Source organism: Bidens hawaiensis, unplaced genomic scaffold, assembly GCF_021521415.1.
Source record: "Bidens hawaiensis isolate Kalapana, Puna unplaced genomic scaffold, B.hawaiensis_p1.1 tig00419396_1, whole genome shotgun sequence".
NCBI lineage: Eukaryota > Viridiplantae > Streptophyta > Magnoliopsida > Asterales > Asteraceae > Bidens > Bidens hawaiensis.
Genome location: NW_027504847.1, coordinates 867073 through 928020, shown reverse-complemented (window position 1 = coordinate 928020; position 60948 = coordinate 867073). Strand labels below are relative to the sequence as shown.

Below are 60948 nucleotides of genomic sequence, written 5' to 3'. Positions count from 1 at the left end.
AACGAGACTCTAAATTAGAGAGTGCGGTGACCTAACACATAAGAAAGTAATCGTTGCAAGAAAAAAAATTATAAAGACACATGATTTAATTTGGTTCGATCAAAGAGATGAGGCGCATCAAGGGACCATGAATCATGGTTTTTTCTTTATTTATTGAGTGACAAATATTACAAAAGTATATTTATAATGAGACAATTAAGGTTAACATCCTTTGCTAAACTAAATCAACAGCTACACAAACTAGGCTTAAAAGATTAGGGGTAGTTGGCCCCTAATCCTTCTCGGACTTTAATCGCTAAAACCCGACTTGACCCGAATGAGTTGAAGCCTACATAAACATAGCACTTTAAAAAACCCTAATGTGTTTAGTTGATAAATTTGTTAGACCATCTCCAATGCTATGCTTAGTTGCATCACCATCGATCGCCCCACCCCGATTGACTTGTTAGACCATATTGAAAGATTAGGGGCATTAAGTATTTCATATGCAATTCAGATGATTAGTTTTTAAGACTACAAATTATAATACGGATAATAAATAAATACAAACTATAAACTACTAATAAAACGATTTGTTGTTGTTGCATACAACAAGTTGCTGAAAAGCATCATTTGTTCAGCTTCGAGCCCAATGATGATTGATAAGCTCCCATCTTTTATTGGGCTTGGTAACACACAACACCTACCTCTTGATGGGAGCCGTGCAGGGCCCACGTAGATGGGTCGACCCCATCCGAAGTCACCGTGAAGCTGTAGACCAGTCCAACTTATTACTTGAACATTCGTGTACTTATAATCCTCGGGCTTTTGATCAAGGTGTAGTTCCACATAATCGAGTAGTGATTTTAGACGATCGTTATTCATTATTGCTAAAGCATTATGAATTTTACTTGCAGCGTACCAGAAGGGTTCCGACTGAATTTCCCCAGCGGTTGCTATAGCAGCGGCTGTGAAGATAACATTACCGAAATAGCCGGGTGGAAGTGGTGGTTGCAAGCGGGTTCGTCCATCGACTGCAATTTTGAGCTTGGTGGTTTGATTGTCTCGTAACCCGCGAGCTTTACACATGCATTTCCAAACATGGCCCGAGAGAATTTCAAAAATGCTATAGTTGATTGGGCTTCCATAAGCTTCTTTTGTTTTTGCTTTGAGCACATTGAGTTGGTCTCGTGTTAACTTGAAACTTGAGTAGACTGTTTTGCTTTCGTTCATTAGGACTGTTGGATCGGGATGGTACTCGACATGGTCAAAAACGGGTTGTGGGGGGTCTTGTGCACGAAGAATGGTCCGGTCTATGAAGGGTGGGGGAGTGATGTCAAGGCCACGAGCAATATCAAACCATGTCTTCATGAAGTGAATCGAAGACTTCCCATCTGCGACATGATGGTGGAGACCAACTCCTAGCGACACACCACCACATTTGAAGTAGGTTACCTGAACAAAGTAAATTGTTACTAAAAGAGATACTTGGTAAATGCATGTAACATTTAGGGTGAGCTTCTAAAATTTGCTTATTTTCTATTTCTTTGTTGAAAAGCAAAATGTGTTTGGTAAAACAACTAAAAAAGCTTTAAAATAGAGCTTTTCAAAAGTTGTTTTTGCTTTTTTAAAAGAAAATAAGTAAAAACACAATTTTAAAAGCTCCCCTAAACACCCCCTTAAAGATTGTATATTCTAGCTCTATTGAATACATAGGAGGGCCTCCATTATGTATAGGAGCCTCAAGACTAACAAAAACAAACTAGTATTATCAACCTAGCTAAGTAATTATTTCAGAAATGAGTAGATGTAGTTTTCAAACCTGTTAAATTAATACCTTATTTTGGTTGGCCGTCACGTAAATTTTCTTAAATATGTCAACTCACATGTTTTAAAAAAAGCTAAGATTTTGATTTTAGACATGAAAAGTGTCAAATTTTAAAATTAATATTTTGATTTTTTTATTTTTTCGTATAACCATATTAACCTTTTAAACTGAGGTTATTTTTTTTTTCTTTTGAAACTTTTTTTCTACTTTTCGCTTCCAACGATCTAATTTTATTAGTTTAAAATGCCCACTTCTTCGATTATTCTCATTCGCGTATTATAGTCTTAAACTAAATATATAAACTCAAGTTTGTTAATTGACATTTGACAATCAGAGATAAAGATACAAATAATTAAAAGTCCAATGTAAGCCATTGATCCTGTGATATTTGTCATTTTTGGTTCGATTTGTATTCGTAATTGTATTGTAAACCCGACCTATTTTGCTTTCCGGACCCTTTGATATTAATAAAATAGTGTATTTTAAGTTATAATCATGTTCCAAACCTTGTCGTTTTCTTTTAAGGCCCTTAACGGTGTTCAAAACTCTTATTCCATGCTCAAAACGACCTAAAACGAACTTCAAAGACCAACGTTGCCAAAAAAGAATTAATCCCATAAATATTTTTACCAACTATAATTTCCAGATTTCTTTTAAGTATTTTAATTATTTTATTTTAATTAATGGTTTTACTTAAATTCAAAAACAACCAATGGACATTTTTGCATGAGATTATATTGGTGGAGCCTTGTCACCATCTCAAGCCTTTCTTTACACTCTTGGCCTATAAATACAAGTGTATTTCACTCATTTTAATTTTTTTCATTCACTTCTTTTCTCTCCCAAACAAAGATATATCACCATCTCTTCAAGGTTTCTTAATAACAAGAACCATTCTTTAATTTTTGTTTTGTTACTTAAGCTTGTGGTACAACATACATATAATAATTATATAACTTGTTTATGGATACTAACCATGTTTAACTTCTGCTCATTTTAAGTTTGTTCATCATTTTTATAAGTTCCATGGTTATGGGTTTGAAGAGACTAGCCTCGATTCTACCGTAAATAGCTCTAAACCGTAAACCGAACTTTGTTTACTAGTTTTTGTTAAATAATTTTTTAAAAATGCTTTTTGTTAGAGTTAAGTTTCTAAATATATTTTATGAGTTCTATGGTTATGGGTTTGTAGAATCTAACCTCGGTCTTAACCCAAAACTAGATCCGAACCAAAAAACAAACTTTCGTTTAAAGACTTTATTGTTAACTTTTTACATGTAAAACTTTATGTATCACCATTTATACATTATTATGCAAGTTCTTTGATGTTTGGGCACGTGGTAACCATACTTGAACTTATTCCAAGTTGGAAACCGAACCAAACCGAACCAAACCGAACTAAACCGATTTTCACTCACTTAAGACACACAAGTGTGTTTTTAGCTATTAAGACTTGCATAAATCTTTGAAAATACTTTATAAACTATTTCTAATTATTTTCTTAAGTACTTGGAAATGTTGGATCCAACTTGATCTCATAACAAAGTTTGGACCAACAAAACCGAACACTCGCTTAACGGACGATGTTAGTTATAAAACAATAGAACTACATACTTGGTTAAGTCTTATTAAGTTTTATTGAGTTATCTCATAACATTCATTATTTTGGAAAGTTTACTTTGGGTTTGACCAATTATCAAGACCCGAACACTCATTAAAACCCGTTTTAGTATCTTTATTCTAAAGGGACTTGCATTCTTGCATTTTACCCACCTTATTACTTAACATAGGTTGAGTAAATATTAAGGTTAGATACTTTAACCTAGTTTCGAGCCAGCTTACATTTTAAAGGGTTATTATTATAAATTCTTAAATAGTTACATTTTAAACCTTAAACTATAATTGTTTACATTTCGTATCTTTATTTTAAAGTTTTCCTAAAACAACATTTCTAATTCAAGGCTTTTACTTTTATTTAGGCTTTGCTCGTTAAACCCATCATTCCGGTTAAACTCCAAATCATCCATCTTTCAAGTTTATTACTTGAACGTGAGTAATTTCATACCCCGTTTTCCATCTTTCGTTTTGGGGGTGATATTGCATACTTATTCAAACTAAATGATTTATACACGAGTCTTAAACCACAAACTTTATTGTATACTTTACTTAAATAAATGCTCGATTGGGTGTTCCATGCTTACATGCTTATATGCTTATGTGTTTACCGCTTATGGTTGGTTGATTCATAAATCCGTGAGCTATCTGGTATTCTCTTATAGCACGGTGCCGTTAATGTATTCTTATTAACGACCTCATGAAGTCCGAATCTATTTTGGTATTCTCTTATAGACGGTGTCACTAATGTATTCTTATTAGTGATCTCATATTATCCAAATTATTGCTATTATTTATTGTTCGTATACAAGTTATGGAAATTTCATATTATATACATATTGTTCAAAACTATGAATTGCTCACCAACCTTTGTGTTGATAAACTTTATTTTATGCAATATTACAGGTTTGCATTTAGGGTGATTCGAGATCGTCAAGAAAACGTTGGCAAGACCTCTAGGATATTAGTAAAACGAACAATATTTGATTTGCTATATTTTGTTATGATTATCTTATGAACAAGTATGTTATGTGACATTTTGATGGTGTGAAATTATATGAGTTTGTTAAATATTGTCGCTTTAAATAGTGTCGTGCACTTATGGGCAATCCGTCGCATCCCGTCATGTTCTGCCACCGTCGGGGTGTGACAGGTTCCATAATGGAGAGTAGAGACCAAGGAATTTTCTACATAAAGGTTTCATGGAGTAATTAATTGTTTAAATTGTTACTAAGTTATTAGGTGTTACTCATATTCGTAAATGCACATAAAATAGATTGACCCAAAATACGACTGAATATTGGATGATTTTATGTGGGTTTGACACGACATAAATACGGTATATATGGGTCGGGTTAGGGTTAAAAAATTCAATCCCCCAACCCCGCAATAGTGGTGCAAACGAGTTAGGTTGTTGGAAAGCTACTCGAGATTGGATCGATAAAAACGCTCGAAACGAGTCGAGCCTTTTCGATCTCGAGCCCTCAAATAAAGCTAGTTTAGTTATCGAGTCCGATCTCTAGCTAGTCTTGTATGGAAACTCGTTTAATCTTGTCGAGCATTAATGAGTCTTGTGTATTTTTAAATTTTACCTCTTTTGGACTTCTATGTATTAATTTCACACAACATAATCGAGCTGGAGCTGATCTTAGGTTTGTTTAAGCTTCTTAAAAATAAAAAAAAAATTTAAAGTGAGCATGTATCTAATTAATAAATTATAAACTAGCCGAGCCCGAAGTTGAAAAACTATTTAGGAGCCAAGCTTGAACTTATAACAAGGCTACTCACGACCCAATGAACAAGTATATGGGTCGGGTTGGGGTTAAAGAATTCAACCCGACAACCGGTACGATTTACACTCCTATTTAATTACCTGCAAGATGAGCAAAGGATCCGATTCAATTTCTAATATGGGAAAGAGTTTCAAAAACTCCGGTTGGGGAGCAAAGTCACCAAAATCATCGATAACACCATCAGACTCGGCTTTCAAAAACAACGCGCCTTGTCCGTGGCAATCGATCTCACTCCTACCATCTTCGCCTTTTTTAAGTCGTCCTGCAAGCGGGTAAAACACAACAAATGCCCTGCTCAAAGCATCCTTCATCACTTTTGTATCAAAGAAGTTGGTAGCACCATTGGGCCGGTAAAATACACTGTAAGTGTTTTAAAGTTGGGAGTAATGAGATCTAGTTGAGCTTATGATTAAAAACAATAAATAATTATCAATATGGGTCAAAATTACTGAAACTACTTTGATTCAACATAAAAATAAAGAAGAATGGTTGTGGTGTCTGCTCCTGCTCACATTGATCCGCGACACTCAACGATACGGCTACAGAAGGTTTAGGCCTGATACCTCTCGTACAGCCGCGTGGAGGACCTAACACCTTTTCAATATTCCGGTCGCATTTGAAATCGGCTCATTACTTTCTTCAAATTCACCTTCCCTACAATCTAAAAAAAACTAAAACAAAATAAGAATAAAAAATCAAAACTTAAAAATTAAAATTTTAAATAAAATTAAATTAAAAAATTAAAAATAAAATAAAATTAAAATAAAATGAAATGAAACTAAAAGAAAATAAAATTAAGATAAAATTATTTTGAAAAAAAAATAGAAAATTAATTTTGAACAAAAGAGATCATGCCCATTGATTCAACAAGAAATAAAAATCGGGTAATGGTCGCACACGTGTCTGGCTGCTCACGACTCGTAGAGTGGCACACAAGCACACACGAGTCGTTAGCAATGGTTTCCAGATTATTGTTAGGTTTCTCCACTGAATGCAATAAATGAAATGATGTAAGTTTGAGTGTAGAATTAAAATAAACTAATAAAAACATTGACATTTAATGTTATTCATTTTGGTGTTTAGTTCTTTAATGCAACTCAAAGTTCTCATCTTTCACTATATAAGCGAGATGATCATTGGTAGGAAATACACTTGAAAGAACACTTACAACAAGAACTTCATATAAAAATACAAGTAATTTGGAGATTTTCTACAAGTACTTTATTTTTTCTACTCCTTTGAGTTTCGAGTTTCAATCTGGGGTCTTGTGTCTTCTCGACAGTAATTGTTTTGGCTGTTGTACTCTGAAAAACTGAAAAACATACGTAGTCTCTTCGGAGACCGAAATCTATTGTAAGGGACTCGTGCTGAGCACAAATCATCTGCACGTTTACTGTAAAACTTGGTGCAATACCAACTTTAAGGACCCGAACGGTTAATATGAAAAGTATATCTTGTTGGTTGTCAGGTGGATCTTGGTTTTGTTGAACCCCACGGCAACTGTGTGGACTCATGTTTTCAACTATCGGATGTGATGATTCTGCGTTATGTCTTCTTAATTGCTCTTTGCATTGCTCTGTTTCTCTTACCTGTCTTTTCAACCTCAAGATCAAAAATTAACGGCTCGTCTTTCTTTGAATATCTGGTTTACATGCGTTCCTGTAAATATTACATGCATACACGGAACAAAGAAAACCTCGCGTTAAACTAACAAATTAAAAATAAACACAAATACTAGAAACAAGAACTGTGCGTGTTGATTCTCCGACAACGGCTCAATTTTGATCGATTTCGAAAGGTAAAACAAAATATCTAAACAACTGGGTTTTTAGAACCTTACTAGTAAGGGTAAGTAAGGTGTTGTAACCACAATGAACCTATTGAAGAGTAATAACTTTATGTCTAATGTTTAATTTGAACTAAGGTGGATAAACGATGTCAAATGGGTTTTAAAGTGAAGTAATTGTAAAAATATTTAACTAAGCAAACAACTTTGATTTTAAACAATTATTGGATAGGTAACCTCCCAAACTTCAGATTCAACAGTTAACTAAAAACCTTGTCTTGTTTGTTGGGACATCCTTAACGGAGATATTTTACATGATCAAATTTTATGTGATAATTAATAAACAATACTTAATAGGTTCTATTGCAAAATCACCAATCTTTTTATAATTTGCCAAGTCAATATTTGGTTATGAAGTACTAATCACAATCAGTATGATATAAACACAAAGAACAAATAGTTTAATGGAACTACATGATTGCATAAAAACTTAATCCCAACCAATGAACAAAACGGAAATAAAAAATTTCTTACATGAATCCTACACCCGGAGGTGATTACAAGAGTACTGTTTAGCCTAGAAACATGATGAATTCGATAAATCTGAAGTTGGATTGATTAACCATGGATGAAAGTTGATCGAAATGCCTTAGAAATGATGAATAACTCTAGAAATCGCCCAAAAATAGTTGGTAAACAAAGAAAGTTCGTAACCCTCTTCTTCATTCATCCTAACGGCTTAAAAACTCAAAAACCTTATTATTACGAATCTAGGGTCAGTTATGGACCTCAAGCAAGGTCTCTTGCGGTCCTCAGCGTGTCTCTTCAATATATTTCTTTTTTCAGATTTCACTTTTATCTCGGACCGCGACCACATCTCCATGTGTTACTTGACGTTTTTTTGGTTGTGCTCCTTAATCTTTATTCGTTGCAATCCTCGATGAACACTTTTGGCAGAATTAATTATCCGTTACCGGTCTTCCTGTTGCTTCCCTTCTTCAAAGTCTTGAGTGTTCATCGTTTGCGCTTTGAATAATCTAAGCTCAAAATACCTACAAGCATAACATATCTCAAAGTAATCGTGCTTGCTATATATGATAACTAAAATACACGATATAAGACATCAAAACACACCATTTTACCCACTCAAAAGTAACATGAATGCTGAACGGTCAAATTAAAAAAAATTTACCCAATAAATTTAACCATTATTCAACCATTTTTTACACAAAATTTAATTCTTTCATCCTATTCACTCTCTCCCAAAATTCACTTAATATCTTTTAAATTACATAAAAGTCCAACAAATGCCTCTAAGAGCATGAGCGGTTCAATGGACCGACAATGATGTGGTCTCTTTGGCAATGGCTTGGATACACGTATTTGACAACAACAACGTACAACCGACGAACCATCTTTGGTCAGCATTATTAGCCGCTTATGAATAGTGGTTTTAGTCACATCACCGTGTAGGATGTTATAAATTTCATCCCATGCTTGTGGCTCCGGTTATGGTTGCGGCTCCTGTTCAACATCATGACTCCGACATCGACAAACCCTATATGAAGGATTATTTTTTATATTTTTAATAATTTTGTATTTTAATTTGTTTTATGGTTTTTCATCAATTATAGTAATATTTTTTGTTGAATTATTATGTTCAAAAGATAACGTTATTTTAGTTTTATATAATTATTTGGGTAAAGTGCCATTTTCGTTCTTGTGGTTTGGCAAATAATACGAATTTAGTCCAAAAAGTTTATTTTTTGCATATGGACTCTCCACGTTTCTCAGTTATTGCCAATTACATCGAAATTACTAACCCCGTTAAATTTAATCGTTAAGTCAGGGGTAGACATGTATTTTCACCCTTTCTTTATTATAATACTTAATTTAGTGAACTGCGGTTTTCATCCCTATAGTTTGTCCAAATTTGCAGTTTTAGTCCAGTGGTTTCAAATTTGCAATTTTCTTTCATATAATTTCATTTCACTTGCAATTAAACCCGAATTCCCTAATATCGTTTAGTCTGGTTGTTAAAACCATCAGTGTGCCCTTCACGTAAGGGACATTTTTGTTCCTTGTTTTTTTTCCTTTTTCCCCAAATACACCCCAGCCCCTCACGTAAGGGGACTTGCGAATTAGGACTAAAGTTTATATAGGGAGAGAAACGACAAAACTGGTCGTCATGTGAGGGGCACACAAATGGATTAACGATCAAAATTAACGAGGTTAATAAATTCGGGTTTGATTACAAGTGAAATTAAGCTATAAGTACTAAAATTGAAAACTTGAAACTATTGGACTAAAACCGCAGATTTGAACAAACCACAAGGACGAAAACCGCAGACCGCAGTTCACTAAAATAAGTATTATAAGAAAAAAGGGTGAAAGGACATGTCTACCCCTGAATTAACGATTTAATTTAACGGAGTTAGTGATTTGGATGTAATTGGCAATAACTTGGAAACGTGGAGGGTCCATATGCAAAAAATAAAATTTTTGGAATAAATTCGCATTATTTGCCAAACCACAAGGACGAAAATGACACTTTAATCTAATTATTTTATATTATATTATATTTTATTTTTTAATTTGTAAATAATTTAGTTTAAAAAAATATAAAATATAAAATGATTAAAAGATGGATTAGAATATACTAATGGAGAAAATTCCTAAAATAGTCCAAAATAAGATAAAGAAATCCAAAATAGTCAAAAACTTTGCAAAATTCCCATTTTAGTTCTCAGAAATTCATCTCCGTCGACACATTTGGATTCGTGACGTGAGATTTCGTTAAACCAGTCAGCTAATGACACGTGTAAAGGTGACGTGAGTTTTCAATTGAAATATGTCTTCCCCATTAATTTTCAATCCAAAATCATCCTCTCAAAAACCATGGTTTTCTAATGAAATCTCTCTAGCCCGTGAGTTTTCAAAAAAAGATGATATTTGGGTTTTTATTGAAATTCATCTCCTCGGATGCATTTCAAATCTCCTCCGATTAATTTAAAAAAGTTTGAAAAAAACGATAATTTTCCAGTGAATTTAGTCTTCTCAGAAGATTTTCAAAAAAGTTTTAAAAAAATGATAACTTCCCAATTAATTTAATCTTCTCAAATGATTTTCATAAAAGTTTTAAAAATACGATAAATTGGGTATGAAGAAAGATTGAAACTTTGCTAATCAAGAAAGTGATTGTGAGGGTTAAATGACAAGTGTTAAGAATGTGGTGGATGGTGGTGGGTGGTGGTGGTTGATATGGGTATGAAGAAATATTTAATCTTTGGTTGAGTATCGTGCCAAGAAGGTGGTGAATAGTGGTGGTGGGTGGTTGATATGGGTTTGAAGAAAAATGTATGTAAAGATTATGATACTTTAATAGGTTTGGCCGGAAAATGGTGGTGGTGGTGGTTGATATGGGTATGAAGAAAGATTCAATATTTTGACATAAAATGCATGGAAAGATTATGAGTTTGATGTAAAGATTAAATCTTTAGAGGTAAAATGTATGGAAAAATTATGGTGGTGGTGTGGTGGTCAGTGAGTGCTGGAGTTTGAAAAATGTTATAACAAACCGGTACTTCCGAAAAAGATGAATAAATCTAAAAACCATCGAATCCCATAGATTTGTAATAAAATTCATCGTATCTGACAACTCTTCTTTCAATGCAAAAAAAGATGAATTTAATCTAAAAAGCATCGAATCCCTTAGATTTGTAACAAAATTCATCGGATCTGACAACTCTTCTTTCAATGCAAAAAAAGATGAAACTAATCTAAAATGAGTCAGAGTAGATGGATTTAAAAAAACACGGAATTCGATGACTTTTGAAATCTCACGGGCCAGATGAATTTTATTGGAAAACCATGGTTTCTGTGAGGATGATTTTGGATTGAAAATTATCGAGGAAGACATATTTCAATGAAAAACTCACGTCACCTTTACACGTGTCAACATCTGACTGATAAACGAAATCTTACGTCACGAATCCAAAGGTGCCGACGAAGATGAATTTCTAAGGACTAAAATGGGAATTTTGAAAAGTTTTGGACTATTTTAGATTTTTTATCCTATTTTGGACTATTTTAGGAATTTTCGCTACTAATAACATATCACATGTAGTAAAATTGGGTTGTTACATACATATTCTCTTAATGCGTCTAACAAAATAACACCATAAAAATTTAAACATCGTTATTATATATGAAAGATAAATAGATAACAAGTTACCTGCAAAACGAATAAAATGTTAGATCATTAATTATTATAAGGCTGAGGGGTGTGGGGCGCTACGCGGGGCGCTAGAGCCCCTCCGCTCGCGCCCCGGGGCGCTAACCCCACACCACCGGGGCGCGAGCAGGGGCGCGAGCGCAGAAATCCAGGCAGGCGTGAGGCTGGTCGCGGGAGAAGAGAGAGAAAAGGGACGTTGGGAAGGGAAAAATAGCCGTTGGGAAGGGATTAAATTAAAAAATATATATATTTTTTCCCTAAATAATACCCCATTTCATCTATAAAATACCCTATTTCACCCATATCAATCACCACAACTTCAAAATAAAACCCAAAATCAACCCATCTTCCCAACTTTTTTTTTAAAAAAAATGTCGTCGTACTCGTCTGATTCCGACTCCTCCGAAGAGGATGATTTGCTTCTTCATGTAGGGGGAGTTTTGACCGCAACCGTGGTCGATCTCTTGCAAAATCAAGCCCATTAAAAAATGTGTGTTTTTTTAATAATTTATAGGTTTTTTTAATAATACGTTGTTTGAATATATTTATAAAAAAATAAAAAAAAAATTCGCTGGAGCCCCTGCTGGAGCCCCTCCACACCAGGGCCAGGGGCTCCAACGGGGGCTCCAACACCCCCCTTATCCAGTTTCTCTCTCTGCCACACGTCATAATATTATTGGCTGGAGCCTCCACTGGAGCCCCCATTAGAGCCCCCACACCCCTTAGCCTAAGAAAGAAAGTTGTGTGTAGCGTACGGCATATTGTCAATTCACGTTCACTTCAATGTTCTGATATGGGATGCAAGATGTTCACATTAAGTAAATGGGACCAATTATTATTATTATTATTACTATTATTGTTATTATTATTATTATTATTATTATCACAATGAAATTATAATTATCAAATGGCTTGAAAAACTTTCCGTACTTGATAACAATTTTATTTGACACGTTACTCCCCTATAACATTTTTTTCATTTTATAACATAAAATTTGTGCATTTTATTACGTAAATACACTATTTATTTTATTTATTTATTAACAAACATTAAGATTTTTGTTTTAACAAAATGCAAACTAGCTCCAAAAACTATTAGAAAAACACTCTCTAAACAATTAAAACAATTGTAGAAAAAATGTATTATTGAATTATCAAAATATGTTTAATTGTAACTAAGAAAAAAAATGTTTTTCCTATTTAATAAAAAACAAATAATCGTTTTAAACAAATATAAAAATAGTAAAAACAATTCTTAAAAAATGTGTTTTTAAAACAGTAACAGTAAAATATAACACAATAACAAAAAAGCAACCAAAAAGGTTTGAATTGTATAAATATGAAAGTTGAGGGATGAGGTATGGTTAGTAACAATGGGATGAAAGGGTGTACGTTTAGCAACACCCTTTATTTAGTTGTTTTCGTCATTCGAATTTGTATTTAAAAGTTATCAATTAACAAATAAATGTTAATGAATGATTTTAGCCTTTTAGTAAATCACTAAACATACCCCATACATATATACATGCATACAAATTAACTTATTATTGAAACTTTACAAATCATTCAAGCTCTATATGAGCAAGAATTTTATTGATAAAATATAATTAGTGTTGCATAATAAACGTATCAAGCGCTAAATTCAAATTGCGTAAAGCAAATTATTGAAACGTTTCATTTGTTCAGCTTCCAGCCCAATGACGATCGATAAGCTCCCATCGTTTATCGGACTTGGTAACAGATAACACCTTCCTCTTGATGGGAGCCTTGCAGGCCCCATGAAGATGGGCCGGCCCCATCCAAAATCAGCATCGTGTACCGGAAGCCTAGCCCAACTTATTACTTGAAGATTCGTGTACTTATAATCCTCGGGCTTCTGATCAAGGTGTTGTTCCAGATAATCGAGCGCTGATTTTAGATGATCGTTGTTCATCATCGCTAAAGCATTATGGATTTTACTTGAAGCGTACCAAAAAGGTTTGGATTGAATTTCGCCAGATGTCATTATAGCAGCGGCTGTGAAGATAACGTTACCAAAATAGCCCGGTGGAAGCGGTGGTTGTAAGCGGGCTCGTCCATCTACCGCGATTTTGAGCTTGGTGGTTTGATCATCTCGCAGCCCGCGGGCTTTACACACGCACTTCCAAACATGGCCCGTTAAAACTTCAAAAGAGCTATAACTAATTGTGCTACCATAAGCTTCCTTTGCTTTTGCTTTGAGCACGTTGAGTTGGTCTCGGGTTAACTTGAAAATTGAGTAGACTGTTTCGGATTCATCCGTTGGGACATTTGGATCCGGGGAGTATTCGACGTGGTCAAAAACGGGTCGTGGTGGGCCCCGTGCACAGAGGAGAGTTCGGTCTATGAAGGGTGGGAGAGTGACGTCAAGGCCACGAGCCATATCGGACCATGTGTTCATGAAGTGCATCGCAGACATCCCATCCACGACACGATGGTACATACCAATTCCTAACGAAACCCCACCGCATTTGAAGTATATTACCTGTTCAAAGACAGTTGTTTTAACTAGAAATAATAATTTTGAAATTAGTAAAATATTATAAACCTGTAAGGCCAACAGAGGATACGAGTCGATTCCCAATGAGCAATCAACCACCGGAATGAGTTTCAAAAACTCCGGTTGGGGAGCAAAGCCACCAAAATCATCAATAACACCATCAGACTCGGCTTCCAAAAACAACGCACCTTGTCCTTGACAATCGATCTCAATCCGACCGTCTTCACCTTCTATAAACCGGCCCGCCATTGGGTAAAACGTAACCAACGCCCTGCTCAAAGCGTCCTTCATCACTTTTATATCAAAGAAGTTGGTAGCACCGTTGGGGCAATGAGATCAAGGCAAGAGTTCCATAGCTTTACGGTTGGCGTCTCCTTCGCTGGCCTCACCATCGTCGAATCTCTTACCACCACCTTCATCTCCTTGATGTTTTAACACCTGTTTAATTCAGCCTCATTTATATTTACACTAAGAAGTTGGGTGATCTTTCAAATCATCACATGCAAGTGTTTTTTTTTCCTTTTCTAGAAAGCATATAAAATCAAAAATTTGCAAATAATGTGATCCTTTTAAATAATAGCCAAGTCTTCGTTAAGTTAGATAGTTGATTCGAAAAAAGATACTTTATGCTAACGGCATCAAAGTGTTGGATAAAACTATACTCTCTAATAAAAACGTACAATGTTTTGTCACTTGTCACTCCCACATTAACCATCCCAAGATAAAGCCAACTAAATCCCTAAAATCATTCATTACCATTTATTTGTTAATTTATAACTTTTAAATACTAATTCGAATGACGAAAACAGCTAAATAAAGGGTGCTGCTAAACATACCACCTCCTCAAGTTTCATATTTATACAATAAAAACCTTTTTGGTTTCTTTTTTGTTATTTTGTTATATTTTATTATTAGTCTTAAAAACACATTTTTTAAGATTTTTTTTTTTGCTATTTTTATAGCGATTCTTTGTTTTTTTTAAATAGGAAAAACATTTTTTTTTCTTAATTAAAATAAACATTTTTTTGATAATATAGTAATACATTTTTTCTATAATTGTTTAGAGTGTTTTTTTAATAGTTTTTGGAGCTAGTTTGCATTTTTTTAAACAAATTTCTTAATGTTTGTTAATAAATAAAAAAAATAGTGTATTTACGTAATAAAATGCACAAATATTATGTTATAAAATGAAAAAAAATGTTATAGAGAAGTAACGTGTCAAATAAAATTGTTAAGAATTGAAAGTTTAGGGAAGGGGGTATGACAAGTAGAATAGGGGGGTATATTTAGCCTAACCCCTAAATAAATACTTAAATTGTATTAAACACTATTGTAGCCGTCTCTTAACAATGTACGATAAGTTTATTGTTTTTTGTATTTACTTTATTATTAAATATTGTTTTTTTTTCATCAATTACCCGTTAGTACACAGGTCTCGAGCTAGTATGTAATATAATATTATTAAACACTAATGCAATTGTATAATTACATTTTATCCATATACATTTATTTCATTGTTCAAGAAATTAACAGGATGTGATCACATCTAAGTTGTTCATTTCATGATTTCTTATACATTCATATGAATCACTTAGACTAAAAAGTCAAATGTAATGTTTAGATGATAAATAAAAAAATGACATAATTTCTTGAATTTAATTCTTTGATACTTATCAATATAGGCAATGACTGTATTTAAAAATAGGTAACATTATTATATCCATAATCAAATAACTCTATAAATAGAGATGGTGATATATGGTTTATTATGACTATTTGAACAAAAATAAGTACCTGACTACCATGTAACAAATGGTTCATCTCATCAAGACTAAAAGGCATCAGCTTTAATTAGTTTTCTGCAAGAAAACACCAATATAAACATATACAGATTATAAATTTAAAAACAAAAAAAATGATAGGTAAATTAGTTGTAGAAATTACCTTAAAAACGAAGAGCAAATCAAGCCTCCGTGAGACCCTGACTTATGAATCTTCATGTCCTCGAATGTTACCAAAGCATATAATAACGCATCTTTACTACCTGGATGACGCATTTAACTCTTCAAAGAATTCTACTTTAAGAAAATATTATTGCAAAATACAACAGGAATATTGACCATGCTTCATTAGGAATAAAACTATAAATATGTCATTAATATTGATACTTAAATAAATGCCTAACCTTAAAAATGCATATTATGCAATTCTTAACTCTTTAATCAAATAAGGAGGTACACATATTATTCCTGCAAAACTTTTCTATATAATCTCATCAACTAAATTACAGAAGCAGCAGAAAGTACGCAGCGAGACATGCTAATTATACAACAAGGCAACCGTACATTAGCATCCGTTTTTCACTTCTTGATTCCGTTTTTCGTTGGTTGCTGACATGGCGCAGGAATCTTGATCATACCATAAACGAGTCCCACAAGCCCGATTGAGATATGAAAAACATTGACCCGAAGCAATTTATTCATCAAAATCATGTGTACAACATATGTTCTCTAGAAGTGCGGGCCAATCATCTCCAAGCTGTTTACAATTAAGTTCCATAGCAACCCTAAAAACTAGCAAATTTATTAACCGCTTCGGTTTCAGTTCTTGTTCTTGTTCTTGCATTTGACCATATTGAGACCGAAAATGATCACTTTGTGTTGACTTGTGAACGGATCTTGATACATTTAGTGCAGCACAAGACTTAATCAAACTCTTTAAGTAAACATCTAATCCGTTGTTTAACACGTTTGCACAATCCATTGACACGCACTGAAGCCCGTGCGGTATAATAATCTGCTCCATACGTTCCTTTACTGTTGCCGCGTCTACCAAACCGTCATTATGCAGAACACCGACACATTTACTGTTATTTCCCACGTGGGTCCCACTTATACTGGTGGGAAATCGCGGGATCCCGAGTGGCGCGTGTAGTGAAGTTCTACCCGATATGATTTTCCCATCCCGTTTAGCTAATGATTCGGTCCTTTCTACACGGGCTTGTTTAACGGGCTCTTGTATAGACGATGAAAAAGGAGAGAAATTTATCGACCCGTTTGACCCGAGAGCACTTTTACGGTCCACGACTCTTCTATCACGAGCCGCAGTTCTCGCTTTCCGCGGGGACGGAGGAAGAATATCGCCATTGACCAAAGTCAACGGGCTCATCAACGGGCTGGTAACAGGCGTTACAACTGGAACCGACCCGTTCTGATGATGACCAACACCGTCTAAAGCCTTCTTATTGTCACGTGTAATCGTACACGCATTTTTCAAAACCGCACGAATCAACTGATTATGCAGCCGAATATTATCTTTCCCGATCGCCCCCACACAAAGCTTATCAAACTCGCTTTTACTCAACTTCAAACTCAAAAACCAATTCAAGTAACCCAAATACTGGTTCAATCTCTCCACCCCAACTTTCTTGATCAACTGACTTCTAACTTCCACAAGATTTACCCTTAAATTCGGCTTCGGCGGTTGCATTATTCAACTCCAAAATCTAATAAACCACTCACAATAATCAATTTCTATCTTTCAAACCCTAATTTCTAAAACCTTATAAAAATCCAATCTTTTTACACCAAGATTGATCTTTAAATTCGGCTTTGGCGGGTGCATAATTCAACTCGAAAACCCCATAAACCACTCTCACAATAATCAATTTCTATCTTTCAAACCCTAATTTCTCAAACCCAATTAGGGTTTCACTTAATTCATATAAAAATCCAATCTTTTTACACCAAGATTGATTTTTAAATTCGGCTTCGGCGGGTGCATAATTCAACTCAAAAATCCCATAAACCACTCTCACAATAATCAATATCTATCTTTCAAACCCTAATTTCTAAAACCCAATTAGGGTTTCACTTACTTCATATAAAAATCCAATCTTTTTACACCAAGATTCATCCTTTTAATATCAAGAAACTTAATTTAACCAAGAACCCACAAATTATTAACAACCCATATAATAATCAAATCAATTCAAACAAAAACCCTTGATTTTGATTGAATATTATAATGAATCAATAAACTTGCAGCCAATTTCAAGAAAGTTGCAAAATTTACCAAAATGAGAGGTTAAAATGGTGAAAATTGAGCAATAATAAGCTTGAAGAAGTGTTAATGGTAAATGATGATTGGAATGGCTGACCTCATTATTATGGGTGTGTCTTGAATTTGGGATTTGATTTGAAAGAAAGACTGAAGTCTTTGATTGAAGAATGAATATGTGAAGTGAACTCGTGTTTGGTTTTTGTGTTTGTGTAATGCGGTAAGTTGTGTTGCTAATTGGTCCTTGGTTTTGTTCATATATGCAAACCATACACCTAAATGTTTATAGCTTGTAAAGAGTTAGAATTAAGTTTTATGTTTTTGGTTTTTATTATTGGTATAATGGTTTTAAATAATCTTAACTATCACTTTTTGGGCTACGTCGGTCCCAATTAACAAAATTGCTGGTGACAGTCCAGTTTTTAACATTTTTGCTTTCAACGGTCCACGACGAACAGAAGCGTAGCTCCGTTAGTTTTTGGTCGCCGATAAAACTCAAACATTTTATTCAAATCTCTTTGAAACCTTAGATTGAACGTTTAGGAACCTTTTTTAGTAAAAATCAAATTATTTAGGTTGTCGGAACCTTAGGTGGTGGTCATTGGAAAATGTTTGTGGCCAAAAAAAACTCCTATTACAGGTGAAACCATCTATGGTGGTCTTCAAATAGTGGTGGTCAGCGGTGGTGGTGGAATTCGGGTAGTGGTAGTGTTCAAGTGGCGGTGTTGGTGTTCATGTGTTGGTTGGAGGTAGTGGTGGTGTTCATGTGGTGGTTGTTGGTTGGAGGCGGCGGTGTTCAAGTGGTGGTGGTGGTGGTGTTCAAGTCAAGTTTTCCAGCGAAAAAGGAGTTTTCTGATAAAAAAAAAAAACATTTTTCAGCTCCCGGAGCTGATGGAGTTATGCTTCTCGTTAGTCGTGGATCGTTGGAAACAAACATGTTAAAAGGTGGGACTATCACCAGTCATTTTGTTAGCTAAGACCAGCAATGATCAAAAGATAATAGTTGGTATTATATAAAACCAATATACCTTTATTATTTTAGTATGAGCCATAAAATGACTGAAAAATTATTTTGATTTTGTTTGAAACTGGATTGGGATAGTTGACGGAAATTTGAGGAGTTCCTCCGGCATGGAACATGGTAAGTATGGATGATTACACCACTTGTATATCTACAATCATATGTTTCTTGCAGCTGGAGTGTTTACCAACAAATGATCAACGGTTTCGAAAGGTTCGGTACACATTACACGACCCCATATCACTAGAAATGATCATTTGTCTTGATAGTGCTTCATTTGAAGGAATTGTGTTATGTGTCGTCTCTACTCAAAGTAATTAACTTTCAACAGTCAACAACACTCGCTTCTTCTAGCAGTGCGCCACATATAATCATGTCGTGTATCTTTATGAGCTTATCCCTCACTAAACACAATTTATGTGTCTCAAAAGCAAATAAATTCGGGAATATTTCCTTAAATTTCCCCAATTACCACCAATTATCATGCCAATATAATTGAGTTTCCTTTGCTAATTTCCTCTTTTATCATCAATCTATAACGATATCATTTCAAATGACAGTTCTTAAAATATTCGAACTAGTTGAGTAGGTTTGACGGAATTAAATTTATTAATTTAATTGTAAGTTGTTAATTTTTATAAATTTTATTTAAATTAATAATTTTTATTTTTAAAAATATATAGGGCCATTGTTAAGGTAACGGAAGCGTTGATGTAGATATAATGAAGATAACGATGAAGCAGTACAAGAAGACTTATGAAAAGTAAGGTTTCTCCAACATTGTTGTCTGGGAGATTGTAAGAAGCTATTCGAAATGGGAACCCGTTTCGTTGATGGAAGTGAAATTTGAAGGTTACTCAGATGAAGGTTTCACAAGCAAAATTCCTGACCTCGACAAAGTTTGGTTAACATGGCTTATGCAATAAAGGAACAAGAAAGAGAAAAGAAAACACATCTTTTGAATAAAATAGAAGAAATAATATTAAGAAAATATGAAATGACGATGTTCATACCGGAAGTACAACGGGAGGCTATCTGACAAGAATATTAAATAACATTAAATATCAATTACCGTTTGATTTCGATTATGTCTCGTTTCATAATCGAACCAAGCCAAACTAAGCAACGCCAAAACGAACCGCGGAAACTAAACGACAAACTAACTCTTCAACCCCATTAAAGCATTCCTTGTACTTTTACTCCTTTGATTAGAATATTGATCATGTCGTATTCGTATATGACATTATGATTTGGCATCCCACTATGACACAAAAGATTCCACACACACACAGCTACTTAGGTGATATCCATACAAAATGAAACATACTGAGGAAGGCAGTTTGCTCATCTTCATAATCTGATTATCACAACATTCAACTTCAACTCAATTTTCATGGACAATTTCCAAGGTAAGATCACTTATAATCCAAAAGGGTAACCATTAGTTAAACTTATTAACCAAATATATTTTAAAAAAAAAGTTTATTAGTTTCTTTTTTTGGTTTACGCATTTCATCAAACACTTGGTGTGCATGGTAAAAACATCATGTTTTAGGACTCATGCTTAGCTATAATACAATCTTTTACCTGTAAATTAAACTTATTTAACAAACCCATTTATGTTGTTAGCAATTCAGACTTCATGATCAGTTTATTAACTACTTGTTCTGATTTAGCCATTTCATCGAACACTTGGTGTGCTTGGTAAAAACATCATGTTTTAGGACACATGTATACATATAATACAATCATTTAACTGTAAATTAAACTTATTTACCAAACCCATTAATGTTATTAGCAATTCAGACTCCATGATCAGTTTATTAACTACTTGTTTTCATTTTGGCATTTCATCAAACAGTTGGTGTGCGTGAGCATTTACTATCACTAAATGAAGCCGATGAAGAGGTTAACGTGTCAGGAAGCAAAATTCAAGTAAAGGGTTTGTCAAGATCATCAGACAAAGGGGTTTTGATCCTTCAAAACGTGAACTTGGATATACCCAGAGGCAAAATCATGGGGATCATAGGCCCGAGTGGTAGCGGGAAGTCAACGCTGCTAAGAGCTCTGAATCGCCTTTGGGAACCGCCTTCTGGGACGGTGTTTCTTGATGGAAAAGATATTACTGGGGTTGATGTTCTTGAGCTTCGGCGGAAAGTGGGTATGCTGTTTCAGCTTCCGGTTTTGTTCGAAGGTAAATGATGACTAGGCTCGAGCTCAGCTCGCTTTGACTTACGAGTGCGAGAGTTCAGCTCGTGAATTGTTTTTTTAAGCTTGGGCTCGGCTTGTTTGTTTTTCTTAATTGATTTATATATGTTTTTTAATTATTTATATATATTCAAAAAAAAAAAAAACTTAAATGAGTCTAAACCGAGCTCGGTCTCGTGTAAGACCTTAAACTAGTCAAAGCTCGGCTCGAGCTCTGTTGTGCAGTTTGAAAATAATATATAGAAGTACAAAAGAAGTAAAACTTAAAATGTATATGGTTGCAAAAGTCGCTAGATGCTCCCAGGACGGTGGCGGTCGACTGGGGAGTTGCGAGTACTCGGTCTAGGCGGAGAGTACTCGGACATAGAAACTAATTTTTGGGAATCTATATATCTATGTCAAGTATCATAAATCTACTAATATTTATAACAAAATACGTGAATATCAATATAAATAAAAAAGATACAAATTTAAATACTAATGTATCTAAAATTTGAAAATAACTAATTAAAAAATTGATAAGTCATTCTTTAATAGTATAGAAATATGAATTATGTTATAACTTTTTAAAATCAAAATCGGGTCGAGTTGGCCGAATAGATCCAATTGTGGCGGAGGTTGACCACTTTTGATCGATTCCGAGTAACTAGGCGGATTTAAAGAAAGTCGCCTCGGCACCATACCTTGTAACGATTACTTGACGAGTACCCGGCGCCTAGTCGGGATTTTTACAACCATGAATTATACACAAGGCTTGTTAATGCTCAACAAACCTAAACGAGCTTCCCATACAATGCTCGGGCTCGGGCTCGGGATCGATAACTAAACGAGTTTTGTTGGAGGCTTGGGCTCGGCTCGGCTTGAGCTTGAGCTTGAGCTTGAAAAAACTCAACTTGTTTCGAGCTTTTTATCGAGCGGATCTCTAGTACCTCGCGAGCGGCTCGGCTCGTTTGCACCTCTAGAGTTAATGTTTAGTGTGTTGGATCCAAGTGATTAAGATTTTGATTTGATGAACCATTTTTTGAGCAGGTACAGTTGCAGACAACATAAGATACGGGCCACAGTTGAAAGGAAAGAAACTAAGAGATGAACAAGTGTACGAGTTGTTGACTTTTGCTGACCTTGATTCATCATTCTTTAACAAACCCGGCAGTGAACTGTCAGTTGGTCAAGCTCAAAGGGTTGCACTTGCGAGAACATTAGCTAATGAACCAGAGGTAACCCTCTTTGTTTCTCATTTTTCTTGGTTTTTTTATAGGTAAAAGTCTTCTTAAGTAATAGCATATAAACACCAACCGAGCTACATCTGGATAATGGGTAAGCGAGCAACAAGTTGTGCCGCTATCCCCTTTTGAATCGCAAACCCTATTCTACTAAATATAAATCTTTGGTTCCTCGGGCCGCCTCATGTGCGTACTTTTGGGTCAATCGTCAAAATTAAGGTTTTTAGGAGATTGAAGGTTTTCTTCATAAAAAGGTTATTATGTTAAACAGATGCGAGGCGGAGCTTCTGATTGTAAATAAAGCTACATGATGCGTGCGTCTTACACTTCGCGCCTTTGCGTTTGGACGTAAACGCCTCGAAGCGTCTTGTGCTTTTTTAAGCCAAGAGTTTCTTCTTTGATATTATGAATATGATGTCATGCTTTTTTTATGTTTGCCAAATATATCAAGTTTGGGTGCTATTAGATGTCCCTTTTAATCAACACTTATTTTAGAGTAAATGCGTTTTTAGTCCATGCGGATTGACCAAAATACCAGTTTTATTACAAAAGATTTTTTCTGGCTTTATTAATCCAATAGTTTCGCTATCATCACAATCAACTCATGTATTTGGTCCAAAAAAGAATCTAATGTACTTAAACAAAATCTATTGGACTAAACCGGTATTTTGGTCAAACCATAGTGACTAAGGCTATGTGTAGTGGAGGGGCTACAAAATGGGGCGACTTGCGCCATGTGGCCCCCAGTCAGCAAAGGGTAAATTTTTGTTTTAGGGGTGTAATAGTGTTGTAACCTTATATATATAATAATAATAATAATAATAAACACAAACACAAACACAAACCAGGCGATAAATAGTCATCGCCCCCCCCCCCCCCCCCCCCCAAATCTCGCCCCCTTTGTTGCGAGAAGGGGGGGGGTGTTCACCAAAAAATCGCCCCATTTTCCTTGTTTTGTCGCCCCATTACGGATGGCCTAAAAACCTATTTAACTTCTTATTTTATTATTCTGCTTTTGATATCATAATGAAACGTCATTTATCTTTTAATACATAACCAATTCTAAATAGAGAACTGTGAAAAAACACATAAGCACTCGGCACATTTTTCCGGGAGTTATGTAATTGCTTATCACACTCTCTTTCTAGCTACCATTCTAGGGTGCATTTAACACAAAACCGGTTATATGTAGTCAACAGTATAATACACTTATACATAGTGTTTGGTAGATATAATAATGGGAAAATCTATAACCCTGATTTTTCAAACAAAATCTTGCAAGTAAATTCTAACTTTTAGTCTTAGCTTTATTTTTTATTTTTTTATTTTTATCAAAATGATGTAATATAATGTATTTCACATCTAAGGTTAGGTGTGTGAGAATCTCACATATATTAAATCTTTTCTATCACAGGTTTTGTTGTTAGATGAGCCAACGAGCGCGTTGGATCCTATATCGATGCAAAACATAGAAGATGTGTTGGTGAAGTTAAAGAGTAAGGGAATGACAATTGCTATGGTCTCTCACAGCATTAAACAAATTCAAAGGATTGCGGACGTGGTGTGTCTTCTTGTGGGTGGTGAGATCGTTGAAGTTTTGAACTCGAACAACTTATCAGAAGCTAAGCATCCTATGGCAACAAAATTTCTCGAACTCGGTTCTTAAGCTTTCTGTATTTGTATTGTAATAAATAATCCGCTAAACACGTTATCGGAATATGCAGTTTGTAACTTTGTATCATTAAAATCATATTTATGAACGGGTTGATTTGGTTTATCTACACGACAGCCAATCTATAAGTCTGTAACAACTGTTGAAATTAGTCGTCAAAGTTCGCATTTGGGTCGAAATCCATAAGGGTAGTTTAGTCGTTACTAGTTTATTTAGTTATTCGGTTTTTATTTATTTAAGTTTAGTGTATCTTGTGAATTACCGGATAAACATAGGATTGTTATGTTATGATTCTCTCATAGTTTTTAAAATAATCCTAATCATTAGGAATTTAAATCATAGGTTTAGGTTATTTAAGTCTATTTAAACTTTAAGGAAAAGATACAATACAATAATACATTAACGTACAATAGGTACGCGAATCCGGTTTTTCACGAAATCGATCCATGAAATCACATAACAACATCTCGGAATCATCAATACATATCCAATTAATCATTGGTTCACCGAAAAAAACAGTTTTGGATGGTTATTCGATCAATATTTTACTTTTTTCACGAAAACCGTTTTTGAGCGTTTTAGGTTTTTGGCTGAGCATTTTAGGGTTTGGTTGAACGTTTTTTAGCATTTTAGTACTTTTGCCTTTGCTTTTTGTCTTTAAGCGTCTTGCGTACCTATCGCACGTTAAGGCATTATTGTACAATATCTCGACCCTAAACTTTAAATGTCATAGTTTCTATATATTTAACTAATAAAAATTAAAAGTTCTTTTTCTGGGTAACAAAACTCGCCAACACAGTATGTTTCAGAAGTGGACGTTTTGCGACATGTGACGTCCCAGTTAGATATATGAATTTTTACAATAAGTGATGTAGTGGTAAAAAAAACCCTTACAATAAGTACTCAATTATTATAAATTAAATATAAGTAACATTAATAGTTGATTGGTTGGAGTTTATGGGAAAAGACCTAATGATATTTGAAATTTAATTTGTTTTTCTTATTATGTGACCCGATCCAATCTGTCGCAAACCAGACAAAAAAAAATCTAAAATTAAGCTATATATAGCCAATTCCCAAAAATCTTAAAACACTATATTTAAAGAATTATAGCATATGAAACTGGAAAAAGAATACAATACACAAACAACATCCACCTTATATTTATCTTACAGATTTAAATGAATTGAATGCAACACAAACTTTTGATGTTGTATAATTATACAAACTAAAAGTTTTTAACTTGGATCATATTCAATCATTACAACTCTGTAGAGACAACCGATTATCACGATTAATTTGGAATACCAGCCGCTAGCTTCGCTCTCAAGTCCTTGCGAAGAATTTTTCCCGATGGGGATTTTGGGATCGCCTCGATAAAGAACACACGGTTAATTCTCTTGTAGAATACCACCTGAAAATCATAATCACATCCATCATTAAAATCACAAATATAAATGTTCGTGCAACCAGAACTTGCTGATCGGGGTCATTATAATTTACCTACCGACTATAACCAAGGGGTAATTGGGTCAAACGCCACTTTTTTATAAGGGGTATAATAGTCTTTTTACTAAAATTTAATAGAAAATTTAACGAACATCTACTCTAAGAAGCGTATGTGTCACGTTTAAGCAAACAGTGAGGAACAAAGGTTATTTCAAACATAAGAATCGAAAACATAATACTTAAACATACCACGAACACTATCCGTGTAGTTTGTTCCTAGATTTTTAGCGATAAAATTACGTTAAAGTAATATTAAAGGTTTTCTTTTTTTTTAAAATGTTCAAAATTGCAAATTTCCCTTTTTAGTTAAATCTTGAAAGTGAGTATAGTTTCCTCTTTAATTAAACTACATAAAAAAATATAGTTTCATTAGATTAAAAAAATATGGTTTAGTTAGATCTAGCTGAGAAAAGTGGGGCAACGGACTCTCCAAATTAGAGAGTGTGCTGCTCTGACACAAAAAAAAACGCCGTTCTAAGAAAACAGATCTAGCTGAGAAGACAGGGGAAAATATGTTTTCTATTCTTAGAATATAAAAATCTACTTTGAATTCACAACAAAAGATTACTTGCATTCAAATAATAAACTTTTGATGACTTCCAATCTATCAACTTATTTGTCAATTTATTATACTTCAAATCAATTTGTTAAACTATATTCTAAATCAACTACTTAGCCTTTTTAACTTGTAAACATGAATAACAAAACGATCGACTCAACTACGTGAATAAATAATGCCGAGAAATTACCTGTTTCGAAACAAATTGCTTAACGTCAGCTTCCGTGATAGTTGATCCATTCGCCTTTACAACAAAGGCGACAGGAACCTCTCCCGCGTTCTCATCTGCCATTCTACAAATCCAAATAATTGTAAACTTTAAAACATGTAACTTTTTGTAATGACAAATGTTACTCCTACTCTACTCTGCTCAGACTGATAATTCTAAACCACTCATTTATCACTTCCTCTATAAAAAGCATGTGGGCTAGCCCCGCATTGGCATCAAATATACAAGATGAGCAAACTTACGGAACAACTGCAGCATCGGATATATCAGGATGCGTGAGCAACAACGCTTCGAGCTCAGCTGGAGCAACTTGAAATCCTTTGTACTTGATCAATTCCTTCAACCGATCAACGATGAAAAGCTCATCGTCGTCATCAATGTAGCCAATATCTCCGGTATGCAACCACCCGTCAACAATCGTCCTCTTTGTCGCTTCCGGATCGTTAAGGTAACCTAAATGCCGTAATTTTTTTAGTCTCGCGTTAAACGGTAATAAAACAAAAAACTATGATATTTAATGTTGTAATGCTCGAATTACTACTAACCTTTCATGATCTGATCACCACGAATGCAGATCTCACCACGTTGATTCCTCGGAAGAGAAGCGCCAGTGTCAGGATCGGCGATCTTCATCTCGGCATTGCGAACAACCGTTCCACACGCTCCGGATTTGATCTCGAACGGCTCTTTAGCGAAAGCTAAACACATTGCTAGCACCGGTCCTGCTTCCGTCATCCCATAACCCTAAAAAACATAACCATTACAAACATATGAGCTCTAGATTATAATATTGTACATGCCATATATACACACACCATCTGACATCTAACCCTATACCATTTCAAACAACTATAAAATTCATATAAAAGTCACACGACCGCTCTAACCAAAAATTTTCAAAGTTTAACCGTCTATGGTTAGAAACGGCCATTCTAACCAATATTTCTCGAACCAATGATTTTCAAACTTTGACCCCCCCCCCCCCCAATGGTCAGAACGGCCATCCAAATCCAAATATTCAAATACATCTGACATCTAACCCTATACCATTTCAAACAACTATCCATATAAAAGCCAGACCGTTCTAACCAAAAATTTCCAAAGTTTGTCCGTCTATGGTCAGAAATGGCCATTCTAACCAATATTTCTCGAACCAATCATTTTCAAACTTTGAACCCCCCCCCCCCCCCTATGGTGCCATCCAAATCCAAATATTGTTCAAACTGCTATTCTGACCAATAATTTGCAAAGTTTGAGTTTGTTTTGTTTACTACCTGTCCGAGCTTAGCATTAGGGAACTTCGCCCTAACCGTATCTTCAAGCTCTTTCCCTAACGGGGCCGCACCAGACATCACCGTCCGAATCGACGACAAGTCATACTTATCAACAACCTCCACATTTTTCGCAATCGTCAACACAATCGGCGGCACGAACGGCCCGATCGTCACTTTATACTTCTGAATCAGTTCCAGAAACGGCACAATATCGAATTTCTGCATGATCAAAATCGCCGCACCGGCACGCAACCCACACAACAATATCGAATTCAATGAGTAAATATGAAACAAAGGCAGTACACACATCAACACATCCTCACTATGTATCCACAGATTCGGATTATCACCATCCACTTGTTGTGCCACACTGGTCACAAGTCCCTTGTGAGTCAACATGACTCCCTTCGGTAGACCAGTGGTCCCGGAGGAGTACGGCAGCGCCACGACGTCGTCTGGCGCTACGTCCACCTCCGGAAGCTCGTTTGCATCGCCGGACATCAGTTCCGAGAACTGCAAGCACCCCTCCACGTCCGCGTCGATGCAAACGAGCTTCACCGAATTCTCGGACGCAAACTCCCGCACCTTCGGCACGTGCGCCGACTGTGTAATAATAATCTTTGCGTCCGAGGCCCTCGCCTGCTTCACGATCTCGGCGGGGGTGAAGAACGGGTTGGCCATCGTGGACACGGCGCCGATGTACGACGCGCCGAGGAACGCGAACACGAACTCCTTCGAGTTCGGGAGTAAGATCATGATAACATCACCCTTGTTGATCCCAAGCTTGTGGAGTGACGAGCTGACTTTACGTGACGTCAGCTCGACGTCAGCGTAGGTGTACTCGTCGCCGGTGGCGCCGTCGATGAGACACGGCTGGTGAGTGAATTTATTAATATGTTCAAAGCAGTAAGAGTGTAACGGAAGGTGGTTTGGGATATAAATGTCCGGTAGCTTTGATCGGAATATGGTTTCAGCCTCCATTGGATAATAATAATAATAATAATAATAATAATAATAATAATATTATGGGTGGGTTAGTGAAATAATTGGTTTGAATTGTTATTGATGATGAGGAAAAATGTTTATATAGAGGGAGGTGGGGGAGGGTAAAATGGGGATTATGGGATAATAGGGAAGGATAAAGTGGGAATTTGTGTGTGGTTGGTGAGACGGGGGAGTAGGTGTTTTTGGTGAGGTGGGGTCCACATGAGGGTGTTGGTGTCAAGTTGACTTGTGGAGATGAAGAACACATTAACCGATCCTCTTGAGAGGCATTTTGCTTACCTACCACACTAGCACTCTTCATAGTTGCCAAATAAATCAGATCATTTAAATTTTTTTATATATTTAATTTTGTTAATATTTTATATCTTGATCTCAATCATTCTTATGTGTGTTTTATTTTTTTAGAGATTTAATATGTACAGATTTAATGTGTACATCTGAAGTTATTAAATGAATCAATCTAGGTGGTTTTTGTTTACTAAATGGTTTGTTTTGGTATACCTAAAATCATAAAATCATATGACTGTTAATATGCATAGAACTAATCAACATGAGTTTTTTTTATATGAATTCGTTGTAATAACTATTGTTGTCACTATAATCGTCCACCATTGTCCCCGCTAACTCGTCATTGTGGTCGCAACGATGAGACTTGCAAACTTGACAATTTTTGTCACTTGTGACTTGTCTGTTGGAATTAATCGTTATAGTTGTTAATGTGTGGGTTGAAATACATAAATGAAATTTAGTCCTTACTAGTTTATTTAAATTTTGTTTGTTTTCTTCATTTGAATTTGAGTTTAAGTTGATCTTGTGTATCAATGAATAAACTTGGTTGTTGTGTTTATCTTATAGTTTTTAACATAATCCTAATTAGTCTTTTATTATTTTATTTGTATTTATTCATTTATTTGTCTAGCTTAACAAGGGTTGCTAACCTCTTGTATTTAACTCTCTTTATTTAGCTTAGAATATGTGTAATATACGTGATGAATATTAATAAGACATAAGATTCTTAAATTTTTATTTACATCTTATATATGTAGAAAACTGTATATATTAAATATTTTTTTAAAAAGTCAAAAATATGTAAAATTATATAATTTTGTTTTGAAAATACATTAATTACTATTATTGTAATTTAAAATAAGCGATAATTGCAAGACAACTGTATTTTATTAGTATAACTAGTATTTTCTTAAAAAAATTACTATGAAAAAGATAGAAGGGTATTTAACCAGACCAAGAAGCAAGAAAAAGATAATCCGAAGTTTGACTCCCAAAAGCTTCACGCCCATTGAAACAAGGTCCTCTGATCCTCTCACTCACATTGATTGCACTCCTCTACTCAAAAGACAACCCGGAGTTCGACTCCTAGACTGTGTCTGTAATTGATGCTACAATTCTGCGGTGGATGTACATAACACAGCCAAATTACTAGCACTTTGTATACTTGTCAAATAATATGTTCTTTACTTTTTTATTTAATTGTTTTAATAATCTCGATCTCAATCTCAATCAACCGTACATGTAATATATAGTTTAGTTAGCAATTTAATATGCATATGGCATTATTAAATGAGGTCATTAAGGTAACTTTCGTTTACCAAGTATAATAGTATACTTAAATCATGAGGTTTTTGTAATGGTATGAAGATGATGTAAAATATATTATTAAATAGTAAGAATTTAAGTTTCGTGATAAAAATACATTTATATTTTCTAAAGGATTAGAGATAGGTTTATATATATTCAACCAAACATGTACTTCAGAAGCTTCAACTATGAGATTAGCTCGGTATCATACTTATCCTAAATTTTTTTATCCTAATTTTCTTAAAAATTTTATATCGGTACCATTCCAATTCACCGGTACCAGTATCGAAATACTCATTTTGATACTAGTACATGTACTAGTTTAGTCAATACCATTCACCGGTACCAGTATCGAGAGTTTATGGGAACTTCTTATGCTACAAGATGGAACAAATATATACCTAGGAAGGTCAATATTTTAAGTTGGAGGTTGCTTATGGATCGTATTCCGACAAGATTTAACTTAAGTTATAAAGGTATTGATGTTCCTTCTACTCTATGTCCTCTCTGTTCTTCTTCGGTGGAAGTTTTGGATCATGTTTTTGGAGGTTGTTATTTGGCTTCTAACATTTGGAAATCGATAAGTCGTTGGTTGGATGTGGAGCTCCCGATTAACAAAGATCCTATGAATATTATTAATTGGTTGGATTCGACTAGATGGGTGAAGAAGAAAAAAAGAGGTTGTTGAGGCGATCATTTTTACTACTTGGTGGATTATTTGGAGAGCTCGGAATGAGACGATTTTTGGCTCACAAAGCGAAGACAAAGATTCTCTGTTTGATTCGATTGTGTCGGTTTCTTATTTGTGGTACTCGTCTCGTAATTGTAATTTTCGTTTGAAATGGATAATGTGGCTTAAAAACCCGTTACTTATCATGTAATTTTGTTCTTGCTCCCGGTTAGGCTTTTCTAACCGGATATATGTTTTTTATTCAAGCTTGCTTTTCTTAAAAAAAAAAACATTTGCTCATCTCAGGTCGAGGTCAATTGAGTATTGCAATCAATTACGGGAATATGCCATTTGCTTGTACTCTTTACCAATTATCATTGATCGAATAAATTTGTCTTGATGTGACACAAGAATACTATAAAATATAAATATCTAGTGCATGAGTTGCCAAGGTTCTAACGTGACGCGTGATGTATATATGTCTATGTTTTAGTGGATAACATTTTATGAAGATATTAAAAAATCGAACTGCAATAGTAGTAGACTAGTAGTATGATTTACTCAAGTGGCTATTGTTTGTTATTTTCGTTGGTTTAGTTAATGATATGAAAACCGTCACATAGACATCTCATTTTCAAAGAAAAAAAACTTATACGGAGTTAGAAATGAAGGCTGTGGTTTCACTCTTCATATCGTGTTAAAAGTGTGACGTCATTAATTACTATGTAATATAATTAATTAATAATTTTGATTTATATAAATAATTATTAAAAACATTATATTAATTTAAATTAAAAGAACTACATAATATATTAAATTTAAAATACTACAAAACATTAAATAAACACGCTTAAATATTAATGATAATGCTAAGACATAAGATATAAAAATTAAAACTGGTGTCGGCGAACAATCTTCACCCTCAAATTTTTTGACACGTTCAAGTTCCGCCCCTAAAGGAGATTGTTGTTTACAGTTATTTTTTGAATTTGAGTTCTTTATTTTCTATCCTCTCGAATGTGACATGGAAACTCTCAAACTTTGTCAACACTCAATCCATTTTTTTTTCTTTATGTAACGAAGATCTGTTACCCTGTTTTGCCTTGGCAAAGTCCCTCTTGATTGGGCATCGTGGTTCGTTTGGTCCTTCTTAAGTGCGCTTGTTGAGAGTTCGAAAACAATGTGTGTCTGAATCGTTATTCGTGTGGCCGGTGTCTCGAACCATATTCTATTTGAATCAATGCTTTGTGGAAGCATTTCCGGCACCGCGGAAATTTTGTACTATGTCGAAAAATATGTCAAACGTGTAGAAGTTTGAACACTTGGTTGTAATCCTCGGGGTATATTTTTTGTGTTATGTTTTGAATGTCGAGATTGCTTTGTCTACTTTTGCGGTTGTTGAATTTACTTTTGCAGTATGAGCTAACACCTCTTCCTCGAGAGGCTCACTTTTTGATGACTGATGGTTTATCTAAGCATTTACCCTTTTTGACTTGTCTTCATGATCAAGTGGGGTCTCGAGTATGGTGTCGAGTTGGTTGTCAGGTTGGAAGAACTAGCTTGAAGACGGGTAAGCACATAGACCAAGCCACTAGGCGTGGTGTTTCACATTGCGGCCCATCGCCACATCAACCCGTTATGATTTACGCTTATCACACCTTGTTGTATTATTAACTTCATAACTATTAGTTTGCCAAGAGCGAACTATTTTTAAGAGGTTAATTTTAACAAAATATAACTATTATTATTATGTTGTTGTTGTTGTTGTTGTTGTTTATGATATGAAGACTTTGTTTTGATTTGAATTTTTTTTCTATATATTAAATATTATTATATAATATAAAGAAGAACTTTGACGACGCTCTTCAACGATTGGTCCATATGGCAAAGTCTGATTGGGTCAAGTAATTATTTTTTTGTTTTTAAAGTTATAATTTTTCTTTTTATTTTTTGTTTTAGTTCTGGTACCGTAACGAATGAGAAAGAAACCGGTCAAATTCGCATAAAGTCACTGCATATTGTTTTTGTTCCAGTACCACCGTAACGATAACCGACTAACTGCCATTTTTGTTTTAGTTATGGTATCATAAAAAACCGGCTGAATTCACGTCGACTTATACCGACAACGCTTGATCTTTACCATCACCCAGATTTTACGTTGCGCTGGGTAAATTCCTACTTCTTTTATAATATTTATAACTTAGAACAAAACTGTACTTAAAAGGGTAGTTGCCCGTCATCCACTTGGACCTAGGTATTGACTTTTAAAGGAGAATCATTTAGCACTTATGGAATGATCTCAACGGGAAAATTGGCAAACCTTGATATGGGATGTTGCGTGTAATATTCGTTAATTTTTAAACTTAAAATAAACTAAGCATTTACCCTTTTTGACTTGTCTTCATGATCAAGTGGGGTCTCGAGTGTGGTGTCGAGTTGGTTGTCAGGTTGGAAGAACTAGCTTGAAGACGGGTAAGCACATAGACCAAGCCACTAGGCGTGGTGTTTCACATTGCGGCCCATCGCCACATCAACCCGTTATGATTTACGCTTATCACACCTTGTTGTATTATTAACTTCATAACTATTAGTTTGCCAAGAGCGAACTATTTTTAAGAGGTTAATTTTAACAAAATATAACTATTATTATTATTATTATGTTGTTGTTGTTGTTGTTGTTGTTTATGATATGAAGACTTTGTTTTGATTTGAATTTTTTTTCTATATATTAAATATTATTATATAATATAAAGAAGAACTTTGACGACGCTCTTCAACGATTGGTCCATATGGCAAAGTCTGATTGGGTCAAGTAATTATTTTTTTGTTTTTAAAGTTATAATTTTTCTTTTTATTTTTTGTTTTAGTTCTGGTACCGTAACGAATGAGAAAGAAACCGGTCAAATTCGCATAAAGTCACTGCATATTGTTTTTGTTCCAGTACCACCGTAACGATAACCGACTAACTGCCATTTTTGTTTTAGTTATGGTATCATAAAAAACCGGCTGAATTCACGTCGACTTATACCGACAACGCTTGATCTTTACCATCACCCAGATTTTACGTTGCGCTGGGTAAATTCCTACTTCTTTTATAATATTTATAACTTAGAACAAAACTGTACTTAAAAGGGTAGTTGCCCGTCATCCACTTGGACCTAGGTATTGACTTTTAAAGGAGAATCATTTAGCACTTATGGAATGATCTCAACGGGAAAATTGGCAAACCTTGATATGGGATGTTGCGTGTAATATTCGTTAATTTTTAAACTTAAAATAAACTAACCTGTTTTATATTTTCGAATTTGTTTTTATAATGTTATTAATTAATCTCAAGGTTTGTTTTATGTATTTTATGCATTTATTACTATTAAATTAAGTATGTGGGTGTAAAATGTCAAACTTCAAATTTTTCTAGAAGTTCACCCTCCACGCTACGTGATGAGCTCTAAACCATTGTGAACCAGAAAGTGGTCACGCTACGCGACCAACAGGGCCCATGCAATGGCGGATCCAGCATACAAACGGGTGGTTCCCCGGAACCACCCGAGTTTCGAAATAATAGTGTACGGATATATAGAAGACGCGTAGGAACCACCTTATAAATTAAGAGGGAACCACCTAAAAAAAATTCCTGGATCCGCCACTGGGCCCATGGCCGTCGCGTACCGCGACATAGCTCGTTGTTACGATTTTTCTTGTTTAATATTCCATTAACTCGTTTAAACACCAATTTAGACAATTTCAAAGGTGTTTCAACTCATGTTTATGGTAATAAACATGCCTTAACTCTCAATTCTTTGTTTTAACTCAAATGATTGATATCAACTTACAAAATTCAAGGCTATTTAAGACTCATTAACAAATTTCATCAATTTAAGTGAATTGTGGCTCAATTCACTTATAAATGGAGTTCATTTTCTTCTCATTTCACTTGGCCACAAACTCAATTTACAAAAGTTTGTTGTAAATATCTCAATTCGGTGTTCTTCACCAACTTTGGCCTCTCAAAATCAAACCGACCAAGTTCAAGATTTTTTCTTATTATTTTTTGTGTCCTTTCCCCCGGTAATTGTACTTTGTTTTCGGTACACTATAATCGTGTAGGAAGCGATGTTATGTTAAAATTAATTCAACAACGGTTTCGTTTCGTCAAAACAAATTCGGCTCACTTATGCGACCACTCGGTAAAAGTTTGGAACTTTGTATCATTTTAGCAATGTATAACATGCTTCTTTCATCTTTAAAACTCTAAAACCATCAAACCAACATGTTGGAACCAGACTTTATAGTTAAGATGTTGTCACACCAAAACCAAACTAGTCGCTTAAACTCGTTTTTATACTTTTAGGCTCGTTTCAGATTCTTCTCGAAGCGAGTCCGAATTATTAACGTGACAAAGAAATATTATAACTCAACCCTTCCTAAATAATTAAAAATAACTTACTTTTAAGTTTCTCGACGAAGAGACTAAAATTCATATATTTAGTGAAATGTATAATCTTGATTCAAGGACTTCAAAACTCCAAACTACCAACTGAACCATCTGTTCATTTGCTTGTCTTTTCATTCGCTTTGTACATTTCATTGAATATAGAAATATTTTATATTTTTTTAGGATTGTTCTTTGAACTGAACTCGTCCGGTTTAGCTCGCTGAATGCTTAATTTCGTCTTTTGCCCGCTTAACTTTATCATGTGAGTTTCATGCCCCCCCCCCAACGTTTTACGATATTTTGGGGTGTATCACGTTACAATTTTTACCTCGTTAGTTATGAACTTGTTTACAAACTGATTCTCATTATATCAGTTGTGTTGAATATTAAGAAAAAATAGCTAGCCTTGTACTTACATAAAAACCCGACAAATCGTATAATTATATAACGAAAAAGTGAACTTCTTAGACGCTCATTAGATCGTTTAAATTGTATCTAAAATACGTCTAAGACAATTCAAACACCCTGTTTTGACAACAGGATCTCATTTACATTTGTTGCATCTTATGCGTGTTCTTCGGGTTTCTCGGGTCGGGTGTCAAAGTTTAATTTTATACCTGAAGCTCAACCCAAATTTTCTATGGTTTTTTCGGGTTCGGGTTATTTGGGTTCAGGTTTATTCGAGTTGGATTAATAGAGTTTCGAGTATTTAAGAAAACAAAAGGAAAATAAAAAAGTAAAGAAAAAATAGAACGCGAAACTAAAGCAATATGTTCTTCTTTACTCGTTATGTAAATAACCAAATAGTAAATAAACATAACCATGTAAAGCAACATATTCTTCGATTACAGTTGTTATTAGCCATAAACAGAAAATATATATAAACAAAAAAATAGTCGATCAACCATAATAGGTGGAATATGAACAAGTGGAATATGTTGATTGTTGTGTTTCATGTACCGTATACATACCTAATAATAAAGTCATTTTTTTAAACAAATAGTTTATTCGTGTTTTTCGGGTTGACCCGAAACTTAGAAATCAGACCCAAAAACCAACCAGAATTACTTTCGTCAAGTTCGGATTAGTTTGCGTTCAGGTTTTCTCATTCCTACTTCACGAATATGTTATAAAAACACAAATTCGTTCAGCCTTTACTAAGACCGGGTGTAGTGGCACGTTGTGCCGGACGTTATGGGCTATAACGCGGGGGGTAACCCCCCCCCCCCCCCCCCCCCGCGTTATGTTGAATTTTTTTTTGCGCGTTGTATCTAAAACGCGAGAATGACACGCGGATCAAAAAAGTTACCGTTGGTTTGGAGCCGTTGGAGTTTTAAAAAAAATTAATTATATTTATACTATATAAACAAACCAAACTTATATTTTTTAACACATTCCTTCCAATCTACCAATTTATACAAATATTTATATCTTTTACACTAATATTTCTACCATCATGTTTCCAAACAACAACCAAAATATTCTCGGTTTCGGTCAATATGCCCGTCAAGCCTACCAAAATCCACAACCGAACCAATCTACCGCCCCGACGCCAACCGTACCCGTCCCGCAAATGTATGACCCGCAAATGGCCGCGTACTTTGCACTTCTACAAAACTCTATGCCAAATGCGGTGCCCGGTTTCCAAAACCCAATGACAAACATTTTTGCGGGTTCGGGTTCCCAACCCGCCCCGGAGACCCAACCCGAGGTCGAGTTCGTGCCGGAGACACAACCCGAGGGCGGTTCAAGCCAACGCGGACGTTCGAAAAAACACGCAAAGAAGCCCGCCGGCGAACCTCGGGTTAAAAAGACGGTGATATCGTGGAGTATCGACGAGTGCGTACTATGTGCTCGTGCTTGGTGCCAAATATCGGAAGATGCCAAATGCGGTAGGTTTTTAAAATGCATATATATTTTTTTTAAATTTCTTATAACAAACATTAAACTTGTAATGTTTTTATTTTTTAGCGAACTATCAAAAAATGGGGGTATTTTGGCACAAAATTATAGAAAAATTATAGAGAGGTTTCACAACCTTGGCGGGGACTCGCGTCGAGAAAAAGATTCGTTATTGTCGAAATGGGGCGACATAAACACCAAATGCATGACTTTCCATACGGTTTTCTCTCGGATGAATCGAACTAGGAGTAGCGGTGTCTCGGACGCGGAAGTCATGGATAACGCGTTGGTTGAGTTGAAACATAAGGTCAGCGGGACCTTCAACTACTTTGGCATTTGGAAAGACCTCTTGATGTTTCACCCAAAATGGGGCTTGGTGTTGGATGCCGAAGCCGAAGGTGGTCCGCGTAAAAAAAAGTCTAAAACATCATTTTCGGTTGATCCAGACACGCCCCGTTCCGACGCTCGAAACTTCAACTTAAGCGATAATGACCCCGTGAATACTACCGACATGCCTCGGCCGGGGGGTAGAAGAACCAAAGGCAAAGGAAAGGGGAAAGGGGCCGGTTCGTCGTCGGCAACGGGTTTGAATCCTGAATTGGAAAGCCAATTCCAATTAATGAACCCTCCACTCCAAGATTTACACCAACTTGGAACCCAACGACTTCAAGTAAATTTGGACGCCGTCGACCTACTTCGAAGGAATGAGATGGACAAAGACATCGAGATTTTATCAAACGAGCTATCCGAAGACGACCCGATAGTCCAATCTCTAAAAGCCAATCGACGAGCGAAAATTTTAGAAAAATATAAATGAGTTTTAGTTTTAGTTTTATTAGTATTATTTATGTTTTTTTTATTTTAATTTGATGTATTTTTTTTAATTTAGTTTAATGTATTTTTTATTTGGAAGTTTAATGCAATTTTTAATTTTATGTTAATTTATTTAAATGAATTATTATTTAAAAAAACAAATAAAATTATAATGACTGGGCGCCACGTGGCGCATAACCCTGGATGTGAAGAGTTATGACTATAGCCTGTTTTTGTACAAAACCATAACTCTAACTGGACGCCACGTGACGCATAACCCTTAAATGTGGAGCTTTACGACTATACATAGTCTAATAATTAGAACATATCCGTCGTCGTGTTGAATGCATTTGACCTAAAACGTGACGCAAGAAACGCGTTATTATCAATTTTTTATTATTAAAATAAATAAATTTGGTTACATGGTGGGTGGTCTTCATCATGATCACCCCTTCTCGTTACTAGTGGATATTAAATTTCCACGTGACAACAAAATAAATTATTATTTGGTTGCATACTATATATTTAAAACAAGTGTATATTGCATTAGCCCGTCATTTTCTACCCATTGGTGTTTTATATATGCTACTAGCCTACTACCTTCTACATATGTTGCAACATCCGGGTTTTTTCTAGTTTATAATAAGGCTGAGGGGTGTGGAGCGCTAGAGGGGGCGCGTGAGCCCATCCGCTCGCGCCCCGGGGCGCGAGCACCACACCACCGAGGCGCGAGAGGGGCGCGAGCGCGGAAAAAGAGGCAGGCGCAAGGCCAGTAGCGGCTGGGAATGGGCGTAAAGTGAGCTTCGGAATGCGTGCATGACCGTTGGGGCTTTATAAATTGAGCCATTGGCTCTTTAAGTTTATTAAAAAAAAATTTTTTTTCTCTATATAAACCAATATCAACCCAATATCACATACCACACCCAAAATCACATAAAATACTTACCACAACCTCAAAAAACCCAAAATCACCCCATCTTCCAAACCTTTTTTTAAAAACATGGCTGGAAATTGGTACCCAAACCTAGATTCAGATTACAGTTACGACGATTTATGGTCGGCACCGGACCAACCGATGTTTTATTCGGGGTCGCAACAATCATCCGGCTTTCAACCATCCAACATACAACCGTCTCCTAACTTTGTTGTTCCGGAGACACAAGAACCAGAAGGTGAAGCTGCGGGACAAAGAAGACGCGTCCACCGGAAAAAACAAGTTGCAACGGACGGGTCGGGTTCGGCTTCGACTGGAAGGACGAAACGGAAAACCACTCCGTGGTCATCGGATGAGAAGGAAGCCCTGTGTCGGGCTTGGATAGTCATTTCTGAGGATCGGCGTTGCGGTAATTGTTTTAACGTTTTTAAAAATGATTTTAAAAAAAAAGTTAAATAAAAAAGTTAAATGACTTACAAATTTATTTATGCATTTTGCGGCGGACTACCAAAAGAGCAAGGTCTTTTGGACAAAGGTTAGGGAGACATTCTATTCGCTCGTTGGGAGTACAGAGCGGAACGCCGATATGATTTCGGGTCGGTGGACCGAAATCAGAAAATTTGTCGGCTTGTTTACTAATCTGTTCAACAGGAACGCCGGTCGTATGAGACCAAGTGGCAGTGACGATTTGGCGGTTTATAATTTCACTGTCGAAGAGTGGAAGCAGGAGTGCCTGCGGAGGTATGGGACGGTGAAGACGTGGGACGGTGTAAAGGTGTGGGAGAGGTTGAGAAGGTGTTCTAAGTGGGTTGAGCTGGTGGCGCCGGACCTTGATGCGGAAGTAGGGCCGAAACGGACTAAAACTAGTTCGTCTGGAGCGTATAGCACTTCCGCCGGGTCGGATTGCCGGGTTGGATTCGACCTAAACGTTGCGGGGGAGGAAACGTCTTCACCGCCGAGGAGGCGGCCATTGGGAAGGGACGCCAGGGGGAAAAAACCGGCTGAGGGGGAAGCCGTAAACATCAACGATCTTGTTGAATCCCTCAATAAATTCAACAAAACCATGGAGGTGGTCTCTAATGACAAAAAGGAAAAAAAAAAAGAATGAGAGATTTGGACTTCCTTACAAGAGACTTCAGTAACCTAAATCCGGTCGACCAAATGCTGATGGAAAAACAAAAGGAACGTATCCGGAAGAGGTTGATCGAAGAAGACCAAGCCGAAGAATAAGAATAATGTTTTTTTTTAGTACTTTAATTTTTTTTTAGATATTAATGTGTTTTTTTAATTAATGTGTGTTTTTTTAAATAATTTATGAGTTTTTTTAATAATACGTTTTTTTAATACATTTATAAAAAAATAAAAAAAAAACCGCTCGCGCCCCCTCTCGCGCCCCTCCACACCATGTCCCGGGGCGCGAGCACCACAACCAACACCCATCTTATCAAGTTTCTCTCTCTGCCACACGTCACAATATTATTGGCTGGCGCCCCCACTCGCGCCCCCCACACCCCTCAGCCTAAGAATTTTGAATCCCACTTTATAGGGCGGCCAATTCCAGTAGCCAACGATATTTCGATCGCCACCAAGGGTTTAGAACTGGAACCCGACAACAGTAGACAACAATCATGATATCATAACATGTGTATAACATGTGTGACTAAGTTTACTTATTTAAAGTTTAAGGTAGAGTTCTATTTTAAAAAAGTGAGAGGCGGAATGAAATTGATTATTGTGAGAAAAAAAAATGTTTGGTCAGTAAGTGAACTGAAATCACATATTACTTCGTTCATTCCATTTTCTCTGGACACCCCAAATCATTTTATCTGGCTCATTATTTTTTTATTATATTCTTTTTTTTACCTTACATCACCAATTCACCACCCTCCCATCACCATCGGTACTGCCACCACGGCACGACCGCCGCCGCCAACAATGTGACACCCGGCTAAAAATTAGCCTAAGCCGCGACTAATATAATCTCTATTAGCAATAAAATTACGTCATCATGATAAAAATATCCTTTATTAGTGATCTAGACGTTTCAAAGTCAACAAAAAGTGCAAAAATCGCCACGTAACGAACCTGACGTGGAATAACCTCGGGTAACGAGTCAAAAATTATATTAATCCTTGAAGGGGCTAAATGATCTCGAAAAAAATAAAATACATATTAAAGTAGTCGAGACAATGTATAAACTTAATATTAGAAAGCTCGAATCACAAAAATTGCAAATTAAGTAACCAAGTGTCGGTGGACGACCCGGTAGGGACCCTACGTCAACAATTTCCAAAATAAAAAAAAATTAATTTCTTAGGCTTGTGTTATTAAGAATCCAATTTCGTTCAAAGTCTGACAAATATTATTAGAAATGGGATTCGTTTGATTAGCTAAAATTCATTAGACGTTAAAACGGAAACTTAAGATTATTGTTTAAAAACCCACATTATTCCCCCCCTTCCCCCCCCCCCCCCCCACCCTTAACACCTCATCACCTCACCTCCCAAATGCTCCAATCCCCTCCTTACAACTCCCCACACCAATCATTAGCCCTTCTAGAAACAAGACACTTGTAATCACATCATCCATCCACCAATCACCCTATTAGCTTACTCACCACTCTACCCACTCTCTCCCTCTCCCTTAAAAAGCTACAGCCAAACACCCCTAATCACACACACACCAACACAAATTCAAATATTAACACACACATACATAATAATCATAATCAAGAAATCATGGAGGTTTAAATCAATAATAAGATCAAGAAAATTAGGAAGAGATTAAGGAAAAAGTACACCATTCTCAACTCGATAATATCACCATTCTCATCTTTCAAATTTCCAAGTAAGTTTTAATTTAAGGTTGATGTTTAGGATGAGAAGTATTAAGTTAGTTGTTATTGAATTTGATTGAAGCTTGAAAGTTTGAAAATTATGGATGTTTGTGTGTGTATGAGCCGTGAGTATGTGTGTATGTGTAAGAGGAAGGATTAAACCCACTTATACTTACATACATTCATCTTGAAGTTCATACTTTGATTGTTAAGATTGATTAGAAACATTGTTGAATATTTGGTATTTAAGTGTAATAATGGATGAAATTGATGTTTGTGTTTAATGTTAGGAAGAATTTTTGGTTAGTTATTGATAAAAAGGATTGATAATATGGACATGAATTATTGAGAAATTGTTGTTAGAGATAAACAAAACAAGAGTTTGTTCATAATTGAAATTTGGGGATTTTTGGGTTTTTGATTAATTATGGATTTTGGATGGATTGATGAATCAAAAGTGATATGGAATAACTTAATTGAAAGTAAGAGAGGTTATATGCTAGAATTAATAGTTAGAACTTGAAGATTAACAAAGATTGTTAAAATTACTAAATAAGGAAACTTTAATTTAAGAAAAGTTGGAATTTGGATTTTGATGTGAATACTTGTGATTGAATGGGACATATGGAAAAGAATAAAATCTACTAGAAGTACTAGGATGCATGAAACATGATAACTTAGATAAACAAGAGTTTGTGTTAAACTTACTAATAAAAGAAACTTTGTAAATTATACAAGATGTTTTGCAAAATGATTTAGTAAATGAACATAATCTTTTATGGATGATTAAAGACTTGTGGTTAGGATTACTTTAGTAAACTCTATTGTAAAGATTGTTAGGATGATAATAAGGTTATTAAAAATTTGCTACTTATTAGTAATAGAAACTTTGTTGTTAAAGAATCAAGAATGTGTTTGTTTAAAAGATGATAATGGGATGAAATAAGAGGATAATAGGGGTTATTAAGATCTGGAAATTTTGGTACATAAACACCTTGTAGAGATTGTAGAAATAACATGTATATTGTATAGTTGAAAACTTAAGCTAAGGCTTGAGCATGTGTAGTTAAAAATTTGTTTTGTGTGCATACTTGGTGCTAGATGATCAAACATGGATGTGATGATATATTACTTGTTATTATATATTTGCTGTACCAAATGGTTTGGTTTTGACATTGTGACTTAAATAGCTTGTCGGTGACTTTAACGGTCAGAAAGTTCGACTTTTAAGGTGAACCGACATGAGTTTTTGGAACTGAATTAAAACAGCTCCTAAAGTCATAATATTCTTATATTTAACATAAGTTAAAGAAAAGTCAAGAATAGCAAAACTTAAACCAACACGGTTCGTGTCGCGAAAACCGACACGAAAACGTTAAAAATTGGCATTTTTAAGAAATTTGCAACAAAATAAAAACCAAAACATTTTTACTGAAAAACCAATAAAACTTGACTAAAAACTATATAAAAAGTGTTTTAGATAATTTAAAACTAAAAGTTTCATAAATAACAACCGGTTCGTTTTTAAGCTCAAAACCAACGAAACCGGCAAAACCGACAAAACCGATTATAATAGAGTCAAAATTTTAAATAAAATAATAACTTGAATTTTTCCAAAACACTCCAGCAACTAAAGGTAATAATTTTTATAAATTTTAATAATTAAATTAAATTATTAAATAAAACAATTATTAGTTGATTATTACTTGTTTATATTTTTAAGTATGTATTTATAGAATTATAAGTAGTAAACTTTATGTGTTGTGTGCTTGTGTGGATTTTTAGAATAAGAATATATATATTGTAGTCAAACCCGAATTTAAAATTAACGAACGTGTACTAATATAGGAACGAGCGTTTATTCGAACACCGAAATCAAAGGTGAGTTTTTCCTCCGAAAAGCATATTGTATATCTATATTCGTATTTATATATATATGTTTTGAAAACGCATTATACTACAAATTGTCGTTATTGTGGGATGAATCAATTTGGCTAAATAACTGTTAACCGAATTGAGGGCACAGAAATGTTGGTAGATCTATCGGGGTGACGCCCCCCACTTCCATTCGCGTTGGATTAAAAGTGGGAATATTTCGAGTATGGTACGTTTCGAGTTATCAAATTGGTAGTCATACACGCGTTGTATTCCTAGCTAGTTTACAACTAACGCTTTTTGTGCTTAAAGGTAAAATGCGGGTTTCGTTATTGTGTTGTACCGTGTATAGATCGGTATTGTTGGGAGTATAATAGCCGTACACTATTATATTCATGTGTTGTTTATATATAAATTGTCTATATTTATATGATAAGTTTTCTCGGGATTAACTCACCAACATTCGTGTTGACCCAAATATTATTTAAATATGCTTTGCAGGAAAGTGAAGATTTCGAGGTGGCATGGAAACGAGAGCGTGGGATGTTTGAACAAAAGTGAAGTGTTGTAAACCGTGCATTAGCACGTGTAATAAACTCTGATTTTGTAAAATATTTTCTTATAATAAAAATGATGCTTTTATTATTAATTGTCTATTATTGTTGACTATCGGCATCTGTCATAACCCGAACGACTTAAGTTAAGACTTCCACTGTGTTAAGTTAAGATTTTCGGGGTGTGACAAACAACACCAACCACCATTAATGCATGTTGTCACTTCCCGCCCCCACCACCACCTACCGTCACCGTCACTCATTATTTTTATTTTATTCCTATAATTCATGGCTATCAAGAAACACAAAGTAATAATAACTGTGAGAATTATACAAGTATTTATACATAATACATGAAGAGGCTATTCATATACAAATGAGAAAAAAAATATTTAAAACCAATATATATATAAAAAAACCTAAATATCTCAACTGATAAAACCCAAACGTTAAAAAATATAATAATAAACTAATATATATGTATTAAATTAAAACAAAACTTCGTTAAAAAATAAAACAATCATCATAAAATAACAAAACTTTAAATAAACTCCCGTAATACGGGAGGATCAAACTAGTATATATATAATTTCCTATGCAAGTACTCACAATTTTAAATTGGTTTTATATAATCGTATTTTTATGATGGTGTTTATGCTAAAACATTCATTTTGATAGCTTGATATGTCAATTTAAATTTTTATTAAAGAATTTGTCTTTACCTAAATATGGGTTTCTAGATTAAGGATGATGATAAGTTTGAATAAATGTTTAAACTTGTCAAATCAAGAATTTAATATTTCTTATTCAAGCGGGTCAAGATCAGCCCTGTCAAGGAGAACCTTCATAAAAATTATTCGAAGATTCAATTCTTAACGTGACATTAAAATAATCAGGTATTGAATTTATCGTGTCTAACCCATTAGATATCCATATACAAGTCGTGTTTTGGTTGACGTGTTCATTGTTTAAATTAAACAGGCCGTGTGTGGACCAACTTCCTTAACCTTTTAGGTAAACAAGATGACAAGTTAACCCGTTTAAAATTAGAACAAAGTAAACCGTTTATCTAATTTATTGCAACCCGTCAGCCCGTTTACTACTTGATCACACCCGACAACCAATTTTACTCGTTTAGAGAAATGGGTTACACAGTCTCGATCGAGTTAGATGATTTTAAGTATGACCATGTTATGATTATGCCTCTACCTACAACCGATATTCTGTTTATCGGGCTAAGACCGAACCATTTGGTTACCGGATCAACTTTGAAAACAGGTAACGGTAATAACCATAGGTAATCTTCATAACTACCCGAGCTGGGCTTTAAACAATGGTTAAGACCATAAATGCAGATTTTTGGTATCATATAAATGTAGTAACTTTACAATTTGTAATGTAATGTAAGCTCCCAAATATTTTCTGAAACACTACAACACCATGTAGACTGCATTTTCCATTGTGACCGATACCCTTTTGGTTTCAAAAACTCGACTCTTCGGTACTCGGTCGCCTCAAAAAGTACCTTAAACTATTCGTGACGACCTGCCAAAATATTTACGTATTAAACCAAGGATTTATTGTGCAATTATAATAGCATAACTTTATCGATGTGTCAGGTTTACCTGTTGAAGTGGTTTGATAAGAGCTTTACCCTTGTAGCTGACGTGAAATTTCGCCTTCGCCAACAGACCCTGCATAAAAATTAAACCGATCGAAATATTAAAAAATAATTAAAAAAAATATAATTCTTTTAACGTAGATTACTTTTAACTAAAATAAATCAATTTTTTCCCGTATAGGAATCAAACAATTATAATACGTTTAGGTATTTTTAAACATAATGCGTATGTCGTTTATATTATTAAATTAACTGATTTGTGCAATCATTTATGTTTTCACTTTTTTTTTCCGTAAACTTTTTAATACTCAAAACGAAAAGTTTTGATCTTATTTGAAACCTTACATTTTAACAGTAAACACGTTTATTTTGGTTTATTAAAGAAACAGAATCATTAGTTCGATAATATTTAACATTGAACGTGTTTTGAATGATTACTCGACCCGACTGATAGATTCTAAACCTATAGATTAATTTGCATTAGGTTATTATTTAACTAAATTGAGTTAAAAGAAAAAATAAAACTTAACTTTAAACCCTTAATTTGTATTATTTAACCCAACTATTATTTAACTGATTTATCTAAAAGTGGTAAAATTATCAGAAACAAAAACCTGTTTATCCAGATATTATTTTGTACCTCGGTATCGAACTCTCCTGACTCAACTGCAACATTTATATCAGTGACAATTTTCACAAGATCCACCAGTAATCCGGGCCGATCTGCTGTCTCCACTGAGAGCAGACTGCATTATATAATCGTAAAATGAGTTGCCTTTTGCCTTTTAAAATACAATAAAAATGTTTTCGGATTAGTAAAAGACAAAAATACCCTCCATTTTTAAATACCTTCGTTCAGGGCTGTCATCGTAAATTTGGACACGGGTTGCAATGTCAACATCAATCTGAGGCGGTTCAAAACTCGTTAGATAAGATTTAAGCAAACAATGATGGTTGAGTTATTAGCCAAAAGTCTAAACGAACGTTTAAAGGAAGCTTGAGGACCAACAACAATGGTATAAATGTATAATTATAAACACGGGCAAATTGGACATTTTGCCTTTTAAAAATTCAAAAGAAGTCAAGAACGCGCAGTTTTTGTTAGGTATTCGGAAAGGAAAATTACTGACAATAATTTTAGAAGACAGAAACATACCCAAACTGCCCTTTTGTAGGGTCCAAAATCCAAATAGAGAAGCTTGTGAACAAAAACAAAAAGCAATGAAAATGTGAAAAACGGCAAACTGGTCATTTTGCCTTTCAAAAAATCAAAAGAAGCCCGCAACCTTTTTCGGGTATTCAGAAACGAAAATTACTAACAATAATTTTATGAATATTTAAATACCCAAACTGCCCTTTTGTAGGATCCAAATAGAGAAGTTTAACCTTGTGAACCAAAACCAATAGCGTTGAAAACGGGAGAAGGGGCAAATTGGTCAATTTTGGGTTGATTTTTTTTCTTTTTTTTTTGGCCGGGGGGGGGGGGGTACCTTTTGCGATGGTGCTTCGACTCCGAAGGCTTCTCCCATTGCCAATTGGGCACTTGATTCCTAAACCATTAATGACATCAGTTCAGCAATAGTCTTTTAAAATAATATTTATTAATTTATATACGTTATAAAAAAAAGACACAAGATTGGTGTAATACCGGGTGATATTCTAGAAGATTGCTAATAATAGTTAGACGGATCGCCTCAAGCAACTCGGGGTCCTCAACTTTACGTCCAGTTGAGCTGCATAAACATAAAAATCTAATTATTTTGACCCAAAAACATTAAAAGAAAAAAAACAACCTACAACTATACCTGATTTGCTAAGCATCATTAAATGAACATATTATTCTAAAAAAAGATAGTTACGAGAAATACTTACGCTTTAGTAATCGAAAATGTGTTATGCTTCCCAGAAGAATCCAGACAAACGTTAGCTTTCACAACATTTAGCCCAAGATTTTTAAGAGCATTCATCTGCACATACATTAATAATCGACAATAAAACAACAAGCACTAAAACGATAAAAAAATAAAAAAATAATAATAAAATAAAATCATACGGTATCAAGAAGAGCTCCAAGGCGATCGCCAAATGTGACCTCGACTACAGTTGCATTCGGGTCAGAGTCCTGATCAATAATAACTTTGGGTGTTGGAACCACATCAGTTTCCTGGTAGCTTCCATCCTGAAAATCAATTATCGAATGAAATTAGAAATAAAAATTAAATAGATTTTATAATAAAAGTGTTACCAAATCCCTTATCTTGATACCTCGATAGCTGTGGCGGATGCTTTCGGAATCATGGGACCCAATGAATATGACAATCTGGGTGAAAACCCGAATCAAGAATTAGAACAAAACACAAATGTACTTCACTTCCAAGATTTTAGGAGGTGTTGGATATGTGCTTTGAAAGTGATTATATAGATTTGATCAAAGGCAAGAATTTGCAAGTAGGGATGCAAACGAGCCGAGCCGAGCCGCTTGTGAGCTACTTGAGATCGGATCGATAAAAAACTCGAAACGAGCCGTGCTTTATTGAGCTTGAGCCTCAAACAAAAGCTCGTTTAGTTATCGAGACTGAGTTTGAACCTTGTATGCGAAGCTCAATTAGGCTCGTGAAATCTTGGCGAGCCTTGTGTTTTTTTTAAGTTGTAACTCTTTTGTACTTCTATGTATTAATTTCATACTGCACAGCTGAGTTTTGGCTCATTTAAGGTACTACACGAGCTCGAGTCGAGCTTAGACTCGTTTAATGCTTTTCTCAAAATATATAACAATAATTTAAAGCATATATGAATAAATTAATTAATTCATAATAAATGAACGGAGTCGCTCTTCACGAGTCGAGCTAGGGTGGGTTCGAGCTCAAGCTCAAAATTAAACGAGGCAGCTCAACAAGGCTAGGGCTCGATTTTGAAGTTAAATGAGCCTAAGATCGAGCCAACGAGCCAAGCCATACCCGAGCCGAGTTTGGCTTGGTTACAAAAATGAGCCAACTCAGCTCAGATTGTTTCAATTCAAGTTTCTTTAGCTAGTTTCGTTCGAGCTTTTATTGAGCGGGCCCACGAGCTTTTTGAACTCGTATTTGCAAGTAATCAATCTCCAGATTGGATCATAAATTCATAATCACTATTCCCAATCACTCAAAACTGATCATTCTGATTTCAAATCGAGACCTAATCAGCTTGAGATTAGCAAATTATATTTCATATAACAATCAATCAATCAATTATAACCCAATACAATTAAAGATCAGAAGCCAGAACTACATAACAATCCCCAATTAAGGTAATAAATTTCAATTCAATTAAAACCTACAAAGATTACCACTTACTACACAAAACCCATAGCTTAATTAGACTCCTTGATCGAATAAAAAAAACCCAATTCAATAAAGCAAATATTAACAATCCAGGTACAATTAAGCTAATAATTTCAATTCAATCAAAACCCACAAAGATTACCACTTATTACCAAAACCCATAACTTAATTCAATAAAGCAAATATTAACAATCCAGGTACAATTAAGCTAATAATTTCAATTAAATCAAAACCCACAAAGATTACCACTTATTACACAAAACCCATAACTTAATTAGACTCCTTGATTGAATATGAAAAATAAAAATTAAAAAAAACCCAATTCAATAAAGCAAATAATAACAATCCCAATTAAGCTAATAATTTCAATTCAATTAAAACCCACAAAGATTACCACTTATTACGCAAAACCCATAACTTAATTAGACTCAGAGATTGAATGTTAAAAAAATCAATAAAGCAAATACTAACAATCCCAATTCAATAAAGCTAATAATTTCAATTCAATCAAAACCCACAAATATTACCACTTATTACGCAATACCCACAACTTAATTTAACTCATAGATTGAATCTTAAAAAAAAAATTTAAGAATACCTTGGTTTATATGAAGAGCATAGATGTTTAGCATGATCCGACCCGAAAGAAGATCCGAAGAATGCGGATGATTTGAACAGGGGTTGTTTTTCGAAAGCAATTAGTTTGGTGTAGAATGCAAGCGTAGAGCCACAGGAAGCCATGGCAACAGCCATGAATGAATAAGCAGAAGATAAATAATATGAAATGAAAGAAAAATAATAATATGAATGGGTTGTGAATTAGATGGGCATGGTGAGAATGGGTAGTAGAGGATATGGTGGGCCCAGTAATGGTGGAGTGTGGATTGAAGGATGGAGATAGAAGATTGATCATAGACGTTGTTTTCGTTCTAGTGATATCCGCCATTTGTAATGTTAATAAAGGAACTTGTTTTTCTATGGACTAGATATTTGTAATTTTATTATTATTCAGTTATCTTCTTTCGTCTTTACAAGTCAGGTAGGTCGGATTTGTTTATGTATTCATTATTTTGCGATGATACATTAATGCGGGTTTGGTTGCTTAAAATATAAGAATTAAAGTATTTAAAAAGATGTTTATTCGGTCAGAAAACGAGACATGGACATAAAACATTAACAAATTATAATTATTACTTTTGGGTATACGATATACCTAATAATAAAGCAAATACACAAGTAATATTAAATGAAGTAAAAAAAAAGTCCACCCTCTGCTTGAAATTGGATTCAAGCTTGCGACACTTATTCCCGTGAGCATCTTTACAAATAGAACCTCAATCACCGGACTAACACATCATATTAGTTAATCTGCCAAATAATTTATTTAAACCCTAAAATGACAAACTAAAGTTTGTGGCGCCAACTATTACTTTTACTCCATATAGATAATTTGTTTTTTGGTTTTGTTTTGTTTTATTTTTTTTACTTTTGAATTGTCAACGAATCCTTTAAATTGGCTACTAGCTAAATTCACCAAATCGGGATACACTCGTATTTCGATATGAAAAAACCCTCGCTTAAGGCCAACGCTCGTGAACACTCGCCCCAAGACACGACATTGCGGTGAGATAAAACTCATTCATTCAATAATCCAACTAGTGAAAGTCACTTACTCGCATAGTCTCTCATAATCACTCTGGTGTCTTTGAAACTAACTGGTTGGGGCATAAAATAAACATTTAAACTTGGGTCACATGAAACACCAAGTCTCTCACTCATCACTAGCTCATTGGCCTATTCTATCTCTTATTTTAGGGGTGTTTGGGATTGCTTATTTATCTCTTATAAGTTATAAGTTATAATTTGTTTGAAAAATTAAATGTTGTGAACTGATAAGTCATAAGGTACAACCTTTGTAATTTATAACTTATGACTTGTACAAGTTATAATAAGGTTAAATAATGAATTCCAAACACCCTCTTGAGTTTTATTTCATGTGTTTTTAAATTTTGTCTTTATAAGTAGAATTGTAAATCATCAGAGCCCAAGTTCGGCTTGTTTCTAGCTCTTTTTTGAAAGTTTGAGCTTGATAAGTGAGTTGTTTTTTTAAGTTTGGGTTTGACTCATTTATTATTGACAAAATGGCAAAACACGTCCTTTATGTTTGTACGGTTTTTCAATTGACGTCCTTTGGCAAACTTAATAACAGAAAACATCATTTATATTTAAAAACTATATCACGTTTTGTCCTTTGATGCTAACCCAATTAAATTTTCTTGTTAAATCTGGTCATGTGTCTTGCACATGAGGGTAGTTTTGTAAATTTATACATTTTTTTAATAATTAATATAAAAACATAAAAATATTTAAAATAAAAAAACACTCTCTCTCCTCTCCTCGTTCGAGTAGCTCGGCTCGTTTGTGCACATATTTATAAGTTAATGTTTTCAAGTTTTATTTAATAAGCGTTTTTTGTTGGTTTTGACTAAAATTTTAAAACGTGAACGAAGACTTTAAGAAAGAGCTATTCAAACCGGTTGGATTTGATGACTGCTTTAGCTGTTTAACGTATATGAAACCATAAACAAAAGCAACAATTGCGGTATATATAAATCATATATAAATGAGGATCCTTTCTTGTAGGTATAAATACCCAAATACTCGGATAATTAGGTCATATTCTACTAGCACAAGGCTAAAGTAGTTAGGAGTGCGTATGATCATACTTATTGTTTCTCAACAACAACATCAAAATAAACACTAGTGCACGTAAAACATATGAGGCATATAACACACAATCGGGCAAATATTCAAAGTATCATACACCCTAGAGTTTGCGGTTTGAGTATCTAGTATCTTAAATCGTTTTTATTTTGATAGGTATGCATGTTACCCCTAAAGTATAAAAATGAAAACGGGGGTTGAAATATACTCACTTGGAATAAGTGACTTGATGAAGATCTTGTTTAAAAGATAGCTTGGGGAAGACGAACTCGAAAAGTTAACGGTCGAATCCTAGATTTAAACTTAAAAATATGAATGAATCCTAGACGTTGTTTTCGTTCTAGTGATATCCGCCATTTGTAATGTTAATAAAGGAACTTGTTTTCTATGGACTAGATATTTGTAAAGTTATTATTATCGTTATTATTTTCTTTTTTCTTTTGTCTTTAACAACTCATGTTTTTAAGTTTTATAATTTTGTTTTTTTAATTTTGTCTTTATAGCATGACAATGTTTAAATGAGCTTAATCGAGTCCGAGCGACCAATGCGACAAGGTTCGTTTTGATTTACGAGAGTTCGAGCTCTTTGTCTAAAGTTCGGGCTTGGCTCGTGAGTTGTTTTTTCAAGTTCGGGTTAGACTCATTTATTATTTATTAATTAATTTGTATACGTTTTTTTTATTTTATATATTATGAATTAATAAGTTACAAACGTATAACTTATTAACTTTTCTCTCTCACATAAAAAACAATCCCAAACATCTTATTCTTTTTTAAAAGTTAATAAGTTATAAGTTTGTGAAAATAAACAATCTCATACGCCCCTAAATGAGCCTAAGCTCGGTCCCAAGCTCGTGTGGTACCTAAAACGAGCGAAAAGCTCAACTTGGCTCAATTGTGCAGTGTGAAACTAATACACAGAGTACGTTATAAAAGTCCAAAAGATGTAAAAAATAAAAATACACAAGGCTCGTTAAGACTCGACGAGCCTAAACGAGCTCCCTATACAAGGCTCAGGCTCCATAACTAAACATTATTTATTTGAGGCTCGAGCAAGAAAAAACCCGAATCATTTCGTGCTTTTTAATTGATTTAAGCTCGAGTAGCTCTTGAGCAGCTTGACTCATTTGCACCCATATTTATAAGTTGATGTTTTTAAATTCTATTTCATATGCGTTTTCAACCGATTTTGATGAAAATTTTAAAACGTGAACTTGACTATAAGAAAGAATTGTTTAAAACGGTTGGATTTTAATTATATGACTACTTTAGTTTAACGTTTCAATTTTGACGGACTTAATTTTTTTTTTCTTTTTTCAAAATCATTAGCTTGTATGGAGAACCTTTTTTAACTTGATGAAAATGCTATATGACTATAGTACATGTATATTACTATGAATGTCAAATATGAAAAATAAATATAAATAAAAGTTGTCTAAACGGTTGGATTTAGTTTCAAACCAGTGCTAACCGTTAAACTTTGAAAACCAAACCGTTAGTATCTCAAAATGGAGAAATTAACATGCTTGCTTCAATTTGGATGGTTCAGTCAGTTTTAATGAGTTTTTACTTTTTGACACTCTATTATTTCATACGTATTACAGGCTAGTTTGCATGGTAGACAATGTTCCATTTACATTCATGAACAATGGTTTATGTTTGTTCATTTACATTTTTCTTTTTTTTTTTCACTAACGTTCATTGATTCATATCCATTTGTTTGTCTTCGTTAAATAACCATTTAGATATTTGTTGCTAATATTATTTAAAAAATTATTTGATTTATTCACGTTTTGAAACATGTTTAGGCTTTAGCCCAAGGCAAACTCAATTTTCAAAAGGATTTGACTTGATAACCATTGTTTAAGCTTTATATATGCTTTCATTTGCATATCATTACAAGATTAAATTTGGATGATGCATTGTTGATCATGAAAATGATGCATATGCAAATTGAAGGATAGCAATTCAGCAAAAAAGGTAAAAAGTTGTACTTTAATTGATGCTTGTTTTTTAATGTTCTTTTTATATGCGATAGTACATGCAAATAAAGTTGATATTCTTAAATGTTATATACTTATATACCTTGTATATGAGATCTTACTTTTTGATTGCATGCTTGAAAATGCGCTTATGTGAAAAAGTGTTGATCTTCATGAATGTACTTGGGGTGGGTTGTAACTTGTAACACCCGACTACCGGAGCCAAACAAAGTTTTTTTAAGGGAGTTTTCTTAAGAAACTAACTGTATCAGTATATCTATCTATCAATTTATCTATCCATTTGAATGTCTATCAAAAAATCATATATGTCACGCTTTGGTTGCTGCACCACTCTCAAAGCATCAGATTGCTTGATTTGTGATTTTGGGTTTCTTATGCATTTGACACGAATTCATGGGACATGAAACTCACCAAACCCGGATAGTCGATCTTAAACGGGTTATAACATCTCATTTAGTGTGAAACTATTTCATCATCAAACCCTAATTTAATTTATCTCATATACATATTCTCCGTCGTCGGTCTATTCTCTCAATCAGCGGTTAACATCCGATTACCGCCCACCATCGTCACCCCCAACCCTCATGCATCAGCCACCATCGTCACCTACATCAACCACTCATTTTTCATAAGACATATATTTGTTTTCGTGTTTGTTCGTTTAAAAAAAATCAACATGTTTGTGTTGTTTATGTTCATTCGTTAAAAATCTAAAAACCTATACATCTCAATTGAAAGAATCAAAATGTTAGAAAATATAACAAACATAATAAACTAATATATTTTTAAGGGTGCAAACAAGCCAAGCTGCTCACGAGCTACTCGAGATCGGCTCGTGAAAAAGCTCGATCGAGCTGAGCTTAAACGAGCCCGAGCCCGAGCCTAAAAGAAAGCTCGTTTAATAAACGAGCCTGAGCCCGAGCTTCACTTATCGAGCTCGAGCCGGCTCGTGAGCCTAAACGAGCCTGTCATTTATATATATATTTTTTTATAATTGTATATGTTAATATGTACATATATATATTTTAATAATTATTGATTGATACATATAATTTTATGAAAAAAAATAACTGAATAACATATATTATTTTATATATACAGTTATAATGAAAATACATAATTATAAATTTATAAAAATTAATTAATAAATATTAAACGAGCCGAGCTCAAGCTATGAAAAACTACGAAACGAGCCGAGCTCGAGCTTTATAAATAAAGATCAAAACGAGACGATCTCGAGCTCGAGCTCCGTATAAGTTAAGCGATCCGAGCTCGAGCCTAGTCGAGCTCGGGCTCAGCTCCGCTCGTTTACACCCCTAATATATATCAACCATAACCGACCCGCTATTGTCAGTTTTTAGAAAATCATTTACCCGTCCCATCAATTCTTGGTTTGATTCGATTATATCAATTCGATTTTATATGTTAATTTGGTTATAGATCAATTAATTTGGTTTTCTGCATAACCCTACCCTCACATCTTTAGGTAGTTGGCTAAAGAAAGTGAAGGTAGTTGGCTAGTTGCATTGATCAAAAAGATTATACCTTGTTTAAATAAAAACAATGATAGTTTGGGGGCTAGATACACAATCTCTCGAAAGTCGAAACAAAGAAATAATGGTAGTGCATGATTGGTCCCTAATTTAACTTTATTTACAGAAGGGTACAAAAGAAAATGGAAGAGGACCACATAACCCTCGTCTGTATGATATTTAAGATTTTGTTACAAAAATAAATACGTAAAGTAGTTTTATACTTATATTTTAAGGGTTACGTGTTTCACACAAAACTCGAAGTTCGATTTTAAGCTTTTCAAGTTGTCGGTTTCATTCTTTTAAGCTGAAAATCGTTAAACCTAATTCCAGCAGAAATACTAGATACGAATTAATATTTGAGACAGAATAATGTAAATATTAATAAACCGCATTGGATTCATTAAGGGCGTTGTGCAGACGCCCTTGGACCCTGAAGACAAGTATTATTTTCATCATATGATTGTGTATTACCGGTTTTATCATATGATGGATGCATTAAGGGTGTGACCCTATTTTCCACCTTGTGAAGTACTAGGGGTGTTATTCGGGTTTCGGGTTTTCGGGTCGGGTTCTTTGAGTTTCAAAGTTTTAAATATTGACCGAAACCCAACTCAATTCTTTCATGGGTTTTTCGGGTTGGGTTAATCGGGTTTCGAGTATCCTACAAAAAAAACACACAAAAAAAAATTAAAAACTACAATGCTAAAATTAAAACAACATATTCTTCTTGGTTCATAACACAAATAATCAAATAATAAACTAACCTAACTTGATAAAACAATTCAAAAGAAGAGTAAAACTAACTCGAACCATAATCATATTCAATCGGCGCGTGATTTGGCTGTTCGATTACGGTTGCTACCAGTAATAAACGGAAAACATAAATTAATAATAAGCAATCGATCCATAATAGTTAGAATGACAACAATTGATTAAAGACAGATTCTGATAGCTTTAGTGGCCTAGAATTAGCCTATTATACATAAAATATTTTTAATTTCAAAAGTAAAAGTTTATTTGGGTTTTTCGGGTTGACCAAAATCTTATAAATCAAACCCAAGAACCAACCTGAATTACTTTGGTTCGGTTTCGGGTTAGTCTTTTCTCGGGCTTCGGGTTCTTTGAGTCGGGTTAGTTCGGGTTCAGATACGGGTTAAGTTTCGGGTAAAAGTGATAGCCCTATGGAGTACGATAAACGCAGCCTAGTGGATTCATTAAGGGTTTGACTTTAATTTGTAATGCTTTTTTAATTTGCACACTGGCATTTTTTTTATATTATCTTACACTCTTAGTTCAAATAAATTTATATTTCTTAAACAAATTAATTAAATAAATAACAGTTATTATGTGGAATTTGACACGTGGCATGATAACTAACAAAACCGAGTTATCCCACAATGCATAAAAAAAATTGGGATTGCTTCTTTGCATACGTGACAGTGACATGACAGGATAACTAGGAAAACTGGGTTATTCCACAACACACAGCCTTATTAGTAAGTGTATCACATTTAAGTATGTCCGAATGTTGATTATATTGTATAGTAGTTTTTTTTATTCTTAACATGAAGTAGCAGATATTGAAAACGAAGTAATTAATAACAACTAGTATATTTACCCACGCATTTTGTGACGTGTGGCAACGTTTATCATGCGTATGATGTTATTTTCTATGTTTACATTTTGCAAAGTGGCAATTCAAAAACTTCTAATAAAATGCATATGTAAAATGAAATCAAATACTATATTGAAATGAAGAAATATTGCGAGAAGCCGAGAAACCAACGTCAAGAAAAGAAAACAACAAGAAAAATATGAACAAAAATGGACTTATAACATGGGAAAGGCAGTTCCACGTGGAAGGAAATTATAAGAATATATAAGACCAACAATACAACTGATGCAACAAAGGAAATACAATATAGGGATGAGCTCGGGATGTTACCAGTACCGATCCTGAAAATTTGAAATATCTGGTACCAGGTACCGAAATGTTCAGTTCGGTACCAGTATTTCGAGCAAAATGCGGGAAATACCTGTATGTGCCGATATAGACTTAAACATTGGTACCGGCGATACCGAATTCGGCACCGGTACCGAAAATGCTCATATATCCCTAGCACAACATACTATAAGTATATACAAATGGTTTTTAGTATAGAAAGTATAAATAAGTTGAAGTTCTGACTACCTAGAAGAAAAGTCAATTTTCGTTTACACGTGTATAAAAATAAGTAGTTAGTTTGAATGAATAGTGATTTTTGTGAGTTAACTACCATTTGCTTTTTTAATATATATATAACTAGTTTTTGTTCACCGTATTACGAAACCTGTTTTACATTATTCGATTTTAATATTTATATACTTTTTTGGAGTTTAACTTTATTAGTGTAAAGAAATTAATAATATACTTAGAGTTTGATGATAAAAGGGTTTTACAAATAACTAATATGTTATAACCCGATTTAAAAGTGATATGGGTTTGGTGAGACCCAACACCCGCTTATTTTTTTACTATAAAATTGGTTCTTAATTATAAATAATATTTTTTGAAAATCGAATAACTTTTTGGAGAGAAAATACTGTATTCTTGTAAATAGAAATACGACCAAACTATGTTACCTTTCTATGCAATTTGTTTGATTATAATAGTATAGTTTTTTGAATAATTGTTATAAGGAAGCGTTGTGCATTAAAAATCGTATTTGGCAACCTGAATTCATTTGACATTTATTTAAAAAAAAAAACCCTGTTTGAGCAGTTAGTTTAAACCTAACCTGAATCAAACCTCTTCATAAGCAGATGGGCTTAAAGTGGGTAATTGATTTGGGCCAATTAGTTTCATCTGTTTTGTCATTATTAAAGTAATTGGTCAAACGTATGAGGAAATTAAAATCGGTGTTTATTTATTTATTTTATTTTTTATTTTTTTAATTTCGGTTGGAGGGATTGAAGTAGCAGTTACTTGATCTGAAATTTTAAACGCTAACGAAATGGGTGTTGAAACTTCTCCATTACTTTAGCATTTGACTCCTCAAATTAAGCCTTTGACTTTGACTCTCCTTTGACCCGTCCGACAATGGAACCAAATGATAGAGTATAGAATCTAGACTCAAAAAAACGATTCAATTACTTGAACATAATAACCCGATTTGAGATGGGAGGTCTCCGATTACCCGATTCGAGATGGGAAGCCTCCGATACAAGGTTAAAGAAAACCTAATATTTAGATAGCAATAATAAACATTGGCATCCTTCTCACTTGAACAATAGATATAAATAAGCGCTAGTAGAATAATAACTTAGCCCTGCTTGCGGTGCGCACATATGATGTATATATGTGTGAACCCTCGGGTGGGCAAAAGTGAAATTGCACTAATTTTGACGTTATTTTACTAATCTCGTGAAAATAACGTTAAAAGTGACGGACGGTTAATCAGGCATCATGTAGTGGCGTTGATAGCTGAAAGATAAGGGTACATGCACCGATCAGCCGGTGTCCCGATGATTGAGTGCTATGTGCCTTATGTCCAAGGCTTGATGCAAAACTACTATCGAGCCGGGGTTCTCACCGGAAGCAGCCTCTCTATCCCTATGGGGTAGAGGTAAAGGCTGCCTACATCTTACCCTCCTCAGACCCTACCATAGCTTTGCTATTGGTGGGATATACTGAGTACGATGATGATGATGATGATGATGATGATGATGATGAGAATAATAACTTGCCCTAAACTTAAGCTACCCTTTATTAATATAATAATAACCGATCCTAAATTTCAACCACTTATTAACCCCATATCCCGTCTTTTAATAACTGATTTGACCAAGATATGGGACTATATCAATACATCCTGGCCGTACAAATGACTTGTCCTCAAGTCGAAAATCTGATAGTTTTGCCAAGCGATCAACCATTCAATTATAGGCTGACCCTCTTCATATATCCATCCATAAGCTAGAGCAGATTGTGAAGGCTATGCGATTTCCTTGTCTTTTTCATCTACACCCGACCTTGGATGACAACTTGTTTTCAGTGATTTTCTTCTTATCATGGGTGTCCCCTGTATTTGCAGTTAGTTGTTCAGAGTCGGTATTCTTTTCCTCTTCCCCTGAGCCCAACAGTTTGCACGCTAGGAATCGTCCGTGCTTCACATAATCACATACGTGTAGAAGGGTTTTAGGAGTGGATTGCGATGACTGAGTAACAAACGATTAGTTAGGTTTGAACTTTGAAGGCAGGTGTTGCTACTGGGTTTCTGTTGGGCTTTGTATAGACAACTTTGGACTCGGATTCAAGGGCCAAACTCATGGCATTAGGTTCTACAGATTTAATTTTCAAACTCTGATGATGAGTTTTTCTGGTTATAAGAGTTAACCATCTCGCCTCTTTTGTCTGCCATAAAACTGTCCTCCGTCCCTATGTTCTTCCGAACCTTATCTACCTTTTCACAATAGCTGCCATCTCTTACCATCTGGGACTTGATTTCTGCAACATCACCCCTCAATCGTGAGAGTACGGTGTCGAGCTTGGCGGCGATGGTTGCCAATTGAGCGGCAATTTGACCGGACGTAAGACTGCTTCCACCACTAAACCCGGATTGCACCATTGTTCCTTTAATGTTTCCCGGAAATAGAACCAACTGATAGAATCTAGAATCTGGACTAACAAACGATTCAATTACTTTAACAAAATAACCCGAGTCGAGATGGGAGGTCTCCGATTACCCGATTCGAGATGGGAAGTCTCCGATACAAGGTTAAAGAAAACCTAATATTTAGATAGTAATAATAAACATTGACATTCTTAAAGATATGACCCTAGGCCTATTTTCTAAATGAGTGTTGAAACTTCTCCATTACTTTAGCATTTGACTCCTCAAAGACTTCGACTCTCCTTTGAATACTCTTTAAATTAAATGATAGACGGGAAATTGAATATGTTCTTTAATTGACTTGACCCGTTTGGCATTATGGGTATTAGCCCGAACCTGGTTTCCATCAATACTTCCGGCCCTGAGACACGACTTAAGGACAATAGATATTGACATCCTAATACTTATATAATAATAAACCATAGTTATCAAATGCGCTAGGCGCATAGGCCTTGCCTGAGGCCAAGGCGCAAAAAAAAACGAGGGCCCGAGAAAAAAAAGCGCAAGATGAAAAATAAATACAAAATATATTTATGTATTCCAAAACTTGAATTGCATAGTTTCAATGCAAAAAGTTATCCAGTATCAAAAGTTCAAAAACTTTAAAATTATCCAATACTAAAAGTAAAGTTTAGCATCAGCAGGCAACAAAAATTTTGCAGTCACCAACTAATTGAAGTTAGCTATACACATTTAAGATTAAATCGGACTACTAATCATGCTCTGCAATTTCTAGAACAAAAAATAATATTCTAAATTAAAAAGTCCACCTTTAAATTTTCGTTTTAAAGTTTAAAATTTAAATCATATAATGGGAATTTAGCAAAGCAAATTAAACTAAAAGAAACATCATCCAGAATTGTCAATGATCATATAGGAAGGTTGGATTAAATTAAGTAAATTTGACTTTATTTTAGGTAGCATTGTTAATGAAAAATCAAAATAAAATCATAAAAAAATTTAAAAA

At 34.6% G+C, this 60948-nt stretch overlaps 5 protein-coding genes and 1 pseudogene across 6 annotated transcripts; 1 reads left to right on the top strand and 5 right to left on the bottom strand.

Annotated features, from left to right (window-relative positions):
* Positions 1–524: 524 nt before the first annotated feature.
* LOC143608583 (shikimate O-hydroxycinnamoyltransferase-like) lies at positions 525–6728 on the bottom strand. Its single transcript, XM_077083592.1, has 4 exons — positions 6540–6728; positions 5809–5885; positions 5295–5574; positions 525–1434 (listed from the first exon to the last, which is right to left on the bottom strand). The coding sequence occupies exons 1-4, from the start codon at positions 6726–6728 to the stop codon at positions 550–552; spliced, it is 1431 nt and encodes a 476-aa protein (XP_076939707.1). The 3' UTR covers positions 525–549.
* Positions 6729–12747: 6019 nt separating this feature from the next.
* Positions 12748–15713, bottom strand: LOC143608548 (shikimate O-hydroxycinnamoyltransferase-like; annotated as a pseudogene). The gene is made up of 3 exons (XR_013149282.1): positions 15547–15713; positions 13801–14190; positions 12748–13737 (listed from the first exon to the last, which is right to left on the bottom strand). The product of XR_013149282.1 is annotated as a shikimate O-hydroxycinnamoyltransferase-like (transcript).
* Positions 15714–15718: 5 nt separating this feature from the next.
* LOC143608551 (uncharacterized) lies at positions 15719–17251 on the bottom strand. Its single transcript, XM_077083566.1, has 2 exons — positions 16212–17251; positions 15719–16160 (listed from the first exon to the last, which is right to left on the bottom strand). The coding sequence occupies exon 1, from the start codon at positions 17239–17241 to the stop codon at positions 16228–16230; it is 1014 nt and encodes a 337-aa protein (XP_076939681.1). The 5' UTR covers positions 17242–17251; the 3' UTR covers positions 15719–16160; positions 16212–16227.
* Positions 17252–19968: 2717 nt separating this feature from the next.
* Positions 19969–23946, top strand: LOC143608562 (ABC transporter I family member 17-like). Its single transcript, XM_077083573.1, has 4 exons — positions 19969–20241; positions 20694–21026; positions 22070–22257; positions 23678–23946. The coding sequence occupies exons 1-4, from the start codon at positions 20226–20228 to the stop codon at positions 23927–23929; spliced, it is 789 nt and encodes a 262-aa protein (XP_076939688.1). The 5' UTR covers positions 19969–20225; the 3' UTR covers positions 23930–23946.
* Positions 23947–25071: 1125 nt separating this feature from the next.
* Positions 25072–28533, bottom strand: LOC143608655 (4-coumarate--CoA ligase 2-like). Its single transcript, XM_077083634.1, has 5 exons — positions 27507–28533; positions 26778–26976; positions 26475–26685; positions 26194–26296; positions 25072–25349 (listed from the first exon to the last, which is right to left on the bottom strand). Exons 1-5 carry the CDS (start codon positions 28485–28487, stop codon positions 25230–25232), a joined length of 1614 nt encoding a protein of 537 aa, XP_076939749.1. The 5' UTR covers positions 28488–28533; the 3' UTR covers positions 25072–25229.
* Positions 28534–45427: 16894 nt separating this feature from the next.
* LOC143608539 (ACT domain-containing protein DS12, chloroplastic-like) lies at positions 45428–50052 on the bottom strand. The gene is made up of 10 exons (XM_077083556.1): positions 49666–50052; positions 48013–48067; positions 47801–47926; positions 47620–47714; positions 47396–47480; positions 47238–47297; positions 46597–46652; positions 46388–46493; positions 45752–45820; positions 45428–45671 (listed from the first exon to the last, which is right to left on the bottom strand). The coding sequence occupies exons 1-10, from the start codon at positions 49818–49820 to the stop codon at positions 45609–45611; spliced, it is 870 nt and encodes a 289-aa protein (XP_076939671.1). The 5' UTR covers positions 49821–50052; the 3' UTR covers positions 45428–45608.
* Positions 50053–60948: the final 10896 nt, after the last annotated feature.

Bases quoted from the DNA above. Each gene is read 5' to 3' on its own strand.
- LOC143608655 (XM_077083634.1), bottom strand. From the start codon at position 28,487: ATGGAGGCTGAAACCATATTCCGATCAAAGCTACCGGACATTTATATC. The intron at 26,977-27,506 runs GTAGTAAACAAA...TATGTTTTTTAG, and splicing joins CTAATGCTAAGCTCGGACAG to GGTTATGGGATGACGGAAGC. The intron at 26,297-26,474 runs GTAAGTTTGCTC...TTGGATTTGTAG, and splicing joins TCCGATGCTGCAGTTGTTCC to AATGGCAGATGAGAACGCGG.
- LOC143608562 (XM_077083573.1), top strand. The intron at 21,027-22,069 runs GTAAATGATGAC...TTTTTTGAGCAG, and splicing joins GCTTCCGGTTTTGTTCGAAG to GTACAGTTGCAGACAACATA. The intron at 22,258-23,677 runs GTAACCCTCTTT...TTTCTATCACAG, and splicing joins CATTAGCTAATGAACCAGAG to GTTTTGTTGTTAGATGAGCC.
- LOC143608539 (XM_077083556.1), bottom strand. From the start codon at position 49,820: ATGGCTGTTGCCATGGCTTCCTGTGGCTCTACGCTTGCATTCTACACC. The intron at 46,494-46,596 runs GTATTTAAAAAT...TATATAATGCAG, and splicing joins GATGACAGCCCTGAACGAAG to TCTGCTCTCAGTGGAGACAG. The intron at 45,821-46,387 runs GTACAAAATAAT...ATTTTTATGCAG, and splicing joins CAGGAGAGTTCGATACCGAG to GGTCTGTTGGCGAAGGCGAA.
- LOC143608583 (XM_077083592.1), bottom strand. From the start codon at position 6,728: ATGAGTCCACACAGTTGCCGTGGGGTTCAACAAAACCAAGATCCACCT. The intron at 5,886-6,539 runs GTATGTTTTTCA...ATTTTGTTTTAG, and splicing joins TCGGTCTCCGAAGAGACTAC to TTTTTTTTAGATTGTAGGGA. The intron at 1,435-5,294 runs GTAATTAAATAG...TACTTTGTTCAG, and splicing joins ATCCTTTGCTCATCTTGCAG to GTAACCTACTTCAAATGTGG.
- LOC143608551 (XM_077083566.1), bottom strand. From the start codon at position 17,241: ATGCAACCGCCGAAGCCGAATTTAAGGGTAAATCTTGTGGAAGTTAGA.